The sequence below is a fragment of the Lontra canadensis genome, unplaced genomic scaffold (genome assembly GCF_010015895.1).
Source record: "Lontra canadensis isolate GAN:19392208 unplaced genomic scaffold, GSC_riverotter_1.0 scaffold91, whole genome shotgun sequence".
Taxonomy (NCBI): domain Eukaryota; kingdom Metazoa; phylum Chordata; class Mammalia; order Carnivora; family Mustelidae; genus Lontra; species Lontra canadensis.
This window is the reverse complement of record NW_022631085.1, coordinates 8,249,585-8,311,899: the sequence shown is the minus strand read 5'-3', so window position 1 is coordinate 8,311,899 and position 62,315 is coordinate 8,249,585. Positions and strand designations below refer to the sequence as shown.

Below are 62,315 nucleotides of genomic sequence, written 5' to 3'. Positions count from 1 at the left end.
TTTACATTTTTTTTTTGTTTGGAAAAGTTTTCATATAAAAGTTTTCATATCAATAAGGACTGATCGTCTAAGGAATAGGCCGCCTGATAAAGTTCTGCTTGTGCTGCCCTCCTGCACTCTTGCTTAATAATGCAAATTCATGCAGCTTGGGATCCTCTGTACTGGATTATTGTGCTTTTGGAACACAACTCTGTTGGTTATTCCTTTCCCTTTCTGAGTTATATGTTTCAGACAAAGAATTTTTTAAAAATCATGGCCCAGAAAAGTAATAGAGGAGTGATTCTTTGTGCTACAGAAAAATTCTTGCTCTTACAAAAGGCCCAGGGATAGATAGAACCGTTGTCTTTAATGTCATTAAAGGTATACTTCTGAGTTTCTCTGAGTTTGGAAGTTCAACTAAAAATAAATGGCAGTGACTTAAATTTCCCAGTAGGTCAGGAATCATTTACTGAAAATGTGAGTTCCATATATACAGGGGTAGTATTTATTTACAGGGAGACTGGGAGGCCAGTCTGAGAAATTTTTAAGGCAGGTCTTTCAGGAGTGATTGACTTATGGGAAACTGTTGGCAACTGGAAGCACAAAGAAAGTATATGAAGGGAAATGAATGACTTGTTTCCACTGTGCTGTTTGCTTTTGGTGTTGAGTTGTCAGAATTAATTTTTCCTCTTGATTTCTAAAATGTTGGCTGCTGCCTTCAGTGTGTTCCCAGTTCTTGGTGCTGAACCTATCAGTAGGAGTGCATCATCTCCAAAATGATATGGTAAATGCAGGTGGCCTGAGTGATGTGTATGTAGTATGTAGTCATCTGTTGAATGATGTGATGCTCCTACTTAGGATTAATTGTGAGAATTCTCATTTCTGCAGGCGAGTAGAGCTTAGTGGTTAATAACCACAGAGTCTGGAGTACAATTTTAGGTCTTGTGTATATTCTTTGACCTTGCTAGAGTTGCTCAGTAGCTGTTCCCTTTTTGTAATAGGGGAACCCTTGTACCACTTTTCAAAGTTTTTTTTGTTTTGTTTTGTTTAAATTTGAGCAGTCTTTACACCCGGTGTCAGTCTCGAACTCATGACCCCAAAGTAAACAGCCGCATGCTCTACTACTGAGCCATGTAGGTGTCCCCCTCCGGGTCTTCTTACTACCTTTTTTCTCAGGTGAAGCAGCATATAGTACTAATAGACATTTAATCATTTGCCCATCATTAGTTTTATTAAACAAGCTAGCTTAATTCAATTAAGCTTAGCAAGATTTTAAAGGGAATAGCATTTTAAAAATGGTAACTCGGCTAACAAGAAATAGCCCTCCTTTCTATTTAAAATCAATGTTTTTGGGGAGGCACCTGGCTGGCTCAGTCAGAAGAGCATGCCACTTTTGATCTCGGGTTGTAAGTTGAAATCCTATGTTGTGTGTAGAGATCACTTAAATAAAAAAACCTTAGAAAGTTAATTTTTATTTGTTTTTTAAAGAATAAGGCAGAAGCTGTAGGACTTCATGGTGTTTTAACTCTGAATTTTGACCATTAAGATTAAATAACCATGTGTAACACTTCAAACAGGGATGAAGTACAGTTTGGTTTAATGGATTACCGTTAAGATTTGAGAACCCCGGGGCACCTGGGTGGCTCAGTGGGTTAAGCCGCTGCCTTCAGCTCAGGTCATGATCTCAGGGTCCTGGGATCGAGTCCCGCATCGGGCTCTCTGCTCAGCAAGAAGCCTGCTTCCCTCTCTCTCTCTCTCTCTGCCTGACTCTCCGTCTACTTGTGATCTCTGTCTGTCAAATAAATAAATAAAATCTTTAAAAAAAAAAAAAAAAAAAAAGATTTGAGAACCCCATATACTTCATGATACTCATTTTGTTTAACTTGTCATGTGGTTTTGTTTTAGAAAAGAATGGATCCTGGCTCTACTGATCATTATGTGTCTTTTTTTCTTGTTCTTTTTTCTCTAACAGAAAGCGTGGATACTCATCAGCGAAGTTTTGATATTGGAATTCAGATTGGCTATCAGCGACGCAATAAGGATGTGTTGGCTTGGGTTAAAAAGCGCAGAAGAACTATTCGTAGAGAAGATTTGATCAGCTTCCTGTGTGGAAAAGTTCCTCCACCACGAAACTCTAGAGCTCCCCCAAGACTGACTGTAGTGTCCCCTAACCGAGCTACTTCAACGGAAACTAGCTCATCTGTAGAGACTGATTTGCAACCCTTCCGGGAAGCCATAGCTCTGCATGGTAAAGCCGTTTAAACATATTTCTTTGGAAAAATGGTTAAGAGTGTGCCTGTGGACCCATTTTCACATTTAGGTTTAGGTCCAGATATATTGTCTGTGTTTTGTCTATTATAGTAACTACGTGCTCTAGAAATGTTTAAGTAGAATGTAAGCTAAGAACATAACGTGGGCAATTTTTGAATGTTAGTTAGCCCATCCTAAAAAATGTTTTTAGAAAGCTAGTTTGAGCTTATCAGTGTCACAATAACAGAATCTTTTGCAACGTTGATAGACCTTACTGCTTTATACTTACTGTTGTACATGTTTTCTTACTATTCTGAGTCAAAGAGGAAGTTCTTGTGTCTTAAGATTCTAGTACATTTCTGACTGCCATGAGAGTCTGGTTAGTGGCAGGCAAATGAGGCAGGTAATTGTTGGGCTGTTCTTGTGGGAACTCCCTTTGACCCTCTGAGTTATTGAGTGTGCCTAAAAGGGTGAGAGCTGATGACCCAAGTGGGAATGGACAGATGTAAGAATAAGTGACTTTCCTTGACATCTGTTGTCCCTTAGGTCCTTGCTTTGATAGGACTGTCAGGACAGTCTTAATCACCATCTCCCCAGGCCATAAGAAGGCCTTCTTGGCTAAGGGCTTTAAGTATTACTGGAGAGAGAAGCCTGGGGGGAGTAGTCAACAAGGCTGCTGCTGTTTGATCCTCTCTAATACAGATTTGTAGGTAGACCTGGATGAGGTACTTACTTGACATTCAATGCATTTATACGTTTAATAAAAGAACAATGAAGTATTTAGACTTAGTTGGAACTAAACAGGAAACATGCATGATGCACATAACTTACAGGAGAGAAGTAATTAGTGAGTGAGGTCAGGAGGCCTGTTGAAAGTGAACATTTCTGGGCCATAGTATAGGTCATCTAAAACTAAGTAACCTGGTATTAAAAAGGGTGGGATATAAATGCAGAGGGTTTTTATATCCTTGAAGCTTTAAGACTTGTACAGATTTCTTGTTCTCTTTGGCGGAACCTGATTCTTTACCTAAAACCCTATTAAGATCATGGGGTTGGAAAGAAATGTTTTTTCCTCCTGATAGTTTAAGTTAAAAACACAAAACATTTATTGCAGGAAAATCCCTGATGTGTGGATGCAGTACTTAGGATTGGTGGCTGTTTCTAATATAGGGGAATAGTCATGCCATTAGAACTTCTCAAACTCAGGCAAAAATGAGTTTGATCTGTTCTTAATCAGCTCCAGAGTTCACCTCTTTTACCATTAAGTTTGGAACAAATGACTGGAAGTGTATATAGTGTCAGGTGACTGGCCTGTTCGCACACAGTAGGGCTGGATGTGGTTGTGTCTAAGCATTCTGATTTTATCATCAGGTGTATTATATGATTCATTCCATACCTCTCTCGTTTAAGTTTCTTTTTTCTGTATCATACTATACTTGAGAAAATAGTTTTAAGACACACAAATGCCACTGCTGTTACAAAATCTAGTGCTGTTGTATACCTTTGTAAAAAGTGCCAGGTCTCTCTTGCCCCGGCACCCCCCTCCCCCCGCCTTTTTTTGACTGTTCAGCTTGTAATTTGTCATTTTGTGAATTTTTGGATTTACTGAAACAATGTAGTTTTAAGAAGAGACTTCATGATCTTGACTTGCATTTAAATTGTGAGGTTCGAGAAAGTTTAACAATAAAGCTGTGTAGGCAAATAACCTTTCCCTTTAATAGACTTCAAGTACCATATACTGGACACTCTGTGTACTCTAGTCCTAAGGTTCCTATGCTGAATTCCTGTAGTGGTCAGGTAATACGGCCCCTTGGAAGAGTATACAGAAACATAAATTACACCCGAGTTTTGCGCTTAGTGTTTTTAGAGAACATCAGTCTATTGAGGAGAATGCTAGTCTGGTTTGAGTGTTTAAAGTGATTTGAATGATTTCTCATGATAGGGCATTGTTGACTAAATTGTAAGGCAGGTTAATGACCAACTTTGTAACCAGGTGTCCTTGTGATCTGAATTACTGGGTAGTCTAAATTGAAGTGAAAGCTGTCCCGATCTCCTAAAATGTATTTGGAGACATCTTCAGTGGAGTACATTCTTGTCAGTTTAGTTTTGCATATAATTGCTTAGCCAGATCTGTGAAATGTAGTTGAAGTCATATTGAAGTTTTTAGGGATCTGCATTGGAAGGAGAGTCTAAATTCATGAGATTTTGGCCTATAAGGAAGGGGGACTTGGGAAAAGAGTTGCATATTGAAGTATACTTACTAAGTTTTTAAACAGCAAACACGAGTGTAGGAGGTCATATCATCCTGTCCCTTTTTATGAGCGGACAGTTTTCCCCCATAGTTTTTCTTTTCTTTTCTTTTTAAAGGTTTTATTTATTTTGACAGAGAGAGCACAAGTAGGCAGAGGCAGAGGGAGAAGAGAAGCAGGCTCCCTGCTAAACAGGGAGCCTGATGCGGGGCTCCATCCCAGGACCCTGAGATCATGACCTGAGCTGAAGGCAGCCTCCCGACTGACTGAGCCACTCAGGCGCCCACCCCCGTAGTTTTCCTTAATTGGCTCTCCTAAGTACTCTCCTGTACCAAACACACCTACATACACCTAAATTACACATTTTATTTGAAGAAAAATGACAAAGGTGTAAGATACTTAAAGAGCATTTATTTCCTGTAGACACTGAGGGTGTGGTAATGAGTAAGATCTGATTAGTACCTCGTCAGCCTAGGAGTTAAGTTTGAGTTAATGCAGTTTCAGTCATACATAGATCAGTGGTTATCAGTTACAGTCAAATCTTCTGGTTACTGAGGTTTAAAGACTATAATCCACTTTATTTTGGCACTTGTCTCCAATATGGGTTGCTTTTTTTCCTGTGTACCATGAGATTAGAATACATAAGCATGTGCTATAAACTGATTTTTGTCCTTGCCTTTTTAATCCTTGTCTTAAAATAAGAACATCAAAAAGTTACCAAGTGCTGAATAGTACCTGCTACCTTTTTTTTAATGTAATAGTCAATTTCAGATGGACCTAAAATCCTCTCGACTGTTTTGTGGTTCTCCATCTCCCTTTCTGATTCTACCTCTTAGGCATCCTTTCTTTCTCATGTGGAATTTTCCTTTTGTTTTTTCTTTTCTTCGTATGTTCTTTCAGCTTCGATTTTTTTTTTTCCCCCTGAGGCTCTTCCACTGATTTAGCTTACACTCCCCACGACTTTTTTTTTTTTTTTAAGATTTTATTTATTTGTCAGCATAAATAAGGAGGAGGAGCAGCAGGCAGAGCAGGCAGAGGGAGAAGCAGGCTCCCCACTGAGCAAGGAGCCCATCGTGGAACTCTATCCCAGGAGCGTGGGATCATGACGTGACTCGAAGGCAGCTGCTTCACTGACTGAGCCACCCAGGTGTCCCCTGCACTCCCCAGATCTTAAGCCCTAACCACCTCCCACAAGGCCCTGTACTTGTAGTTTAACCTATTCCTGACTGCCTGGTGTGTGTACACCGTTGTCCTCTGGTGGGTGTCGACACCACAGCATCCCTGCACATAGAGTAGTTCCTTTCACATAGAGTAGTTCCAGCCCGTTAGCAAATACCGGTCTTGTCCTCATTGAGCCATTCAGATGCACACATGGCAGTTTCTCTGCTATCTTTGGGAATGTATAAATGAAGAACGAGTACTTGTCTGTTGAGGCCAACACATACTTGGGTAATTCAATGGCAGGGATGTGGTATGTGTAAAGATACTCCAGAGGCAGAAAGGGACATTTTACTTTGTGGCTTGGCTGTGCGTTAAGAGAAGAGTCTTTGGAGGAGATGAGCCCTGGGCTCTGGAATAATCTCCTTCCTGCTCTTGTTTCCTGGCCCTGAGATGACCCAGTCACCTGTCCATGTTTCCTGGGGCCACTGGAGTAGTGTTTTTGATCTTGTCACTTCAGTGAAAAATAGCTTTTGTTTATGGCTAATAGGTTGAAGTCAGAACTCAGCATGGCATTATAAGGTCCTTCTGATTGGGTCTTGACCTTGGGTGGGTCTTGACCTTGGGTCAGATATCTTGGCCATATCGCCTCATCTATGGAATATCTGCATGCCCTTTTCCAGATCTTTCCCTCTGCCTGCTTATACTTAAAGATAGATCAAGTGCCTCTTCTAAAATTAAGCTTCTAAAATTAAGCTTTCTTGCAGTTCTCCTTTCTGAAGCCTTCCTTGAGCTTTTAGTCTTTTCCCGTTTGGATTTGCTTCTCTGGCTGTCCCTCCCAATAGACTGGGACTACCTGAGGGTAGGGCCTTGTCTTAAAGCTCCTGGCTTTAACAGAATCTGGCGAAGAAACTGGCATAGGTGCATTCTGAGTTGAACAGAGTTCAGAGGTCTGTTACGTGGATGGATAAAACACAGTGCGGGTAGAGAACCTTTAGGAAGAATTGAGGATCAACAGATCCCAGGATGATTGCAGCGAGGGTACAAGGAATGGTGTGTATGTTACGAGAGCTACAGAGGAAACTCCTTACTTAAATTAGAACAACTGATATTTTGAACCGGGCTTGAAGATGATGCACCATTACAGCTATGTTAGTGTTTACTTTATGCCCGCATTCTGCTAAGGAGGTTGTCATTTAATTCTCACTTGCCTTAAGTTACTGCAGTTTTGTTGAAGAGAGCAGGCTTATTTGGCTTCATAAGTGGTAGAATAGATATTCCAGATCTGCCTGTCTCCAAAGTGCATGCTGTTAACCATTGTGCTTCCTACACATTTTTATATTGTGGTCCCTCCCCCATGGGCCCGGGGGTGGGGTGGGAAAGAAGAATTTTCTTCTCTAAAGATATTAGTCCATACATGAATTTTCTGTCTTTGGCATTTTCACCATAAGTAAATCTCGTTAAGTAGGATTGAGGATGAATTGTTCATGACCTGTATTTCTGGTTCACTTTAGTAGGAAGAATAGTTACGCTTTCTTGTAGGTAGGCTACATTCTCACTATGACCTTGGGCAAGATGGTTAACTTTTTTTTTTTTTTTAAGATTTTATTTATTTATTTGATAGAGACACAGCGAGAGAGGGAACACAAGCAGGGGGAGTGGGAGAGGGAGAAACAGACATCCTGCTGAGCAGGGAGCCCGATATGGGCCTCCATCCCAGGACCCTGGAACCATGACTTGAGCTGAAGGCAGAGGCTTAAGGACTGAGCCACCCAGGCACCCTGATGGTTACCTTTTGCAAGGCACTCTCCCCCTCTTTGTAAGGTGTTAGATTGAATGAGAAACTAAGCAAAGTACCTACCTACCCTTTCACTGTACTGTTTCTTACCCTGAGAGAAGGGGGGACTTCTGCTTAGTTCTGTGAGCACCGTGTTTGCCTCTTGGTGGATTTCAGTGCAAAAGTAGAGTTTGGACAGCCTCTGGGGATATCCGCCCCCCTCAGTAAGGGTGGCCTTCTAAATTGCACATATCACTCCAGAGGGGAAGGATAATGTAAAATTTACTGTTAATTAACTATGTTACTTGCTAGGATCTTCCCCCCCCCCCCCCATGATACAAACCAGTGAAGTTGGTGCTTTTTCTCTTTCTACTGGATGGACAGATTCTCAGTTGACTTACCCAAGCTAGTGTTGTGTCTGGAAAGCCTTAGATTGAAATCTGGTCTCCTTGTTCTGAGTTTTATTCATTATTGGGGAGGGGGTTAGGTGAAAAGGGTCCAGAGAGGAATGGGGCATGCGTTCATGGAAGGGAAGAAAGAGACCAGGCTGGGAGAAGCAGCTGGATGCCAAGGCAGACTTCACTCTTACTCAAGGCGCCTCATTGACGTCATCTCGTAGATGGTCTTTGTAGGCTCCTGGCTGTGGTCCAGACTCTTCTGTACAGATCAGAAACACTTGGTTTTTATTTCCAAATGTCATTTTGATGACATTCTTGACCGAGGTTTTAGGAACCAACCTTACTAGGCCTGGGTTGTCTCTTCTGTAAAATTCCATCCATTCATATCCGAGGCCCTGGCATGTACGGTCCGTGTCACCGTAGGCGCTGCTGGGAGTTGCTGCCATTGGCATTTGGCTTTAGGATCTCACCTTGCCAAGTGTTAAGTTCCTTTCATGTTTCAGTTAGTGAGTTTTAAAAAGGCAATGGGCTGCCCCATTCCCTGGTGTAAGTACTGAAAGGGGCTTAGGCAGGCTAGCCTTTAATGTAGCCCTGGAGAATTTCAAACAAAGGAAAGAAACGAAGTTTGTAGTTTCAAAGAAAGCAGTTAGTTAAGACAGCAGCTCCTTAGTATAGAAGTCTGACATCTGAACCTTTTTCTGGTTTGAAACCCTCCCTTTTTGGTGGATGTGGTGTTAAGAGTTTTGATTTCTGCATTTCAGATCTTTCTGTGGAAGTGGTGGTCCTTTAAAAATAAAGTATGTATTGTCATTCTGTAGCCTCTCCATTGCCCAGCATTTACTGAACACTAAGTACTAAGCACAGTTGATTAGAGGCTAGGGGTAGGGGCCTGTGATACAAAGATGAGTTACATAGTATCCTTGAGGGCCTTCTGGTCTGTTAGAATTCTGTTAGAGCATTTGAAGTATATAAACACAGGCAGTCACATTGAGGCACAGTACCATTGCTCTAGGAGTTTAATAAACTCCGTTTCTGGCTCCTTTTTTGCCTAACAAAGTCTTCTCTGGGCTATATACATGGTGATCATTAAATAGCTTGAAAGATTCTTGGATCTGGAGGAACTGGGTATAGGGCTTTTTCAGAAAATCATAAAAGGTCAGATAGGAACTTTTACCTAGAAAAAATGTAAAGCAAATTCCTAATTTGTCATACTCAATGTATAAAACTGAAACATTCTTTTCCTAGTGCTTATGGAAACCTGTGGATTCCAGACAGCCTGAACCAATAGGGTTTTTGTTCTCTGAGCACACAGGTGTTTGTAGCTTTTGTTAATTTGTCAGAAAACATTCTTGGACCTGTGTGCACTAGAGCGATACCGAAGAGGATATTTTGGTGAGAACAAGGCTTCTTGAGAGAATTTGCTAGACACCTGAGATCCAGTACATTTAAGAGGAATTTATTTGTTCTTGGTTCTGTTTCTTCCCCTTTCCCTATCACTCTTGTCCCCTTCCATCCATAGAGCTAAATATTTAGAAACAAATGTTTGATAGCTAACACAGATGTTTAGGTTAAGTATTTTTAAACTGTTGGCATGCTATACACGAAACTCCTTGTAACTTTCTGTTGCAGAGGACTAACTGGAACTGACCTGTAGGGTATTTTGATCCATCCGTCTTCGAAGTCCTTCCTTCTCTTGCGTGTTTATACTTCTGGTACAGCGTGTGGAACACAGTAGTAGGGACTTCATAGATGCCTGTTGACTGTTGCAGTCTGTGTCTTCCTGAAATACCAGCACCATTGATAGTTACTTAACAGTAAAATATTTTAAAAACTTACGTGGAAATTAAGATGTAAGAGATTAATGCACCAAAGCAATCTCCTCACTTAATTGCTTAAAATTGATTACTTCAAAGATTCTTCTTTAATTAAAATTCCTCTGCAGACTGGAATTTCTAAATGATGGCCTTAGTTCAAGCCAGCTTTTGAGAACAAGAACAATGAAGGCAGTTAACATAGCATTAACATTTTTGATGAAAAGTGGCATTTTCTGTATATTAAGATTAGATATTAGCTGCTGAAGTTTCTGGGGTAGGACTTAAGTAAAGCTGCCAACATCAGTGATACGAAATTGATTTTGAACTTGCAGTACAATTTTGTTGGACATTTTTTCATTGACGTGAAAAGGAGTCCATGTAGCCATGCCTCATTCCGTTTACTCACCTAGTATTACTGGTAGTTACGAAGCACTTTAACATTTGAGTTTAATTTTTCCACTAGTTTCCTGATTTATAAATAGCAGTTTCTTGGAAAGTTTGAAAATTTCCGAAAAGTAAAAAAATCTCAATATCTTGTTATCCCACTATATAGAGATAACTACAGTTAAATGTTTGGTGCATTTTCTTTCAGTCTTTTTTTCAATGTATAAATATTAAAACTATTTCATAGTTGAGATCATACTGCATATATGGTACTGTATCTTGCCTTTTTCATTTTAACGTCGTGAGCATTTTTCCCATGGCATTAAAACTGTCTGAAAAATTTGAAAGCGTTGGGCTGTCAGCATAACTGAAAATGTTTTCTTGGTGTGACACATGTATCTTTGTAACTGGTTTGATTTAGTGTGCTTTACTTCAATAAAAATTCAGTATTACAATTTACATATTGGGGTGGGGAGTGGTATCTACTTCAAATTACTAAAATCTTAGTAGAATTCCTTTTTTAATGATTTGAACTTCTTCCCTGGTGCATTTTAAAACACAACATTTTACACACAGTGCTTGCTTGCTTAAAACCTCAGAACACCACTGCAGAGGGAACGCTACCCACTGAATAGTGCGATTCATTTGAAATGCAAGAATGCCAGTGTCCTGGTGTTCCAGTCAGGAAGTTATCACTCTGTTCAAATGGTGGGGATTTCAGGTCCCCCCCCGCCCCCCATTTTCATATTGGAGATGGGACAACTGGTGGAGCAGATCTGCCCAGGGTCCTGAGCCTGTGCTAAGTGGATCAGCCGTAATGACAGCCGCATTTTCTCCTCCTGGGCTGGCCCTCTGCTCTCACAGGCCGAAGGAGGTTGGGGAGCGAGTAGACAGTGTAGATGCAGCCCCCAGGCCTCGGGCTGCCGACAGAGGAAGGGAGGTGAACCGGTTCTGCACTTGCTCTTTCTGTGCCTGTGACCTGACTCCATGCTGGGAAACTGGAATGACATGTAATTGATTCTGAAAACAGGATTTTCTTAACTATCTCAAGCATGAACTTGGTATGAAAATAATAGTTATGTGCTACTTTTAACAATTGACCATGTAACCTAGATTCCTATAACCTGGACTGTGCCTTTGTTTTAGCTCCAGTGCGAGCTTTCTTTTCAAAGTATGAAATCATCCTAATCTTTTTTTTTTTTTTTTACCCCTACTCCTACACTAATCATTTAAAATGAATGCAGAAACTTTAAAACTGATTGAGTTTAATCTTGTATTAAGCAATTGAGACTCTTCTGTCTAATCATACTACTTGTTCTGCTGCTTTTGTCAATTGATATTCCCATAGCCCTTTTGAAAAAGTGTGTTTTGGTAGAAATTAAGTTGTATGCCCTTGGGCCGTACAACTTAGTTTTTTTTAGTTCTGAAGCATGTTGAGACTCTGTACTTGTATAGGCCTGATTGTTCATGTGGCTTAGCTAAGGTTTCCTGAAGCATCTTCCAGTAGCTGTCATTGGTTTATAAAATAAAATTTGGGCTGTTTAAAATAATATATTTTTTGGTTGTTCATCTTAATTTTTTTTTTTTTGACACTTGCGAAAAGTCTTTTTGGGAAAGATTTTAGATCGCTAAAATTGGAAAAGAATTTTCACTGCTGAGAGTAGATAGGAAGCAGGTAATGTGGCATATTGTGACTTGACTTCAGCTTCCCAACTAACCCCTGAGTTGTACACCCAACAGAGAAAAGATTGCTGTTTTCTAGCAGTTACTGGGGAATTTTCAAATTGACCACATTGATAACTTAATATCTCTTCTTTTTCATGGAGAATAGCGGTGGAAACAAAATAGAAGTATTTGCTTGATGTGCCTGTTCTCTTCTGGTGGAGTATTCTGTGAGCCTTGGGTATTTGTCCTTAGGTGTTAAACATGTTGCCATGTTAACAAGAGGGCTTCTGGGGCGGGAAGGGCGGGGATTGTTGGACTTCTTTTGGTTTCAAATGATAAAGGGATCCTCAGTTTAATTATTGAGGTAGCCCAGTTTCGTGCCGAAGACCCACATTTTATAGTGTAATTACCTCAGGACTTCCTGCATTATGAAACAGCTAGGAAAAGATTATTGTCTAAGTTCATGGACACCTTTTAGTAGTTTGTTACGGGCTGCTACGTTAGAAAAAAGAAAGCACAGCTCTTCCCTCAAACTGGTGGAGAGCTGGGAAAAAATTGCCAGCAATTTCGTAGTATTTGAGCTTTTTAAAAAACTTGATGGCAAAGATTTAAGAGAAGAGGGCCACCTGGGTTTGTTTCCAGGCATTGGAGAGGTGAAAGAACCTCAGCAGCTTTGGATTTCAGTGGGTTTCAAAATGGGCAGGACTTGGAAGCACTCTGCTGTTTTCAGAATTTGGTGACTGCTTTGTGCCAGGCACCATGTGCATTAGGTAGATAGGAAATGACCCTGTCGACAGGAAGGGACGAAGGATCCTAGTGCGCTGTATTAAGATGAGCCCGGGATGTCTTTCCCTTTTCCTTTATGTTTAGTAAACCGGCTGAGGAGGGAGCGTAGTACCCTTTTGGTGTTAACACTGGAGATGTCTAGCAGGCAGTTAGAAATATGGATGGGTCCTTGAGCTTAGGAGAAATGCCTGCTTCTGTGGAAAACGATGCCTCTAGGTCAGCTGAGGGGTCAAGGGCACCACTGTGGGTGACCTCAGCCTATCAGGGGCAGAAGAGAAGCCTGCAGAGGCCATTGACTGAGGAGGGAGCTGGCAGGCTGGAGATCAGGAAGGAGCGGAGAGTTTCAAACAGGAGGGAAGAGGAGCCAGCAAGAGAGAGGTAGGAGAACCAGGAAAGAAGCCTCCGCTGGGAGGAGCTGCCCAAGGAACTAGGGGCCTCATCGGCAGGAGCAAATGTTGGAAGGGAGGCGCAGGCCCAACCCTCGGAAGGAACCGCAGGTCGTTTGCTCTGGTAGCGCACATCCGCTCTCCAGGCCGAGCGCAGAGGGCAGGAAGGGAGGAACTACCTGTTCAGTGAAGCCTAAGGCAAGCCAGACCTTAGACGCTGTGGCCACTTCTACTGAAATGTTGACTTTAAAGAAGGGGCAGTGTCACGGTGAAGGGGAAATCTTCCCTGGGGCTTGAGTTTGAGTCCCTGCTCTTGCTCACTGGCTGTGTGACCTTGGGTCGCTTGCTTAACCTTTTAACCTTGGTTTCTCATCTGCAAACCTGGTAATCCAGATGTTGTAGGATTATTTGGAGGATGAAATTTAAAAGTACCTAGTGCCCAACACAGGAAGTGCTCCAAGATTAGTGCCTTTGTTCTATAAATGTTTTTAAAAATAGACACCAGCCTTGGAACAGTGTGGAGCGACAGAGGGGCTTGTGATCAGCCTTCCTCTGCTCGCCACCGGGGCGGGAGCACATGTCTTCCACAGAGAGAACAGTGAGGGGGCTTCTGGGTACCCGACAGGGAGTTGGATTGCAGAATAGGATCAGCCTAATGAAGGGAGACTTGAAGCCACGGGGCTGAGCACGTTCTGAGGATCTGCCGCGTAAGAACCGTGTGGAAGGGAGTTTATTAATAGATTTGATGTGGTAGAAAGTAGAGAATTTTTTCTCAATGTTCAAATTTCAATCACATTTACAGGGCATGTAAAATTAGAAAGAATGGGCCCCTACCAAGCCAACTTGTAAGCTTATTCTAAAATCTAAGTTCTCTCCTTTGGGAACATGGATTATGCGAGATCCTATTCTATAAATTTAGTCCAGCAATAACAAAATCCCCGTATGAGGCTGGAATAACAAAGGGAAGTTCATAAGGCACAGCCACTGTTGGTGATGTGAAGTTTTCAAATTCAACGCTGTGGTTAACGATTCCTGCCTCCCTTAGGCATGTCACAGGTTTATCCTGTATATTTCAGAGTGGAACGTATGTTTGCCTCCTTAGCTATTCAAGAGTCTACGGAATGAGTGTCCAACGATGAGTGCTGGGTTTATTCTGGATTTAATTCAACCTTGAAAGCAGCAGGATTTTTTTATACCATCTTTGTGTTCCCTCCTCTGAGGGATTATATATGGTAATAAGTTAGGCTGTCCAAAGGAGCGTCTACCAAATACAGTCCAGACCTTGGGTGACAATATAGCTTGATTTGTCCAAGGGCAGAATGACTTTGTACTTGATGTCCCAGAATAGTTTTTAATAGTGACCCCTTTTTTGGGCTCGAGAGTGCACTGTTTTGGATGATAAATTATAAAGTCAACTCATCTGGAGGGGTAGTTGGAAGAAGCCCACTCAGGCCTGGAGATGATTGCTTGCTCCCCTGTGTGCACATACACACACTGGAAGGATCTGTTGGGGATGGTGACTGCATAACTAAATGGTCCTGTTTAAAAGCTAGCACCTGCTGACCTCAGCCATAAGCTACAAGTAACATACATACTGGTAGAGTAGATGGGAGGGTTTTGTGATAAATGTGTACACCTGGCATGGTGCTTGCAACCTGATACACTTCTAGTAATTGGTAATTATCAATATTGTAAATATTGGTAGTGTTACCAATGAAACCTCTCCTCCGTCAAAAGCCCAGCGGTTTGTTTTTTCCAGAAGAAAACGTAACTGCTCCCTGGTGACCCCCTTAAGAAAACAGGGAGACCTCCTTTGACCCTATGAGACATTGAACGTAAAGTGGGTTGCTTTCGAGAGGGTTCCATAATTGAGCAACTCTAAAACCTTTTTTCTTCTTCCTAGGTCTTAGTGGTGCAATGGCTAGTATAAGCGTGCGTTCGAGTACCCCAGGCTCTCCTACACATGTAAGCAGTGGATCGAATGCTAGTCGAAGGAGAAATGGACTCCATGATGTCGATTTGAACACTTTCATATCAGAAGAAATGGCACTCCACTTGGACAATGGTGGAACTAGAAAGCGTACCTCAGCCCAGTGTGGCGATGTCATTACAGACTCACCAACCCATAAACGCAACAGAATGATCTAAACTGCAAACATTTTCACACCCACCATGCTGCTTGAAAGCCACTTGATCCTCAACATATACTATTATTGCAAAGGAAACATGAGGCCATCTTCCCTTGTTCACTGTTTAAGACAAGTGAATTCTATAGTGGTTGCCATAAAAGGAAGTTCTAGGTATTTACAGTAGATGCCTCTTGTAACTATGGCTTTCTTTAAACTATAATCCTAGCAGAGGACATCAGATATCGTGTAGTCATTAGCAAGATCATCATAGGCAAACATATATCCGTTCCAAGGCTAAAAGTGACCTTAACTGTATTTATTCTCAAAGGGAAAGGAAATATCAGATGTTTATTTGGTTATAGAATGCTCCTGCCCCCCCCGCCACTCCTTGGTCCATTTCCTGCTGTGTTGAGTATTTTGCTTCAACAGTATTGCCAGGTTCCTAAAATTATCTCAAACCCACGATTTGGCTTCCTCGTCAAATCTGCAGGCTTCCATTTTTTAAAAAATTATTTTTTATTATTTTTATTTTTGTGTGTGCAGCACTCTGTCATGCACCTGGGCTCTCAAGTCACAGCGTGCGACCTCTGATGATTGGACTATGCCCTGTTTTTCGTTTTCTAAGCAGTTTCTAATTCTGGTGATTGTGTGATGTAAAGAGGTGCTATGATGGTCATGCAATTAATACTTAATATTGAATCAATACACAGAACTTTAACGGATTCACTTTGTGTGTGTTAGCGCTCTAAAAGTAGCAATACTATTAAATTGCCCCCAGACTGACCCCGTAGGCTTAAAATACTCCCGTTCTAAGACGAGTACTACTTCCCATGCAGGGTACTGTTCCTTATGGTAAATGTAAACACATAGACTGCATTCAAGGGGGACCTGAAGTAGAGAGGTCATGAAATTGGAGGATGGGCTTCCTTTTGGGTTCAGTGTTAGCGAGAGGGAGATGGATGGTGGGGGAGGGTAGGTATTCCAGTCTCTTATGTCCTGTAGTACATTTTTCATGAATGCCCTACTTTGTGTGCAGTTTCCACTGGAATGGTGGAAGATAAAGGTCTTTTATCTGCTAATAATGTGGTCAGAACTTAAGTAGCTGTCTCCAGTCCCTCTCCCCTAACAAGTGCAGTTTGGAATCTCATTCTGGAAGAGATGGAATCGCATGGAGGCTCTCTAGATGTTAGGTAGACCTAAATAAAGGTTCCGAGTAGATCCTCTGTCCCTATAAGACCTCTTGTAGCCACAATGTTTTAGAGCATGTTTGATTGTTTCCTCTTCATTTTTAATATCTTGAACTGAATGATAGTCTTTTTTAGATGAAGAACTGATGTCAGCCTGCCAGGTACTGTAATTTATTCTATCATATTATTATATTATATATCAAGTAGGACAGTGAAAATGTTTCCTTGCAAACTTGTAGTCCAGTATCAGTTAACTTCCTGTTTTTATCCTGAAAAGACCATTGCAGATCAGTGTAAGGGTTTTTTCCAGTAATTACTCACAGCACTTTGTTAAAGTTTGCAATTCCTTCAGCCATTTAATAATAATCTTTCTGTGAAGAAACTTCGCTGAGTTAACCATAATATTCATTGACTGGGTGGGAGGTGAATGGAATGTGTGAGCTGAAGTTCTGTACTCATTATAGATTTAGCCCTTATTTAAAAAAAAAAAAAAGTCAATTCCGTACTAAAACTAGGAACGAAAGTGCGGTGTTTCCAAATTTTTGCAAAAGTGGATCGTTTTTGTTTGAATATAATAGCAGGAAGAATTACAGCAATCTGTCATTTTACGTGAAACAGACAAGCCTGTGTATTATGAATACTTTTAAGCTTCCCTTTGGAATATGCCCAGAAACACATTTGGAGTTACCTTTGTTTTTCTATCGTTGCCAATTTAGACTCTGGAATTGGCGTTTGGTGGTGTGAAGCGTTGCCCACAAGTGGCCGGAACTCCTCTTCCTAAAGGATTTTGAGATTGAGAAACAGCTGTAAAACCTCCCCCTTATGCCTTGGTTCTAGTTCCTCCCTCCGAGTTGAAAAACTATTTTTTAAAAAATTTTTTGTTGTTTTTGTTTTAGTTGGTGCTCTGACGCTTAATCTCAGTACCCTTTACTCTTGATTGTCAAATTTTGATAAAACATGTGCCATTTTCTTTGGTAAGAGAAAGCAGGTCTTATGTCTGCCAGAACACGATTTATATGCCTTATTGGCTCCATTAAACTTTTTAAAAACTTTAGCACTCGTTACTTTTTTCCACTGCATTTAATCTCAAATGCTGTTTGTCAACCTCACCGTAACCCGTTTGCCTGCTCTGTCTCATTGATCTCTCCCGCGCCCCCCTGAGCACAAGATAACCCTAAGATCTAGGAGTAGAAAGGAAAGTGATTTCTTCTCATAGGAAGACTTAGTTCTGACTGCTAGATTTTTGAAGGCTTTGATTGTGCCATTTTAGATGCAAACAAATCATGGAAGATTGCGTATTGTGTGGTACTTTTTTTTTTAATAACATTGATTCCTTCCCCCCTGCCCCCCGGTCTCTTGAGAGCAGTATAGGCTGAATCTTAAAACTTAACAGTTTACTTTGGGGGGAACAGAACCCCCCTTTATCTTTTAAGCTAGATTCTCGGATTCTTTTATTAGACATCATGGCTCGTTAGGTCTGTCCCCGTCACCCTGACTTGGCATGAGTGGGTTGAGCTCATCCTTATACTGCAGTGTTCTGAGCATGGCTGAAGCATTAAAAACTTAATTATAATGTTTAGTATTTTATAGAGCAAAGTTAATGGAAAGCATTTGGCTGAATTTAAAGACCTGCAGTCAAATTCTTCAATGTGGTTTTACCCAACTGGAGTAGTGGTACACACCTTAAATCATTCAAATGAATAAATAATTTTAAAAAACCGAGAAACTACGGGGCTTGTCTGCAGTTTTGTTTTGGTCATCACATCTGAATGAACTTTTTTGATGTAATCAAGTCCAGACTTTTAGAAAAGAACCAGCCCTCTGAATTTTTTCCGCACCCGCCCCCCATCACCCCCTCCGCCCCAGGCTATTGGAACACATTAAACTTGCCAAACTGTGTCTCTGGGCCGTAGGGGTTCCCTCCAGTCGTGAAAGTGGGGCTGGCTGCTGCTTGTGTGAGTCCGAGGGGGTGGCCAAGGCCTGAGAGAGGGGGAGACAACCCCAGCGCAGGGAAGGTGCCAGGACGCCATGGGAGGGTTTGGAAGTGAAGGGAGCTGGGGACCTAGTTGGGAACACGGGCTGCAGAGTTACTTTTAGGAAGAGTATTCTGAGTGAATCATTAATTTTTTGGCATGATTTTTTGGGGTAAGATTTTATTTATTTATTTGACAGAGATAGCCAGAGAGGGAACACAAGCAGGGGACTGGGAGAGGGAGAAGCAGGCTTCCTGAGCAGCAGAGGGCCCGATGTGGGGCTTGACCCCAGGGCCCTGACCTGAGCCGAAGGCAGATGCCTAACGACTGAGCCACCCAGGTGCCCCCAGCATGATTTTTTGAGGGGCACGGTGACTATATTGACCTCACCCATTGCCTTTGATTCCGTAGTGCTTGTTAGAGCCTGCTGCTTCCTGAGATACACGACCTACGTGTGTCTACTTACAGGGGGGGGGGGGGTCTTCAGAGATACATTCTGGACTCTATGGGGTTGGGGAGGTGACTTGAAAGATTCTGACAGAGAAGGCGTTGTTTATTTCTAAAGCCACAAGAAACCGAAGGTTCATCCGTTTAATTTAGTTAAAGGCGGTTGTTGTGGTCAGATGTCCGCAGTACCTGCTCCCCCTCCCTGAAAGCTGTTACCACTGTGTTAGGTGACCTGACCCCACCACGGCCAGCGCGCAGACTCCTCACTGCAGTGTTCCTGCGGGGTGTGCCGTTCGACATCTGGGCGAGCAGCAGGCCCGCACCCCGAGGCTGGCCGTCCTCTCACTCTGTGTTTGCACTGATGCATGTGACACGCTGAGATCCAGGGTTTAACTTCCTGCCACACACCAGCTCGTTCTCTGTGAAGTTCGGCAGATGGCAGCCTAGGTAGGACACCCGATGGGTTTGGAGGGTGCAACATGGATCGGGTGGTCCTTGGGGAAAACTTGGGAAGTCTCACTGATGCTCTTCTGTGTTCCCGAGGACCTCTCTGTTGCGTTTGTATGGCATTAATGCCTTGAAGAAACACTGAAAATTCCCCGAAATCTGGCCACACAGCTGTATCTTTTCCGCATCAGAATATATATGCTGTACTTTAGGACTGGATGGCCCTCCCTTGTATGGATGGGCCTTTAGCTTCTCGTAATTAGCAGTGGTGCAGTAGTGAACGTGGTATACAGTTTCTTTACATTTCTGTGGGCTCCGTTTCTGCAGGTAAAAGTGGTCTGTTCAAAGGAATTCATATTTAAAATATTAAACTAAATTATTCATGGGTCCAACCAAAGGACCTTCTGCAAAGTACCAGTTAATGAAAGCATCCCCAGGGTTCTCCCTACTTCTGAGCCAGTGTCGGGAATCTGTACCATTGCAGGCAGGGTGATCTTACCATTTTCATTTGCTTTTTGCCCCCTTGTCTGAAGGAAGAATCTTTGCTCGAAATCCTGTGGATTTGAATGCTGACTCCACCACTTAACTGGGTGTGAGGACCTGGGTAAGTTTGCCTCCCTGGGCCGGTTTTATCGTCTGTGAAGTAGGTATATTGGAAAAAAAAGGATGCGAATCTCAATGACCTGAATTCCTTGGGGGCATTTACATCTACATCTGTAGTCTGCCTCCCTGTCAGGGGAGCCCTTGAAGCGCTCTGGGATGTGGCTGATAATTTTTGCAACGGCACATTAAGAAAAACTAACACACATGCATTTTTGTAATTTAAATATTAGACATTAGGGGCACCTGGGTGGCTCAGTGGGTTAAAAGCCTCTGCCTTCTGCTCAGGTCATGATCCCAGGGTCCTGGATCAAGCCCGGCATCAGGCGCTCTGCTCGGCAGGGAGCCTGCTTCCTCCTCTCTCTCTGCCTGCCTCTGCCTGCCTCTGCCTACTTGTGATCTCTGCCGGTCAAATAAATAAATAAAATCTTTAAAAAAAAAAAGTTAGACATTAATATGAAGGCCTGTGTAATTTGTCCTCCTCAAAGGTAAAAACTTAATGGTTTGGTTTTTTTTTTTTTTAAGATTTTATTTATTTATTTATTTATTTAATTTATTTGGGAGAGATCACAAGTAGGCAGAGAGGCAGGCGGGGGTTGGGGGGGCAGGCGGAGGGGGGGAGCAGGGTCCCCGCTGAACAGTGAGCCCGAAATGGGGCTCGATCCCAGCACCCTGAGATGACCGGAGCCAAAGGCAGAGGCTTAACCCACTGAGCCACCCAGGTGCCCCAAAATTGAATAGTTTTGAAGAGCAACCCTCCTAATAATTATCTTTCATGTATACAGCCATTAGAAAATATGCAGGTTGATTGATGGTTATTTATGAATTAGTGTGGGGTAATACGCTTGGCGGGGGGACATAAGTCATTGTGGGAGATGAGCTTCGAGTCTCCGGTGTTGGAAAAGGACTGATTGCACCGTGTCCCAGTACAGTTTAAAGCCAGAAGGATCGGTATTAAGCACACAGTGAAACTTTTGTGCGGTGAGGTGGTTAGTTTTCAAGGCAGAAGTTGTCCACATGTGAGCGTGACCCTATTTTCAGACAGACTTGAGTGCCTACCCTAGGAGATGCCACAGGCCGGCAAGTACAGGAGGCCTCGCCTCACTGGGTCTGAATCCTCGGGTGGCGGGAGGGGGGCCCGCAGCACATCCTTTGAACCCAGGTTGAGGGGGTGTTTGCTTTGCAAAGGCTTTTGGTGCAGACCTCTGGCACACCACGAGTGTACCTGTTGGTGAGGGCTGTGGCTTTCCTTTGTTTTAGGTTGGGGTTGTGCCACTGTGAGCTGCCAGCAGTGTTTAGGGCTCCCGATCACGTACAGACCTGCCTCTTAGAGCTTAAAGGAGACTTAGGTTGGATCCAGCTTCCGCAGTGGCAGGCTCAGCAGGCTGAGAGCAGTCCCGCAGCTGACGGAGAAAGAAGGCTCCGGTCCTCGGGGCAGCCCGCCGCCAGTTCTCTGGGCTGCTCTCAGCCACCTGGGCCAGTGGACGCCTCACCCTGATGTCCTCCAGAAACCCACCAAGGTATGTGCCACGCTAGCTTTGAGATTTGAGAGGAGAGTCTTAGACCGTTGATAGCTCCTTAGGGGTATGGATGCCAGCACTGAGATACCTTCGGGGGACAGGGGAGCCCCTACCAGTGGTCCCTGGGTGCCGGGGGAGGAGGTTGATGGCTTCCCCCAGCTCTCCCCAAAAGCCAGTCTTGTAACCACCGTGGCAGGGATGGTTTCAAGGTGAATCTAGAAATTGGTAACTACCAGGAAGTTGTGATGTACTGTTTGAGGCTCAGGGGAACCTGAACACAGGGCATCGTGTTTGTGTACACTTGGATCTGGCATATTAAGGCTTGACTCTTGCCCATCTCAGTGTTTGTCAGTTGTGCTGGGCTGCGAGCCACAGTAAGAATGACCTGTGGCCCCCGAGACCGAGTGCGGAGATAAACGCGCACTCACTGTACTAAGAGCTGAGCAGTTCCTCCCTCCGTGTCTGCTCGCCACTCCGGTCTCTTGCTGCTCACGAGAGAGATTGCTGTTTGTGGTCCCGCGACATCGATTTCACCACCAGATCGGAAACCCAGGCTCCCTGGGCATCTGTGCCTGGCACAGAGTGGGTACCTGGACAGTTCTTGAAGGAACGAGTGCGTAAAAGGTGGCTTGAAATTTCCTAGGTTTTCATGAAAAGTCCCTCATTTCTCCTCTTGGGCTTTCACAGTGTGTCGAGGAGCAGGGTGTGGTGGTGAAGAGCTCGACCCTGGGGGTCTGTGAGGTGGAGGCGGCCCCGCCATGGGTCTGGGGGGGCGGGGGGGAGGGAAGGTGCCTCCCGTGGCAGCTGGTGAGCACACGCCTGTTAGCCGCCAAGTGTCGCCATCCTCTGCCCCTCGTCAGAGTCTAGGAGGGATTGCCCCGGGGTTCTCCATGAGCCTGCAGCCTCTGTGTCCCCCCGTTTCCTCTCTTCCCTCAGATTGCACGGTTCTCAGGCTGCCTGCATGTCAGTCAGCCATGCTCAGGCAAGCAAGGTGGTTCTCCCTGGGGTGGGCCGCAGGCGCCAGCATTTTCTAAGCTCCTCCAGCTGAGGATCCCTGTGTAAAGCACCTAGGCGCGTCCTGCAGAAAATGTAGAAGGGAATGTTGCTTTGGCCCTTTCCAGACTGTTTCCTGGGCAGGTGGCCAGTGGCATTGGACTCTGCCATCCCTGAGGCTGAGGGCAGCTGGCGCCGTCAGAGCACTCTGGCCCTCCCCTCGGGCGCTGCCTGCCCATCCACCTTCAGTCCTGCAGGCTTGGAGGAAGTCTGGCCTTGAGCGGGTTCCTCCGGGGCAGGGTGCTTTCCTGGGCTTGGCAGGGGGAAGTTTGCACCCACAAGCCTTCAGGGTGTGGTGAATCACGGCTCACCAGGAGTGACCCAGCAGGTGTGCCCCCAGGACACCTCTCCTGCACCTGCTTGGGAATAGGTCACCTCGGGAGGGGTTTAATACAGATTCCTGGGCTCTCCACCCACATATGCCAATGCCGGGGTTGGGAGTAGGGACAGGGTATCTGTAGAAGAACACAAAAATGGATCCTAAGTCCTGCCACCTGGTTACGTCTGTTTACATTTTAAAGAGGACATTGATAGTGCATGTGGGGGGAGATCACACAGGAAGATCCCAGGTGAGGAGTCTTCCTCTCCTGAGTGGCTTTCTGGGTGCCCGCGTGTGGCCTGCAGTAGAGTGGGGAGCTGGGGTCCCTGGGGTCCCAGGGGCCAGTCCCTGCCCCAGGATCGCCGGGTAGGGTGCGCCCACCACACCCCAAGTCTCCCTGCCTTTTCTTTTATAAAACGTGGCTCTCTGTGTGCCTGTGTATATGTATACCTGAAAAACAGTATACGGAAGGGCTCTGAGACGCCCCAGACCGCACTCGGTACCTCTTTCCAGCCCGTGCAGGTGTTCCCTGACGTCGTGCCCTGACTGTTGCTCGGGGAACATCACCCTTCTCCCCATTTCCCAGGTCAAGAGCTGAGGCTTCGGTGACTGGCTTTGTGGCCGCTGACCCATTCGGGGCCTGGAGCCTCATGCTTACTGTGTCACCCGTCTTGGCTAGTTCGTGAGCCCCCCCCCCCGCCTCAGTTTCCCCATCTGTAAAGAGGGTTGTGAGGATGAACTGAGATAATGCCTAAAATGGGAGGGTCCCCGGCACTGTGGCAATGAGTGTGCTCTCCGTTCTCCACGGGGGAGGGGAAGCCATCTCTCAAGGCTGGTAAGTGGTGGGCTGGAAGCTGTCCCCAGCGAGGGGAGAGCACTCTGGGGGAGGAGTGGGGTGCACTGAGGTCAGCGGACAGGTTAGGTGCAGCAAGTGTCATAAGGAACTGTTTAGGTGACCCTCCCAGGTTCGGTCCGGACCTACCGCCCAAGGGCAGGAACTGTGGCCATGGCCTTGACCTCGACCTCGACCTCAACACAGGAGCAGGTGGGCTCCTGAGGAGCTGCCTGGGACCTGACAGCCCAAAGAAATCCCATGTTAAGTTAGCTCCCAGGCAGGGCTGCCTCCCTCCATCTACCACGTGGGTTTCACTCCAGCGGTGGAAGCCAGAGCGCTGCCAGATGTTCCCGGCACGGGTAACTGGCCTGCGGGGTCACCAGACCAGTGACTGCAGTCCTGCACGGCTCCTAGCCCGGGAGGCTGGGAGGCCCCAAAGAGACAGGAGGGGGGCGGGGAGGCGGTCAGTTGTTTCCAGGGTGCTGACTGGCCATTTCTGAGGCCAGGGAGGAGGGACCAAGTTTGGGCCACAGGCCCTGGCATTCCTGCTGGTGTTCTCAGTGGGTACCAGCAGCAAGGATTTCCCGTCCTGGGTGTGACCTGGCAGGGCCCAGTGTCCACCCCACTGGAACCTTCTCCCGTAGAGGCCTCTCCCTCCTTTTAAAATTTACTCGATTCAGGGGCTCTATCAGATACAGTTCTCTGATTTACGTCAGCCCCCGAGCTGCCCTTCTGCCCACTTTTTGAAAAGGCTGTCTATCCCCTTATTTTTTTAAGATTTTAGTTATTTATTTGACAGAGATCACAAGTAGGCAGAGAGGCAGGCAGAGGTAGAGGGAGAAGCAGGCTCCCCGCTGAGCAGAGAGCCCGACGTGGGGCTCGATCCCAGGACTCTGGGATCATGACCTGAGCCGAAGGCAGAGGCTTTAACCCACTGAGCCACCCAGGCGCCCCTGTCTGTCCCCTTCTTTTCTGTTCATCTTCTGTGTCCCCTCCTGGGAGAGCCCTTCTGACCCTCCGCTCCTGCACTGTTCTCTGTGCTCCTTGTTTCTCATCATGTCTGCTTTTGTTTGGCGTCTACCTGCCTTCCCTGGAGGCTGTGTGCGTTCACTTGAGCCTGTCCCTCCCCCCCTCACAGGAGCAGACAGTATGTAGTGGTTGGAAGGATGAGGGCCTCTACGCCGAAAGGGTCAGGGAGTGGCCAAGCCAGGATCCTAATCCAGATCTGTACCCCCTGCCCTCCCGCCCCGTCCTGTAGGAGGCACTGGGTTTAAATTCACAAGGACTGGGGAGTGTGGGGCAGGTTCCTTAACTTGAGCCTCAGTTTGCTCTCCTGGAAAGTAGAGATGACAAAGGTGACCGCCTTGCAGTGTTGTGAACATCTATAAATCCTTTTGCGTGCTCTTGGTATGGGTTCCACAAACCCTGGTGTTGGGGTTCTGGCTAGTGACCGAAAGAGACAGCTCTGGGACCTCCTGCCTGACCCCAGTCAACTTTGATGAACTCAGAGACCTTTTGTCACTTGTGCGCCAGCCAGCGATGCAAGCAGATGCCGAAATCTTGTCGCACTTCCCAAGCACCCCACGAAGGCCCGACCCCCACTGGGGAACCTGTGGTTGCCCTTGAATGTCTCCCTAAGGCCGGGAGCCCTGCATTCTCCTGCTGTGACTCACTTCCTGTTTGGGCCATGAATTTGGAAGCCGAGAAAGAGCTCAGAGAGCTCCATGGAAACGGCTGGACCCGCCCACCAGAGCCTTAAAGGGACAGCTGTCCCAGGCCAGGGCTTGTGGGGGTAGGGGTGGTCCCCCGGTAGTGGGGGGGTGGCATGTTGCCGAAGTTAGGATGTGAACCCAGGGGGTCTGCTGCCAGATCCCACAGCCGCCACGTTTTCCCCTAAGGAACCTCCCCACCCCACTTGTGCCAGGCCCAATCCAGTTGTTGCGCCAGTTTGAAAGGACCCGCACTGCCAACACCTTACTGTCTGATCTTGTCAAGCTCCTGTCTTGTCCTTTGTTGCACGTCCTATCAAGCTGGGTAACCATATCCCAGACTGATGGTGAAAATTCCATGAGATCCTGTTTGCCAGGGATGGCACACACGGATGCTAATGAGGACAGATAAGTGAGTGGGGCTGGCAGCCCAGAGACAACAGTGGATTGCAGAGCGCATGTCCCCTTCAGTGCCTGTGCTCAAATTCATGTGTTTGGTCCAACAGAGCACCTGGGGGTGGGGCTGACCTTGGCCTTCCTTGGGTCAGGACCTCAGGAGAATGCCTGGGTGGATGCTTTCCTAGGCTCCTTAAGAAGCCCCTGTCCGGATCTCTGGGCCTCACCTTGACCACTTGTAAAATGGACCCTCTCCCCAGTTCTGGCTTTGGGATCTGGGACACTCGGCAATCAGTGGGCTGTAACTTTCAGATACTTGTCCTCAGGGCTTAGACCCTGCTCCCCTAACCTCTACCTCCCTCCCACTCCTAGGCTATACCACATGGGGTGCTGGCGGTGCCCTTGGCCTGGCCATCCTTGGTTCTTGTTGTGGCTGTAGTTCTTCTGCTAGCCTTTGGTAGAAGGTGTCTGCGGCTGTGGACAAAGCAGGCTCCGGCTTCTCAGTGTGCAGCTAGCTGGGGACCAGACAGACAGGAATGGACCTGCCAATCCTGCAGGAATTTATGTAATGGGCAACAGGAAAGGGGCCAGGCATCCTCATAGCCCCATTTCTCAACGGTCTCTTGTAAGGTTATGGCAACCCCTGAGACATGTGTGTCCCAGCCTCTTTTGCCAGTGGAGAAGCTAGGGCTCAGAGAGGTTGAGTGACTTGTCTGGGAGATGCCCAGCTGTGACTCAGACACAGGGTTGTGTTTCTCTAAAAAGTCTGGACTCTTCTCCTGTGTGACTTTCCGTACCTGAAACAGGCACAATCCTTATTTTCCCTGGAACTTGGGGATGCCGCGGGCAGCGTGACGCTGACATCATTTTGTGTGTCTAACTTTGATTTTTTTGTTGACTCCGGTCAAATCGTGGTGTTTTGTGGTCTCAACATCAAGAGTGATAAACCGTGTCTTTTCCCATGCAGTCATGCTTTTTCTGTATTATAAGAATGAAATTCTTTATCGAGGTGGCTGGTACAGGATACTAGAAGCACACTATTCAGAGAAACAGGACACCACCGGAGGACTAAACTGAGTAACGCTGATGGACAGTCTCTGCGTGGAGACCACCTGGGTTTGAATCCCGGTTCCGCTGATGAGCTGTGTGACCTTGAGCAGAGCCTCTCAGTCTCCTCTGTAAGATGTGCAGAAGGATAGTCTCTGTTCCACGTTCTTAGGAGGCTTACATGAGTTTAACGAGTGAGTATTTGTAAGTGCTTGTGTCTAGTGCTTGCCATATAGTTCCTACAGACCTTGACACTGGTAGTCAGTCTTCTTTCTGGGCCCGGAGTCCAAAAAACTACAGGCCGAGGGCCAAATCCATCCCACTGGCTGGTTTTCTCCCTAAGCTCCATTTAGACTTGTCTGTTCACATTATTGTCCTGGGCTGTTTTGGCGCCTCAACGGCAGAGCTGAAGAGTTGCGACAGATACTTTACGGGTCACAGAGCCAAAAATATGGACTGTCCAGGCCTTTACAGGAAGCGCTTGGCTGCCCTCCTCTCCCAGAGCACGTCCTGTGATGTAAAACAGTAGATGGGCTCGTGCTGTAGGCATTTGTCTAGCTGTTTGCTCCTTGTCACATTAAATCGAGGACCCCCTCCCTCCTCAGTGCACGTGGCTCTGCCATACCTTCCTATTGGTCTCTGTGATGTCACTTAGTTTATTTTGTTTGGAGTCTGTTGCAAAAAGCGCCGCAGTGCACTTTTATTTTTTTTAAGATTTTATTTCTTTATTTGACAGAGATCACAAATAGGCAGAGAGGCAGGTGGGGTGGGGGGGAAGCAGGCTCCCCACTGAGCAGAGGGCCCAATGTGGGGCTCGAACCCAGGACTCTGAGATCATGACCTGAGCCGAAGGCAGAGGCTTAACCCATTGAGCCACCCAGGCGCCCCTGCAGTGCACATCTTTTGTGCTCATGTGGGAGATTTCTAGATATCAAGAAGTGGACATTCTGGGTCGAAAGCACTGATACGTCTAAAAGTTTATACTCACGGGGTGCCGGGTGTCTCCGTCGGAGGAATGAGAGACTCTTGGTCTTGGGTTGTGAGTATGAATCCCATGGGGGGTGTAGAGATTATTTAAATAAATAAAAAGTTAAAAAAAAGTGAAAGTTTATGATAGAGACTATATGGTTATCTTCCCAGAAGGTCAGTTTTTACTACCTCCGGCTCTGTCTACAAGTACCCATTTCCCCCCTCTCCACCCTGGAGGGTTGATTCTTTTCAAATTAACTTAGAGTTGTGGTTTATAGCTCTAATAAAAGCCCCAAGGGATTTTTGGAAATGGGTCAGAAGTATTTAAGTTCAGCCAAAAGAATTTACAGTTGAGAATAGCTAAAGAAATTTTGAAATAAAAAATTAAAACAAAAAAAATAGTAATAAGTAGAAGATATTAGCACCAGTAGTAAGACAGGATAGAACGCTCCAGAAAATACCCTGGTTTATAGAAGAACTTCATAGTCCAGCAGGAAATAGCACAAAATGACAGGGAGGGGATGGATCGGTCAATAGATGACATCAAGAACATTGACTGTTTGGGGGGAAAATTTTTGTTAGAATATCGTTTCATGCTCCCACATATATTGACAGATTATAAGGAGTTATATGTTAATACATGGTCTGCAGGGAGCCTGCTTCTCCCACTCCCACTTCCCCTGCGTGTGTTCTCTCTTTCCCTGTCTCTCTGTCAAATGAATATTTAAGCAATTAAAAGCTGAGGGAACATATATGTGAATATTCAGCTTTGTAAGTGTAAAGGTATTGGGACATTTGTGTGTGTGTGTGTGTGAGACAATATTTTTAAATGAAAAGCTTGAGGGTGCCTGGGTAGTTTGGTTAAGCATCTGACTTCAGCTCAGGTCATGATATCAGGGTCCTGGGACCCAGCCCCACATCAGGCTTCCTGCCCAGCTGGAAGTCTGTTTGTCCCTCCGCCCACCCCCTCCCTGCTCACGCTCTCTCTCAAATAAATAAAATCTTTAAAGAAAACAGTTAAAAATAAAAGCTTGATTATAAGTGTAAATTTGTAACGACCGATATAAACAAACTTGAAAAAGGGACCATGACAGGTATGACAAATCTAATGTAGGGTATATCTCTGTTGACATACACGTGTGCACACGCACATACCTGAATAAGAAAGTAATATGCAAAAAAGGAAAAATGAGCAAAAAATACTAACAGGGAGTTTCCAGAAGCAGAAATACAAATGAGCAATCAACATCTGAATCCCAAGTTCAGCCTTACTTTGTGAAATTCAGATTTGAAAAGGAGATTCTGTGGTTTTTGTTTTGTTTTGTTTTTTAAAGATATTATCCATCTATTTGGCAGAGAGAGCACAAGTAGGCAGAGTGGGAGGTAGAGGGAGAAGCAGCCTCCCCTCTGAGCAGGGAGCCTGATGCAGGACTCCATCCCAGGAACCTGGGATCATGACCTGAGCTGAAGGCAGATGCTTAACCGACCAAGCCACCCAGGCGCCCCAAGACTGGGGTTGGAATAAGTTTCTGAGAAGCTCCGTTGCTACTACCTAGCACCAGGAAGTCTGAGATGATGTACCCCCAGCACACGCTACTCCTAACAGGACAGCCTGCCTGCCACACGTTGAAAATTCAGTTGGCCACATATAGGAAGATCTCTAAAAACAGTCATCGTTTCCTACCCTCTAATTCCAGTTTCTGAGCTTTAATCCCAGTGGGGCGATAATCAGAGTTGTGGAAGGCAGTCCTTCAGCAACAATACGAAGTATAGTACTTGGAGTAACAAGACAGCATAAACCCGATGCTAGGAGACTGATCAAACATGCCGGGTTCACTAGGTGGTTAAGCCTTGGTAAAGCACACTGTTGACGGATATCTTAAGAAACGGGAGAATGCTGTTCACATGACGAACACACACGGCAAGATCTTAATTTGACCAGAATGGTGCCGGGCAGCAAGTTTTCAATAAATGTCAGCTACTGTCATTACTGAGGATTACAGACTTTCAAAGGACCATTCATTCGTTTGTTGATGTATTCTGTGCTCCGTTGACGTGCATCTGGTGTGTGAGCCAGGTGGGGAGCGCTGTGGGGGCAGCGGCCCTGACCGCCCTGACTTTTCTCTTCCCCTTCTGGGGCTCCCTGGGGCTTCAGCTGGCTCTGTTTCTGGCTGGGCACTGCCACCTAGAGGCTCCTGGCCCACAGGGCGGCTGTCCCTTACAGCCCCTCACCCCGGACACTGGGCCCAGGTGTCCCAAGACCCTAGCCTTGACTGTATTTTAAGATTTCATTTTTAGTTAACAAATTTTTTGGGGGGGGTTTTTTAGTTATCTCTACCCCTGCAATGTAGGGCTTGAACTCATGACCCCAAGAACAAGAGTCACATGCTCTTCCGACTGAGCCAGCCAGGCGCCTGCCCTGAAAAAAAATTTTTTTTTTTTAGGGTGGTTTTAGGTTTACAGCAAAATTGAGAGGAGGTACAGAGATTTCTCGCACACCCCCTACCTCACCCCCCATGCACAGCCCCTCCCACTGTCAACACCCCCACCAGAGTGGGACATATGTTACAGTCGATGAACCCACATGGACTGCATCATCGTTTGTTGTTTCCGATGAGTTCATCTTGGTGGTGTGCATTCCGTGGGTTAGGACACATACAATGACGTGTATCCGTCATTATGGCATCATAGAGACTGGTTTCACTGCCCTAAAAATTCCATGTGCTTCATCTGCTCATCAACCTCTGGCAACCACACTCATCTTTTTACTGTCCCATACTTTTTTTTTTTTTTTTAAAGGATTTTTAAAATTTATTTGACTGTGAGAGAGAGAGAGAGAGAGCGAGCGAGCGCACAAGCAGGGGGAGCAGCAGACGGGGAGAGGGAGAAGCAGAGTCCCCGCTGAGCAGGGATCCCGATGCGGGGCTTGATCCCAGGTCCCTGGAATCATGACCTGAAGGCAGACGCTTAACCGACTGAGCCACCCAGGTGCCCCACTGTCTCCATACTTTGTCTTTTCTAGAATGTCGTATAGTTGGAGACATAGAGTGTATAGCCTTTTCAGACTGGCTTCTTTCACTTAGTAATTGTGCATTGAACTTTCCTCCATGTCTTTTCGCGGCTGGAAAGCTTATTTCTTCTTCGTGATGAATAGTGTTCCATTGCCTGGATGTACCACAGTTTATGAACAAAAATGTTGTAAACATCCACGTACAGGATTTTGTGTGGACATAAGCGTTCAACTCCTTTGGGTAAATACAGCGGAGGGGGCGTGTAGTTGCTGGATCATAACAATGGGCGTCTTTTGGGTGTTGTAAGAAACCACTAGATTCTCCTCCAAAGTGGCTGTTCCATTTCTTGTTCCCACGAATGAATAAGGGTACGTGTTGCTCTGCATCCTCACCCGTATTTGATGTTTTCAGGGTTCGGATTTTGGCCATTCAAACAGGTATGTGACAACATCTCCCTATCGTTACAATTTGCATTTCCTGATGATACATGATGAGGATCTTTTCACATGCTCATTTGCCATCTGTATATCTTCTTTGGGGAGGTGTCTGTTAAGCTCTTCCGCCCCCTTTTTAAAATCAGGTTATTTGTTTCCTTGTTATTTTTTTTTTTTTTTAAGATTTCATTTTTAAGTAATCTCTACACCCAACATAGGACTGGAACTCACAGCCCTGAGTTCAGAGTCACAGGCTCTGCCAACTGAACCAGCCAGGTGAATTTTAAGAGCTCTTGGTGTATTTTGGATAGCAGTCCTTTATCAGGTGTGTACTTTTTTTTTTTTTTTAAGATTTTTAAATTTTTTATTTATTTTTGTGACAGAGATCATAAGTAAGCAGAGAGGCAGGCAGAGAGAGAGAGAGAGGAGGAAGTAGGCTCCCTGCTGAGCAGAGAGCCCGATGCGGGGCTCGATCCCAGGACCCTGAGATCATGACCTGAGCCGAAGGCAGAGGCCTCAACCCACTGAGCCACCCAGGTGCCCGTCAGATGTGTCCTTTGCAAGTATTTTTCTCTTGGTCTGTGGCTTGTCTTCTAATTTTCTTGATGTTGTTTGTCTTTTATAGAGCAGAAGTTTTTGTTTGTTTTGTTTGTTTATTGGAGAGAGAGCAGAGGGAGGAGCAGAGGGAGAGAGACAAGGAAGACTCTGCATTGAGTGTGGAGCCCAATGTGGGGCTCGATCCCACAACCTTGAGATCATGACCTGAGCTGAAATCAAGAGTTGGATGCTCAAGAGTTGGATGCTCACCCTGGGGGTCCCTGGAGGCCACGTGTTTTTAATTTTAATGAAGACCAATTTATCAATTATTTCTTCCATGGATTGTGCCTTTGGTGTTGTATCCGAAAATCATTACTATAAATAAATAAAGTAAAATATATAATAAAATAATAAATAAAATAAAATGATGCCTGGGTGGCTCAGTTGGTTAAGCGTCTGCCTTTGGCCAAGTCCCGCATTAGGCTCTCCGCTCACTGGGAAGTCTGCTTCTTCCTCTGCCTGCTGCTCCCCCAGCTTGTGCCTTCTCTCTCTCTCTCTCTCTCTCTCAAATAAGTAAAATATTTAAAAATTAAATAAAAGTCATCACCATACCCAGTCTTCTATCTGGGTTCCCTTATGTTATGTTCTGGGAGTTCTGTAGTTTTACAGATTACAAAAAAATTGGGTGTCCGGTGCTGCAGCCATGGTCACAGTGAGCCCTGGATGGTGGGATCCAGGTCTGCAAGCAGCAACCTGGGATATGAATGGGGCTGGCTCATTCACCCACAGCCCCTGGAGAAGGAGGAAACCCTATTTTTTGCTAGTCTGCACACTCTTCTCTGCCACAGAAATACTGCGCTTTAAAATTTCTATTTGATAAAAGAAGCAGTGATGTGAGTGTAAAAGAGTAGAATTCTAAATGCATTGTTCTTGTATAATTTCTCTCTTCCAAGCAACATATAGGAGTTGATTACCAATATCTTATCAATAACCAGGTGCATAAGAAAAAGAATCACAAAACAAGACTCAATCAAGAGAGTGTCACAATCAAGAGAATTGACTATGACTTTGGTCAGGTTACTAACTTCTAAGTTTTCTCATCTGTACAAGAGAATGAACAACAGTATCTTACCTATGGCAAAAACTGTTCGTTATGTCCCAAGATCGTTTCTCCTTCGACTTTTAGCTGGGGGCATATGGCTGTACCAAATAATGACTACACTTCCCAGCCTGCTTTGCAGCTATAGTCATAGAGCTGTGTAACCATGTGACCAAGTTCTGGCCAATGGGGCATCGGTAAAAATGGAATGAAAACTTATGTGGGGGGGGGTAGGGGGGTGTTGGCTTTCTCTTCTTTCCTCCTTTCCCTGAGTTGGATTATAGGCGTAATAAGTGGAGCTGGGGCAGCCCTCTGGAACATGAGGTCCTTTTAGGAATGGAGAATGGAAGGCATGCATAGAAGACCCCCAAGACAGAAGAAAGTCATTTCCCTGACCCCATGGAGCTGCCACACCAGCCCTGGACCGTTTCATCTCAGATTTTTATGTCACAGAAGTAAATGTATCTTATCTAGGTCACTGTCCTTTTAGGCTTCTTTCACTTGTAAACTGAGCTTAGTCTTAATAAATGCATGCCCTCCTAGATTTCTTGGGGGAGATTGAATGGGCTATTGTATACAACTCGCCTATCACAATACCTGGCAAAGTGTAAACACTCAGGAAGTGTGAAATCCTTATTAATACCTTCTGTAGTGTTCAGGTGGAATAACTATCCCTCCTCTCCAATGAGAGCTCCAGAGAGGAGTGCTTCTGCAAAGAAAAAAACAATTGAGATTGTGCCGTTAACTTCTTTTTGGTTCCAAACAATTGCAAAAAAATAAAACAGCATCTTCATAAACAGCTAATTGCACTAGAAATGATTTCACTCGAGCTGTTGTGTTTACTAGTTGTAGCTGACAAAACCCTGCCTTACAAATTTGCATAGTATTTTAATTGGGAGATAAGTCACACATCACATTCTTTTAAATAGCTGTGTTTACAAACACACAGCTCAATTCTTCCATATTTGAAACACTGCCTTTCAAAACAATTTAGTTCCATTCTTCTTGGCTTTCTCTGTTTTAAAATACAAGTGGGAATGTTTTCTAGGAGTCAGTGGCCCCTTTTGACTTTGTGCCCTGTCACCTGTGGATGGTTCATTTATCAACTATTTAATTCTACTGTTCTAATTAATGTCTGTTGTCTAATTAATGTTGTTCTAAGGTGCTTTTTAACTCTCAGGTTCTCTGCTTTGGCAAAATGCTGCCAGTCTTCTGGACCCAAACCTCGATTCCTAAGGAATTCCAGGGGTAAAACAAGGACAGTCAAATTGAAGAAGGAAATTTGTCACAAGGTTTATTATCAATGGATAAAAGGAAAGAGGAGAGAAAGATCAAGATGGATGTCTTAGTCATCTAAGGCATCTGCCTTCGGCTCAGGTCATGATCCCGGGGTCCTGACATTGAGCCCCACGTCGGCATCCCTGCTCAGTGGGGAGCCTGCTTCTCCCTCTCCTTCTGCCTCCTGCTCTGCCTGCTTGTGTTTTCTCTCACTCTCCGTCAAATAAATAAAATCTTAAAAAAAAAAAAAAAAGATGGTTACTCTCTCTTTTTTAAAAGTGTTCTTATTTAAGTGATCTCTACAGCCAGTGTGGGGCTTGAACTCACAACCCTGAGATCAAGAGTCACACCTTCCACCGACTGAGTCAGCCAGGTGCCCCTAAATTACTTCCCTCTTCTTGTTCTCCTTTTTTTTCTAGTGGAAGTATAATTGTCTTCCCATATCCCAGTTGTTTCCAGCGTCCATTACAGTGACTTGATTTGTACATGTCAGGAAATGATCTCCACCAGAAGTGTAGCTACCATCTGTTGCTGTATGAAATTGCTACAATATTATTGACTGTCCCCTGTACTATACTATACACCCCCAAGACTTACTTTGTAACTGGACCAATCCCTTCACACATTTTGCCCCCCTCCTAGCCGCCTCCTGCATATGGTTACGAGTAGTTTCCGTATAGCTATGGGTCAGTTTCTGTCTTGCCTTATTTGTTCGTTTTGTGTCTTAGATTCTGCACACAAGTGAAATCGTCTTTATCTATCTGACTTGTTTCACTTAGCATAACATCCTCTAGGTCCATCCCTCTTCTCCCAAATGACTTTCCTCTTCGTCTTGGTTTATACCTGTCTATTTTTCTTTGGGCTAATCCATATCAGGATTTCAATTGCTTTTTCCTTTTTTTTTTTTTTTTTTAAGATTTTATTTATTTATTTGAGAGCGAACGAGAGTAAGAAAGGGAACATAAGCAGGGGGAGTAGGAGAGGGAAATGCAGGTTTCCTGCTGAGCAGGGAGCCAGACACGGGGCTCCATCCAAGGTCCTTCGATCAGTACCTGAGCTGAAGACAGATGCTTAACACCTGAGCCACCCAGGCACCCCTCAGCTGCCTTTTCCTGAAAGACAGGTATGGAATCCTTTCAATCTGCTCGATAAGGCACCCATCCTTATTTGTGAAGGTTTTTTTTTTTTTTTTTTTAAAGATTTTATTTATTTATTTGACAGAGGGAGATCACAAGTAGGCAGAGAGAGAGAGAGAGGAGGAAGCAGGCTCCCCGCTGAGCAGAGAGCCCGACCTGGGGCTCGATCCCAGGACCCTGAGATCACAACCTGAGCCGAAGGCAGAGGCTCAAACCACTGAGCCACCCAGGCGCCCATTCATGAAGTTTTTTTGGTTACCAAAGCATGCTCAGTATTTGGGCAAAAATAAAATCTGTCACAATCCCCAAGGTGCGTGTGATCAGACACTTTGCTGTGTGTCTCGAGGGGAGGCCGTGAGGACTGGGGGAGACGCCGTGAATCAAGGAATGAGTGCCAGGAGAATTTCTGAGACAGAGTACAGGACACATCCCATTAGGATTGAAGACTAGAATTGAAGTTCACCTAGAAACAGGACCTCAGCTCAAGGGTCAAGCGTTGAGTTGGCAGTTGGCCTTGAAAGGATTTTAGTGTGTATGTAGTGACTGCTTTTGGGGACCATCTCTCTCCTACACTTTCCAGAGAACCCCACCTTTATTTGGTTATGCACAGCTGTGGTTTGCTAAGGCCGCTACTGAAAGCACCATGAACTGCTTGGCTGAACCACAGACATGTACTCTTGCCATTCCAGAGGCTGGAGGGTCAAAGTCAAGGTGCTGGCAGGGCTGGTTCCCTCTGAGGCAGGTGAGGGAGAATCTGTCCCAGGCCTTTCTCCTTGCTTCTGCAGCCTCAGGCATTCTTGGCTTGTAGTAGGTCGTATCTTCTCTCTGGGCCTTCACATCATTTTCTCTCTGTGCCCGGCTTTATGTCCAGGTATTTCCTTTTTATAAAGACTCTAGTCTTAACGGTATTAGGACCCACTCTCCTGGCCTTATCGCAACCTGGTTCCCTCTCTCAGTCAGATAGCTCCCTCTGTTGGTCACATCGCAAAGTCCTGAGAGGGTCTCAATAACTTTCTTGGTTTCAACCAGTTCAGCCCATCACATCCACCTTCCTCAAAGGGAAACTCCACAGTTGGGTGGCAGGCTAGGGCTACCCCCAGCTTTCCATATTCCACATGGTATCTCTAAAAGTTTGAGCTCAGTATTTATCCACGCAGGAGGGGAGCAATCGCACGTGATGTTTAGTGCAGGAATCCCTGAAGGATCTTTGAACAGGTCCAGATGGCCTGCATTCTGGGTGAGCAGGTCCAGGTCAGGGAACCTGCCCAGGGTCCCCTGGACCCAGGGACAGAGCAGGATTCAGGATTCAGAGCAGGAAAGGCTTTCCCTGGGAGGCTGCACAGCCATGTGGTAGAGAAGGAAGACCTCAGGGACACCTGTCTTGCCTGGAATCCGGCTCTGGAACTTGTAGCTAAGTGACCTCAGGCAAGTCACACGACCTCTGTGCATCTCAGTTTCCCTGTCTTTAAATGGGGTTGATGATAGTACTATCACAGAGAGTCACTGTGAGGCTTAAAGACGATTCCTTCCTTCAATACATACTTACTGGGGTCCATTACTAGATACCTGGAGTCTGTCTAGCGGTAAACATTGAACAAGTTCAGGAGGGACTTATTTAGCAAGTGGGGAGGGTGTAAGTGATATTGCCAAAAACAAAGCAGAGAATGAAGAAGAGAAAGAGTGGCAGTTTTGTACATGGACCTTCCAACAAAGACCATGGAAGAGGGAGTGAGTTGTGAGGGCAGAGGAAGTGCAAAGGCCCTGGGGCAGGAGTGTGCCTGGTGGATTTGAGGGACAGCACAGAAGCCCAGTGTGGCTGGAACAGAATAGGGAAGTGGAAAGGATGAGGTGAAGGCAGAGAGGGACAGAGCCTGCTGGACGACCTTGGCCCTACAAAGAAGTCAAGTTGAGCCATTGGAACCATTGCACATGTTTTTTGGGGCACTGCTTTGCCCTGGAAACTATGCTGGGTGTCTGGGCCTTGAAGAGCTCAGCCCTGCACTTGGGGCCATTGGGGCTTTGCAAAGAGGGTTTCTGGGCCTGCATCTGGGTCTGCTTAGTTTGTGACTGAGAACTGGTGCTCTGCAAGCCTTTGGAAACAGAATAGATACACCCTTTCAAAATCCAGTGGCTTATTTATTAGAAATGAATTAAATTTTTTTTCCTGGGGTGGCGGAAGCCTGCTCTCCTGGGTTACTTTCCCTCCTGCCCCCACTGGTGGCTGAGCTTGGGTCACTCACTCCTTCACCACACTCTGGGCAAAGGTTGCCAGCCTTTGGGATGGGCACGGATAATATATTCTTTTTTTTTTTTTTTAAGATTTTATTTATTTATTTGACAGACAGAGATCGCAAGTAGGCAGAGAAGCAGGCAGAGAGAGAGGAGGAAGCAGGCTCCCCGCGGAGCAGAGAGCCCGATATGGGGCTCGATCCGAGGACCCTGGGATCATGACCCGAGCCGAAGGCAGAGGCTTTAACCCACTGAGCCACCCAGGTGCCCCGATAATATATTCTTTTGAAGCACATTTTTACTTTTACTCAAATCTTTATTTTTTATTTATTTATTTTTACTCAAATTTTCAAAATGTTAGGCTGTTGGCTTTGGAACTTGCCTCGGGTGGGGCTGCTGGACTGAGCTCTTCCCCACTAACCCCCACGGCCCCCAGTTCCTTGCTGGTTTTATTTGCCCCAGATAATGACAGTCCCCGTGTGTGTGTGTGTGTGTGTGTGTGTGTGTGTGTTCCCGGGTCCCTCCCCTTTTCTGTGCTGTCTCCTTATCTGTCTTGATTCCAGTAATACTGACATTGGGGCTGGATGCTTCTGTGTTTGTGGGGACCCGGGCCCCTTCCCCACTAGATGCCAGTAGCATCTCCTCCCCAGTTGTGACAATAGGACATACCTCTAGGCACTGCTGGCTGTCCCTGGGGGAACACAGTTGCTTTGAGAACCACTGGTCTCAAGGTGTGACCTTAAGCAGATCACATCACCTCTCTGAGCCTCTGTTTCCTCTTCTATAAAATAGGGATAATACCGCCCAGTGGCATATGTGGTGTATATCTCCACCCAGAGTGGATCATTTTTAATACCCTTTACCTATTTTCTTTTCTTTTCTCTCTCTCTCTCTCTTTTTTTTTTTTGGCGACTTTATTCAGATACAATTCACATACCATATACTTCACCCACTGAAGGTATTATTTGATGGTTTTGGACATATTACATTACTTATTTAAATATCTGTCATAAAATATGTATCACTAAGTTGCACCATTCTGATCCTCTTTAGGTGTGCAAATCAGGGGCATTAATTACATTAGGGACAGGATGGTCTGCGATAGTCTGTAGCAATCACAAACACCGGATTTGTCCTTTCTTTTTATCATTAAAAATCTGTTTAAAATTTAAATTTTTAATTGCGGTACCGATGACATATAATATTGTTACTTTCAGATGCAAAACATAGAGATTTGACATTTATGTACATTATGAAATGCTCACCATGACAAGCACATTTGCCATCTGTCACCGTGCAGTGTTATTACAATATTATTGACTACATTCTCTCTGCTGTACTTTTCGTCCCTGGGACTCATTTTTTTTTTTTTAAGGGGAAACTTGTCCCTCTTTACCCCCTTCACCTATTTTGCCCAGCCCTGCCAGTCCCCCTCCTCACTCCCTTCCTTTTAAAGACAAAGGATTAGCAGCTCAAAGAGAAGCATCCATTTCAACCCTCAAGATGCTACTGGAATCCACTCAACTGTTTCCTGTGGGAATTGGAATTTGCATTTACCGAACAGAAATAGCTCACCCCACAGAGCCCACCCTTTCTTGTGGGGTCCTAAGCTGTAAACCCAAATAAAAATCCCCAAGTTCTTATGTGCCAACAGCATGGGAGTAGCCCCCACTCTGTGTCCCCGTCACTGTGGCCCCCTTTCCCTCCGCGAGTGTGTTAACTCTGCCGTTTGCAGGCAGGGACCCTAAGCCCCATGCGGTTGTTGGAGATGCACACTGCACCCAGACAGAGCACCGAGGATCCCCAGCCACCAGGAATTTCCTCTCCAAACAGACGCAGCAGCCGAGTCTGTTGGGTTGTGCAGCTGGGCGTTCTCAGAATTAACTTCTGGAGAATGCGGTGTTTATGAAAGGGTAAGTAATAAAAATATGCTGATTTGAAGTTTCTATGTATATTATTAAAACTCGACAGAGCACTGAATAATATAGAGAACTGTGGAATCGCTACGTTATACACCTGAACTAATACTACATCGGGTATCAGTTATACCTCAGAAATACGCTTAAACACCCCCCCAAGCCCAACAAAAACCCAGTGCTAACTGTAACAGCTGTTCAGAAGTTAGACCCATGAGAGGTGCCTGTGTGGCTCAGTGTAACGGTTAAGCCTCCGCCTTCAGTTCAGGTCATGATCTCAGGGTCCTGAGATCAAGCCCCGCATCAGGCTCTCTGCTCAGCGGGGAGCCTGCTTCCCCCTCTCTCTCTGCCTGCCTCTCTGCCTACTTGTGATCTCTGTCTGTCAAATGAATAAATAAAATCTTTAGGGGGAAAAAGAAGTTAGACCCATGAGAGGTATTTGGGGGAAAGAGGACCGCAGGGCTCTGTCCCCTGCCGGCTGTGGCTTGATGGCTGGCTTTCACGTGCGGGACCACCCAGCACGCCCAGCGTGTATAGTTCGCATGTGATTCACAGCTGATGCCTCCGTCGTGGTCGCTACTGGCGGATGGCCTTTCCATAGGCAGGGCTTCTACCGTTCGTTTGGAATTTCTCTGCATTTCTCTTGGGTGCAGCCCCCCGTTCAAGCATGGATCATTGTGTCCCATCTGAAACCCTTCTCCAAGGGGACAGGGCTGTGGCATGTTCAGGAATTGGACTTCACGCTGTTTTTCTGTGTAATTTGCTGGGGAAGAAAGAGTAACCCACGTTGCTCTGAGCCTTTCTACTTTGGAGATATCAGTGGGAGCTCACGGAAGATGCCCTTTTTATTAAAATCCTCAAAGTAAATTCCAGTGATGAAGCATGTGCATACCACGGAGGGTAAAGAAACAGCCAGGCATTTCAGGGTGGGCTGGGCGGGCGACGTGGGAGCTCTGTCCTAGAGTAACACCGAATGGGATCCTGACACAGGATCTGACCCCAGCCCCCCGCCCCTCCCGTGTCCCAGAGTCCTCCCCTCCAGGTCACACCTGGTATGGCCGAGGCTTACACCCCACTAAAGGGATGAAGACACTGAGGTTAAGTGAGCCAGCGGACGTCTGAATGTCTAGTGCAAATCTCCCATCCCAAGTCCTGGGGCACCCCACGTTTGGACACTTTTGCATCCCCTGAATTGTGTGTTTCTGTGTGTGTGTTTGGGGAGAGGGGTGTTCCTGATAGCTTTCGGTTTCTCCAGGCCTGTTTCCCCGGGACAGGCCTGTTCCCCACCCCTTGCCTGTCAGAAGTCTGACGTTGGCTTTGTTGGAGGTCTGTTGGGGTGTCCTCGTTGTCCCCATGCGTGGGCCCAGGTATCCCTTTTTTGGGGCTACCTTAACGAAAGACCCCAAGTTCTTACGTGCCAACAGCATGGGAGTAGCCCCCGCTCTTAAAAATGGGACTTATTTACTCATTGGGTGGCTTAAAAAATGGGAATTTACTCCTCATGGGTCTGGGGGTCAGAGTGCATGCACAGGGCTGGTCCCTGCCCAGGACTCTGAAGGGGAACCTGTTCCATGCCTCCCCACTGGCTCGTTGGCGCCGGCAGCCCTGGGCGTCTTGGCTTTGCGGCTGCCCCACTGCTCCCCTCAAGGGTCTGTGACCAAGCTTCTCTCTTATAAAGACACCCATCATTGGATTTAGGGCGTTCTTCCCAGTTGGTCTCATCTGAACTACTGCGCCTGGAAAGACACTATTTCCAGATAAGGTTGCATTCTGAGGTTCCAGGTGGAGGACGACTGGCGGGGCGGGGCAGGGGGGGGATGACACACACTCTTTAACCCAAGCCAGCCCCATCTCTGCCTGACCCGCCATCCCACATCTGCTAGGTGACCCATCAGGGTGAAGCACTCTGCTGAGGTATCTTCCCAGAGGGGCCATTTGAAGCCAGTGGTGCAAGGACCCCTGCTTGGAAGCCAGAAGACTGAGAGGTGATGGCTTGGTGGCGGAGGGGATAAAAAGGGAGAGGCCTCGTGGGGTCGGGGTCCAGAGCAAGGATGGGAAGCCAGCAAGGGAGTTGGAGACACTTTGTCACGTGGCTCCGGCTTGTGATGAGAGAGAGACATACAGAAGACTTAGAGACAGCTAGGCAGGATCTGAAGCTAGAATGTTCTCTGAGAGGGGGCAGTTCTCTGCTCGGATCTGGGGCTGGGTTACAGGGAAGTGCAGCCTGGCCCCACACCCAGATCCATGCCACCAGAACTGCCTGGGGTGGGCCATCCAGGGGGCTGCGTTGTGCCGAGCTGGAACGCCAACACCTGCCAGGGTTGCAAAGGTTCTCCCCACCACTCCCCACCCTGACCCGCTCCCCGAGAGCCCAGAGCAGCGGCTTAGACAGGCGACCTTGAAAAGTCTCTCAGATGGACAAGTACTCACCTCTGCAGGGCCCAGAGTGGGGGGTGGGGGTCCCGGGGTGACAACTCCTAGAGCTTGGTGGGGCTTGGGCAGGGGGTTTCTCTGCTGAAATATTATCCTTGGGTCCTGCCCCTGACAGCCTGCTTCTCTCCAATTATCGTGGTGACTGACTGCAGTGATAAATCCTGGCCACCCAAGTCTAGGTGCCTGGCGGGCTGGGCCCTGCTCCAGCCTTTGTCAGCTCTCCCTCCCTCCCCTTGAAGCGGGCTCTGGGCCTTCTCACCTCCTTGCTCTCCCTGCTGTAGGACTCCGGAGGACAGACAGACAGATGAGCCAGGTGCCCTAATGCTCTTTTCTTTTCTGTTCTTTTTTTAAAGATTTTATTTATTTATTTGACAGAGATCACAGGTAGGCAGAGAGGCAGGCAGAGAGAGAGGGGAAAGCAGGCTCCCTGCTGAGCAGAGAGCCCGATGTGGGGCTCGATCCCAGGACCCCAAGATCATGACCCGAGCTGAAGGCAGAGGCCCAACCCACTGAGCCACCCAGGTGCCCCCTAATGCTCTTTTCTGGATTACACTGTATCCCCCCGCACACGCCCCCCGCCCCATTTGTATGCAGAAGTCCTAGCTCCCAGCACCTCCAAATGTGGCTGTATTTGGAGGTGGGGTTTTTAGAGAGGTAATTAAGTAACAGGAGGTCACTGGGGTGGGCCTTCATCCAGCATGACTGGTGTCCTTATTAGAAGAGGAAATTTGGACACAGACGTGCCTAGAAGGAGAACGCCACGGAAACACGCAGATGGCTGTCTGCACTCCAGGAGAGAGGCCACAGAAGAAACCAGCCCGCGGGGATCTTGCCCTTGGACTTGCGGCCTCCAGGGGATAAACCTCTGCTGATGCCAGGGCTCAAGTCCCTCCTCACCAGTGGCTCACTGGCTGAGTGCCGTGGGAATAAGTCACCTGAGCTCGATGAGCCACATTTTCTCCTCTGTCAAATGGGAGGAGATGCTGAGACTGCGAGCCTAGAGGTGACCAGGGAGAGTAGAATCAACCTGAGTGGGGCACCTGGGTGGCTCAGTGGGTTAAAGCCTCTGCCTTTGGCTCAGGTCATGATCTTAGGGTCCTGGGATCGAGCCTCGTGTCCGGCTCTCTGCTTAGTGGGGAGCCTGCTTCCTCCTCTCTCTGCCTGCCTCTCTGCCTACTTGTGATCTCTGTCAAATAAATAAATAAACTCTTAAAAAAAAAATCAATGTGAGTTTTGAAGTCAGACCGATCTGCGTTCGAACCCAAGCTCTGCCATCTCTTAGTTGGGTTAGCTGAGTAACCTCTCTGAGCTTGCTTCACAGGCCACAAAATAGTCTTTCGATTTTTTAAATTAAGTTTAAAATTTTAATTCCAGTATCGTGAACATACAGTGTTCTATTGGTTTCAGGTGTACATTATTCAGTGCTCTCATCATGGTAAGTAAATGCTTTTGATTTGTAAAGTAATTAAAAAACAGAAAAGTCATACTTACTTATGGGTTGCCCAGAAACACAGTGGGCTAGATTTGCCTGGTGGGCTGTGGTTTGCCGACCTACAGGTTAGACCGTGAATTTCTCCAAAGCGCGTGCAATGTCCTTATGTTCTCAATGCCTCAGAAGAGGGGAGACTCCTTGCAGCCCCAGCCAACATCTGGTGAGTGACTGAGACCGTCTTTCTACCTCTTAGACAGGATGGTGGCTATCGGTTGGGAATATGTAGGCGAACAGAGGGTATGTTTCAGGTACTGAAGATAATTCTGGAAAGCCGGAAGCCCCTTCTAGAGGAATTTGCCTCTTACTGGAGGGAGTCGGGGAGATCTTGAGGTTTCTGCAATTTGGGCTGCACTGGCTTCTCAGCCATTCCCAACTCAGCCAGCAGGGGGCGCTGGGGGACTACTTTCCTCTGCATGTCCGGGCAGCTGGGGAAGTGTGGTCTGTGGCGTCCTGCGGGGGAGGTGGGACATGCTGGAGTGGCCCAGATGACCTCTGAGTGTCTTTCCTGCCCGTTGAATCTCAGCTTTTTTGGTAGAGTGAGGCACAGGGATAAGCTGCCTGGAGCTAGCCGCAGGAGCAGCCCCCTGGCCCTGGAAATGCTGTAAAATGACACAGTTCATGGGGCTGGAGGCCGTCATCCTGGGGTTTCAGTGTTTCGGAATTCTAGCCGCCACTCTTTCTGGTGTGCATGGATGTGTTCATGCAGGGGTTAGTTGGGGGTGGGGGGAACCCAGGGCTTTCTTTAATTACAGGCCGGCCCAGGAAGTACATGGGAAACAGCAGGCAGGAAGAAAATGGTCAGGTGAGCCAGTGTGGGGACTGAGGACCCACTGATAACCCTCTCTTAGCCTTGCAAACCTCAAAGAAAGCTGACAGGAGAAACTGTCTGAAAACCCCCTAAAGCCTGCACTGTCTGGGCTGGTGTTGAATATGGTTCTGCGCTGTGATTCTTCCAGTCCCTGTTTGCAAGCTAGGGAGGAAAGATCGCAGGTAGGTCCATGGCATAGGGCAGTGTTTCCAGAGGACGGATCCTGACCAGCAGCATAAACATCACTAGAAGCTGCTCAGAAGTGCACATTCTGGCCCCCACACCTGGGACCCCTGCATCAGACACTGCAGCTGGGGGCCGGCAGCCAGCCCCTTCAAGCCCTCCAGGTGAGTCTGAACCACGGGGCAACCTATAGCTGTTTTCAACCTTGGTCTCATACTGGAACAACTTTGTTTTCAAGACTTGATTGGGGTGGGGTGGGGGAGGTACATACCTCAGACCAATTGCATCAGGCTCTCTGGGATTGGGACCAGCACCTGGGGTGGGGATCAACACCTGTGGCTGATTCCAAGATAGCTGACGTCAAGCCCAGTGATGCAGTGGAAAGTGATTTTGGAGTCAGCCAGACTCAGGTTCAAATCCCAGCCTTTTCACTTGCTGGCTGTTTGACTCTGGGCCAGTTACGCCCCTTTCCTGGCTCACAGGTAGTTTATATTCTGGAGGATTGAGGTCATTTTTCCTGCCCTGCAGAATTGTTTAAAGATTGAACAAAGCAGCTGGTGCTTGGAAGCATCTAGAACAGTACCGGTTGCCCTGAGGGAGTTCAGCCCATGATGGCTCCCCTTCTCTGCTCCTCTCTGTTGCACTGTGGGACTTTTTTTCCAGAGCAGAGACCACAGCATAGTTTTCTTTGCATCCCGAGGGAATAGTTAATCCCTTGTGTATCGCACACTGCTGGGAGAGAGCTGGGGAAATGGGCTTATGACACACTCAGCTCCTGGGCTTCTTCCCTCACAGCTTGGCTGTGATGGGCTCTGTGACCTTTCTCTGCGTCGTCCTACCTAAGGTCAGCCCTGATGTCTGTTTAAATTACAAACCCTCAGTCCCCTTGACCTTTAGGAACCCATCTAATATAAGTGAAATGGCCAGAATCTTAAAATCTGTGTGCAAAGATATTTTATTTGTGCGTCGTGTCTCCTGCTGGTCATTGGAAACATAACGTTACCCATAGGTGAATAGTGGGATAAATTATGGCCCATTCAGTATTGTGGACATCCTGAGCCAGTAAGAAAAATCAGGCAGATCTCTATGTAGTGATACGAGTTGTACTATATGTTGTTAAGTGATAAAGCAAATTGCTGATTCATGCCTGTGAATCCTTTTTTTTCCTTTTTCTTTTGAGGAAAAAGAACCTCTATATTATGTGTGTGCTCATTTGTGTGTGCGGCGTGGTGTGGGGAGGCCTAAAGAAAAGCCAAGCACAGAACACTATACTGCAGGCTGTTGGTTACCTTGTCGGATTGCAGACAGGGGACAACCCCGTTCATGCATTTGTTTGTTCTTGTTTTTGCTCAATTAACGTTTATTTAAGGTCTGCTCTGTGTCAGGCCCTGGAGCTCTGGACATACAGCCGTGAACAAAACAGACGGAGTCTTTGCTTTCATGCAGCTGGAGTGACCACATGTCCGGTGTCCCAGGACGCTCCTTGGTCCTGGGCAAACTAGGATGGGGGGTGGTGGTGGTGCTCCCCATGGAGCTTATGTTCTAGCCCCAGAAAGACAGGTGAACACCTGTTAAGATTCTGGTAGGTAGCTTGCTGGGAACACGGCTGCTCTGGAGCTTCTGATTTGCTTACAGCGAGATTATCCCTCCTTTGAGTTTGGATCGACTGTCAGGGATGGAGGGGTGCTCTGAGCCGTCTCAACGCCCCAACGGTCATTGGCCGGCTCTCAGTTTTGCTGAGTCGGCAGCAGGACCTAATTTGTTAATTTAGAGTAGATGACCAGCTGTCCTCGTATTTTGATTAAGCTAATGGCCTTCTCAGCACGCCTGGGGTTCAGCTGCAGACCTCGTTGCAACTTTTAATGAAATGATCTGGAGGGCCATTAGGAGGCACTTCCGGTATTAGGCGGCTCATCTGCACGGATCACCACCTGGCAGCTGAGCCCGCCGCCCCCGCGCCCCCACGTGCGCTTGGGTAAGGGTTTTAAGGCACGACACTTAATCTTGTAGTCATGCTTGACGGCTTGCTGGCCTTTTCGGCTTTTACCCAATTTGCTCTGCGTGGGAAGCGCAGCCAGGAGATGAGGTCTCCCGAGCTCAGAGCCCTTGGCGGAGCGCCTGGTGTCCTGCCTGGGGACCCCCCGGCCCTAGGGGCTGCCCTCTGTGAGTACCTGTGACAACGGAAACTCAGGGTTTTCCTCACTGGTCTGGGCACGGCGGGAAGTGCTGGGGGTGTGGGGTATGTTGTGAGTTGAACGGTGTCCCCCACGAAAGATGTGGGAGCCCCAACCCCCCCCCCCCCCCCCCCCGCGGAAGTTGGCACTTTGCAGATACGGAGTTCAGATGAGGACACTGCCGTCGGCCTCAACCGGGATGAACGTGTCCTCACAAAAGCGTGAGATCTGGACACAGCGATGGGAGCACAGCCCCAGACGCCAGGAGAGAGGCGCGGCGCAGATGCAGCCCCCTCCCTGCCCCAGCTTCAGAAGGCCCCAGCCCGGCCCCTGCTTGGATCAGGGGCTTCCGGCCTCCAGGCTGGGACGCCGCCGTAAATGTCTGCTGTCGAAGCCCCCGGTTCGTTAGAGGCCACAGGAGACTCGAAGGGGGAGTGACCGACCACACGCTCCTCCCTCCTGCCTCGGATCATCCTTCCAGCAGGGGCGGATGGGCGTTGGCGGATAAATACCCCAGAGGGTGCACCGTCTCCCCGAGGGCCCGGAGCAGTGCAGTCGCCCCTGCCCGCGGCATGAGCTGTGGACAGGCACAGCGTACAAGGACTGTCCCCCCGACCCGTGTTTCCCGGGATCTTGTCCCAGCTGAGCGGCTTGCACTCGCATTTCCCTAGCGAACGCTGCTGCCGAAACAGGCCCCGGTACTAGGATGATTGCGCGTGCGTGTTTGCGTGGGTCACGTGTGCGTGGGTCACGTGTGTGTGCTTGCGTGGGTGCTTGTGAGCGTCTCGTGTGCGTGCGTCATGTGTGCTTGCGTGCGCGCGTCACGCGTCACATGTGCGCGCACCGTGTAGTGGAAAGACCCCAGGTCGCAGCCTCCCACGCGCAGGAAAAGTAATTCTGTGTCCCGAACACTCCATGCCTGGGACGCCTGCGGAGACAGCTGGCACCGGGCTGGGGGTTGGCCAAGCCTCAGGATTCCTCCACCGGCCACACGGTTGTTCCCAGTTCGGTGTCTCCCGTGACACCAGCCAGGCCGGACATTCCTGGGTGTGATCGTGGCTGAGAGACCCTGGGGCAGGGGAGGAGAAGGACCTGCTCCCCTGGAGGCATGACGGGGCTCAAGGTCCTCTGCATTTTGAAAGGATGTCACTACTATTTAAATATATGGAAAACAGTAACATGGCAACATTCGGAGTCAAAGTGGGGATGTGCCCCCTTTACCTTGTCTGTTGATAACGTTTCCTTTCTTTTTTTGTTTTTAAGATTTTGAGAGACCAAGAAAGCACGAGCAGGGGGAGCAGCAGAAGGAGAAGGGGACTCCCTGCTCAGAAGGGAGCCCACGGTGGGGCTGGATCCCGGCATCCTGAGATCATGACCTGAGCCAACAGCAGACGCTCAAGGGAGACACCCAGGTGCCCAATGATATTTCCTTTCTTGAATATTGCATGAATCTGCATATAGATACAGTTGCAGACATACACAGATAGAAATAACTGTGGATAAGCCATGGACATAGATACATGCATAGGTAGGTGGAGACAGGTTTGGATAAAGACCTAGACATACCTGTAGGTATTCATAGATAAAGGGGCTGTGTTTTGTTTTGTTTTGTTTTGTTTTTTAAAGATTTTATTTATTTGACAGAGAGATCACAAGTAGGCAGAGAGGCAGGCCAAGGAGGTGGGAGAAGCAGGCTCCCCGCTGAGCAGAGAGCCCGATGTGGGGCTCGATCCCAGGACCCTGAGATCATGACCTGAGCCAAAGGCAGAGGCTTTAACCCACTGAGCCACCCAGGTGCCCCAGGGGCTGTGTTTTTAAATATACATGTCATTGCGCCATCTGGTGGTCCGGCGACTGTCCAGTACACCGGACAGCTGTCTTGGAGGTTTCCCGAAATAAGGACGTCTCTATCCACCTCACTCTTTTCATCTGGTCCCCTGTTAATTGACAATCGTGTTGCTCCTGTTTCTAACGCAGCTTTTCCCTACAATGCTGCAACACACATATTTTAACGAACAGGTAGATCTTTCTGTATTTGTGCAAGGATTTCTGTAGAACAGATTCCTGGAAGTCGAATCCCCAAGTTCAAAGGTAAGCACTCTTAAAATTTGGGGAGGTGTTATCCAGTGGCTCTGCAAAGAGGTTGAACCAATTTCTGCTCCCAGAGTAATTTCATTTGAATATTATAAAGGCCGGTGACCTCGTTTTATGCTTAGAGCTGGTGAAGCGGGGCAGATCAGTGACATGTAAATGGGTTATTATGGATCGAGCAAGGCTGAACCATTTCCCGCTCGGCAATGCTTTGTTTTTTTCTTTTCCACTGTGCACACTTGAAAGAGAAAATAAACTGTGTTTCCTTCATATGTTTTATAATTTAAAATTCCTCTGATAGACGCAAGATGTTCCATCATGGCCAGGAAAAGCATGCTCTGCGAAACTGCGGGTCCTAAGGAGTGGGAGGCATGTGGAGCAGGTCACTGTAGGCCTTTGTAGCCCCGTGGGTCACAGCAGAGCTGCCCCAGCTGAGCATGAAGACAATCAGTGCTATGTGTCTCTGGCAATGTTCTTTAGGCAGCAGTAGCTGACCGATACAGAACTTTTTCCCCATGCTCCCATCTACCATCTCTGTTTACCCCATACTCACTCTTCCTAAGAATCATTATAATGACCTGTTTACTTCTCTGAAATCTTTGCCAGGCTGTTCAGAGTAGGCAGAAATCATCTGTATCTTGTTCACCTAAAATTCTACCTGGCAGGGGCGCCTGAGTGGCTCAGTGGGTTAAAGCCTCTGCCTTCGGCTCAGGTCATGATCTCAGGGTCCTGGGATCGAGCCCCGCATCGGGCTTTCTGCTCAGGCGGGGAGCCTGCTTCCTCCTCTTTCTCTGCCTGCCTCTCTGCCTACTTGTGATCTCTGCCTGTCAAATAAATAAAAATCTTAAAATTCTACCTGACACATGGTATGAGCACATAAAGCACCGTAGTCCCCCCCCCCCTTATTTGTGGTTTTGCTCCCCGCCGTTATGGTTATCCATGGTGGACTGTGGTCTGGAAGCAGTTGCTCCTCCTCCTGACACATCATCGGAAGGTCAGGATAGCCTAATGCTAGGTCATAACGCCTATGTCATTGCCCTCACTGCATCTCCTTGTGGAGGCATTGTATGCTCTCGCATCATCATGGGAAAGAAGGGCGACTATGGGACAATCAGATACTTTGAGATAGAGCACATTCACGTAGCTCTTAGTATAGTACGTTGTTGTAACTTTTTATTATTAGGTATTGTGCTTTAACTCTGTGTCCAATTCATAAACTTTGTCGTAGGTATGTGTGTATAGGGAAAAACATAGCATATGGACAATTCAGTGCTATTTGAACTTTTGGGCATCCACTGGGGGTCTTGGAATGTACCCCGAGGATAAGGGGGGACCCCTCTAGTTACTAAATGGAGAGATGAATGAAGGAGAGTAAGGATAAATGATCTTAGGTTGCCCCATTCCCGTGGTTGTCCTTGGATCCTCCCAATTACATTTTCTTTTTCTTTTTTGAAAAGTCACTATAATTTTGGCCAGAGTCTGTTTTTATTATCCACCAAAATCAAACGTGCACAGAAGCCAAACCTTAAGTAATACATACGTGCTCAGCGCTTAGTTTATTAAGCCCTCCAATCTCTACTTTGCTTTATTTCCCTTTTACAATGTCGTTTGGTGGTGTTCCTTCCCTTTCCCTGGGAGGCCCCGAGGATCAGACAGGCCATGACTTGCTCTCCTCTCCCTGCCTGGCAGGTGGCCTGACCGAGCCTTACACCTGCGTCTGTCCCTCCTGCTCCAGGGTCTTCCCCCGCATCTGTCTCCCTTCCCAGGGGATCCTGCCCTTCACTGAAATGACCTGGGGGTCCTTTTTGGAAAACATCTGTGTAGTGTTCGAGCCTGGCCCTCTCTCCAAGAATGTGTCTGTGTCTCCTGGGGTGCAGGAAAATAGAGTTACTTTTTTACAGCCGGGAAAACATTAATGAAAAATGAACCATCAGTGAAATTAATTTCAAAGATTTATGCAGTCTCCATGACTAACAAGCCTGCACCTGTTCATTTGACACCCTTTAACAGCTCCCCACTCACCCCTCCCCTTCCCAGCTTCTTAAAATTCTCCTCTTTCCCTGAAGGCACCTGGTTGGTGCGTTGAGCGGTGAAATAAGTGTACAGTGGGATAGAGACACGACTTGTTAATTAAAAAGGCTGCTCTGCCACTTCACAGTTAGGAAGAGACAAGCCAGGCTGAGCAGCAAGGGTTCTTAACGAGGAGACACTGGGTTGTCATGTGCGGTGCAAAAGGCTCTGGTACAATGTGATGGGAACACACATCCATTAGCTTTCTCCCTGAGCTCCCTCTGCCTCACCACACCGGGGACCTCTTCCCTCTGTCACAGTCACTACAGGCACCCTTGTCAGAGAAATGTGCAGCGAAAGGGTCACCTGGTCCCCATCTCCCCCTGACCCCACATCCTTGGTGCCAGCATTTCTCTCCCTGCCCCTACCTCTTGTCATATTTCCTTGTGCACTTTGACGGATGGACATCTCCCAGAGATTGACTTGATGGGTCCTTTCTGGTTAGCAGCTCTCAGAGTCAGAAGCTTGCCTTTTAGACTTTGTGAAAAGTGGCACAGAAATCCAGAATTTTGATCTCTGACAATCAGGCTTTCTTTGGACGTGGCCCCATGTCGGCACACTTCACCGTCAGCCACCTTTCAGCAACATGGAAATATTTCTGGAAATTTCTCATGTTCTTGCCTTTGTATGATCTTTGGCCTGAGGCTGATTATCCATCTCCTGCCTTAAAAAAAAAAAACAAACACAACTTAAAATTGAGGGATGCTGTGTATAAAATCTACACCTCTTAGTATACAGCTGGATGTATGCTTACCTAGGTATACACCTGTGCATCCACAACCCAGTTCAGGATGGCGTATGAAATATTTCTGCCTTCCCCAGAAAGTTCCTTCAAGCATGTAATTGAAGGTGATAGAAGTCAGAAGAGTGGTTCTGTGGAAGAAGGTATTGATGAAAGTTTCTGAGACTTTTTAAAGGGCTGGTTCAATACGTCGAAAAAACCTCAGACACTTTTTTCATGGTCAGCTAGAAGTCATTGTCAGGGGGTGGAGTTTCTCTGATGCACATGGGTTTCTTCTGAGGTCCTAGACCTTTCCCCTGGCAGGTGCCACCTCTCGTGTGACCCAGGAATAAGCCGGATAAGACAAAGACAGAGCTGGTTGGAAGTAATTCTGGAAATGTTATCTCTATGAAGTCAAGTCACTGTGCTGGGTGAGAGCTAAGTGAGCTTCAAGTTTGCCTAAAGGGACGCCTTTTGACTTTGTTCTATCTAAATCACAGAGCCTCCTCTCAAATTCAAAGACTATGAAGACCACATTCTTTGGAGTCAGATTCTTTAAGACACTGTGGTTAGCATGACTCCTGATGTGTCCTTTTCTCTGGAAGCTTCTGAAAGCAATCTCTTTTTTGCGATCAAAATCTTTACATGCCTGAGGGGATTTTAGGTCTTTATCTTGAGGACTAAAGGCTGTATTTCAAGAAGAGAAGAATAGTTAGCAGGCATGTCCTAAAGTCACTCGTTAGACCAATGGAAGGCACCAAAGGGAGGTCTGTATGCCCCGTGTCTGGGCATGCAATCTTAGTTGGTCTAAATCCCTAGCAGGGAATGGAGTGTGGTTGAGAATTATGAATGATTGCTGCTGACCTGCTGGGTTAATTTAGAACGTTTTAGAATATTAGGCTCCTATAATTTTAAATACAGGTTGCAGCGCTTAGATGAGAGGTTGGGGAAGTGAAACCTAGCACAGCGCCCTCTGTGAGATGCATGGTGAGAAGACGTGGGAAGGCAGGCAGGAAGCCGGCAGGAAGCTGGGAAGGATCTGGGGTAGTCCCTTCTCTCTCTTCCCTCTGCATTCTGGAAATGTGCTCACATGGGCGACTGTGAGCATATAAGAAGGGCTGAGAGCTCGTTGCTGGGTGGTTTCCCAGTGTCAGTACCCACATGGGTAGAGTCCCATCTGTGTCCTTCTCCCCAGGGTAGCTGCATGCTTGGCTGTTCCTCTTGGGTTTGGAGGCAGAACCTAGGATGTGGTGACCTCCAGAGACCCCCTAGGGGCTGGGGGGCATCATCTCTGCTTTGGGGGGCCCTTACTGGAGGAGCAACAGCCTGTTCTCCATGGTAGGAGAACCCCGGAGGGCAGGAGAGCACAGGCTTGAGAAGACGTCTGCACAAGTTCGAATCCACAGGCTAGCTGTGCCACCGGGAAGCTTCTCATCCTCTCTGTCTCCTTATGTCCTTCATCCACCTAAATGGGATGACAATAATAGCAGGACCTGTCTCACAGGGTTGTTGTGTGGCTGAAGTAAGCTGAGGTATGCCTGGGACATCGTGAAAACTGTAATTCCTGCTCCTGTTACTTAGATTTGGAACAATGCAGACTCCGTTTCAATCCCAGATCCAACATGTATGAACTGTATGACCTTGGGCAAGTCCCAGTTCAGAGGAAGCAATCATATAATCTCATAGGTTTGCAGTAACAATGAAAACAAGACCTACCACCATTAAGGAGTGCATAGAAGGTACACAAGCAATAATACTCCTTGTCATAGACGTGAGTGGGCCGAGTTCTAAAATGGTGTGCAAGGCCGTGTTTTGAACTAGAAATGCCCTTTCCAATAGAAACCAGGCTCCGGCGGACTGATCGTGTCCCAAGATAGCCCACTACCTTCTGTTTTTAAGGTTGAGAACGTTTTCGTTACGCAATATTTCAAATCTTCAGAAAAGCACAGGAAATAATATGACACCCGGGTACCCACCCTCTGGAGTTAACAGATGTCAACATTTTGTCATATTTGCTTCAGATCCCTCCTTTACAAGAGGGAAAAAAAATATTCTAGTTAGAGCTAAGACAAGGTATTTAATCAAGAATGTAACTGAATTCTGGTGATGAGCGGTCCTTCGCAGGTCCCTGGGATGCCAATACGATTAGGTGAGTTCTCCAGCCTCCGTGAGCTCAGTGCAGGGAACAGGGACTATAAATTGAGAACACACAGTTGTCCCACGTTGGGACCGGTGATGGTGCCATGGAATTGCCCAAGAGCCGTGGCGCTGGGGGGAGTCACAGAAGGTTTCCTGGACAAAGTGACATCTAAGTTGTACCTTAAAAAGTTAAGTAGAATTTTAGTGGGTGCATTAAGGGAGAAATGGGCTCTCTGGGTGGAGGGAACAGCATGAGCCAAGTTGGGAAGACCAGAAGTCCTGACTTCTTGTGCTGTGAAATAGATCTGTTTCTTTTGGCTTCCCTAACAAAGTAGCCCACATTGAATAGTTTAAAAAGCCTGAAATGTGTTGTCGCACAGTTTTGGAGGCCGGAAGTCTTAAATCAACCAAGTGAGCCACCGCAGGCACTCCAAAGTATGACCTCATCTTCATTCAACTAAATTACATCTACAATAACTCTGGGAGCTCAAGGAGTTTTGTTTTTCCCCGGGGTGCCCCTCTCCATACCTTGGGGGCGCGTTTGCATTTGTGCCTACGTGCACCTGCGCGGATGCGCGTAGAAAGAAAGACGTTTATTTTATAGGTTCTCTTTCTGCTCTGCTCTCCATATTGCCATTCTAGTTTGTAAGCACAGGGAGACATTTGTGGCCCTCCTGTTTCAAAAGCAGGAATTCTTGGGTTGGTTTTGCACTGATTTTTAAAACATTTTTTTTATTTAAAAGTTTTTTTTTATAAGATTTTATTTATTTACTTGACAGAGCGAGAGAACACAAGCAGGGGGAGCAGCAAAGGGAGGGGGTTAGGGTTAGCAGGGAGCCCAATGTGGGGCTCAATCCCAGACCCTGGGATCATGACCCAAGCTGAAGACAGACGTGTCAGTGACTGAGCCATCCAGGTGCCCTGATTTATTATTTATTTAAGATTTTATTTATTTATTTGACAGAGATCACAAGTAGGCGGGTTGGGGGAGCAGGCTCCCTGCTCAGCAGAAAGCATGATGCGGGGCTCGATCCCAGGACCCTGAGATCATGACCTGAGCTGAAGGCAGAGGCTTTAACCCACTGAGCCACCCAGGCGCCTGATTTTTTTTTTTTTTTTTTTAAACAGAGATTTCCTTTTTGGATTTTGCCAAGCCAAGCCAAGGAATCTATGGATTATGAGACATGTCTGGGACTTGGGCTGGTTAATCCAATATTTCCGGGCATCTGCTAGGTGCCACATGATTAAGCTGTGGCTGATGCCTTTGTGCCGTTTTTAGGTAGCTGGTTGATGAACATTCCAGGTGTCAGAAGGACCTAATTCATAAAAATGGGCTTGCGGTATGGTCTGAAAGCAGATGAATGCCAAGCGTGGGCAGATGGTTTCTGCAGCGTTTATGGGTCTGAGACAGTGCGCATAAAAGACAGTTGAATTTTGGGGAGTTGAGGCGAGCGTCTGGAACTGTCAAAACCTGAGAATCGTCTGGGGAAGGCAGAATGCTCCATAACAAGGCGCCAGCATACCCCCTCCTCTGTACGGCACTTGGCAGTTGACTAAGACATTGATTTTGCACCTGTTGTCTCTGGGACCCACAGCATCTCAGTGATGTAAGCAGTTGCATATTTTATGGTTCATTCCCGGGATGAGAAAATGGAGACCAGAGAGGTGATATTGTGGGACGTTAGGACTTTTCTAGGTGATTTTTTTTTTTTTTAAAGATTTTATTTACTTACTTGAGAGAGAGAGAGAGAGAGAGAGAAAGACCATGAGAGAGGAGAAGGTCAGAGGGAGAAGCAGACTTCCCATGGAGCTGGGAGCCCGATGTGGGACTCGATCCCGGGACTCCAGGATCATGACCTGAGCCAAAGGCAGTCGCTTAACCAACTGAGCCACCCAGGTGCCCCTTTTCTAGGTGATTATGTGTGTGTGTGTGTGTGGGGGGTGTTTGTAACTTACCCCCCCTTTCCACATCCTAATGTTGGGCCCGGGGCTCCTTCTTCCATTTGGGGAGGAGGTGGTGGCCATGTCTCAGAATGTGGGCTCACAGGGGGACCCCTCTTTGTCACAGATTTGGGGCATCCCAGGGCTCCTCTCCTATGTCTCTTTCTTGCCAGTCAGCAGCCCCTGCCTTGGAGGCCCTTCACTTCCCTCCATGCCCCCTCACGTGCCCCACTCCCCCTTTTCCTTAGTGGGGACCTGGAGGATTGCCCACCCCAAGCCCTCCATGTGCCAGGCATAGTGCAGAGCACGTGACATCCATTTTAAACCTTACTGCCTCACCAATGAGGGGGACTGTTCTATTTTGTAGACCAAGAGATTAGGACAGTGTAACAGATGCTTGTCCAAAGCCACATAACTGGACTAAAACCTATTTTGGTGAGGCAGGGGAAGCAGCCTTGGGGCTGGCTAGCTGGACTAGTGTCAGTGGGCTCTGGGACATAGGGACTGCCCCTAAGTGTGTAGTACCCAGTCCTGGAGTGATTCGGGCCAGAGATGGTGGCCGGGAGGGAGAGTGTGAGTCTGAAATAAGGAGGTGCTTGGGAGTGGGCTCTGGACTGACTGGTTTGCCTGTGGAATGTGTGCTTGAAGGCGACCTGTTTGCTACCTTTAGGAACTACTAACCCTGGGAGGATCGGTGCCTCCTAAATCAGCAAGGCTCTAAGATGTCAAAGCATCAAAAATACAGAAGAAAAAAAAAAAAGGCATGATTAATACCGAGCCCTTCTTTTGAGTACAAAACCATATCCTTTCTCTTGCATCCATCCATCTTTGTCAGAGGCCGGACATACTTCCTTGAGACCAAGAAGAAATCAGCATCTTTTTTTTTTTTTTTTTTTGACCTATGAATAATTATTGCCATGTTCCAGAGTACCTGTGCTCGCTCGTGTGCTCTCTCTCTCAGTATCTTTCCCTTCTTGAAATCATTGTCTGTGTGATGTCCAACATAGCATCTCTCTTTCCTGGGCCCAGACTGGGTAGCTGTCAGGTCTCTGGTTAAAAAGCATAGCACCCTGGCCAAAGGCGCCATGACAGTAGTAATAAACAGACAGAAGGGTATTCAAACCCTTGAATTGCTTGCTGCATCTTTCTCCTAGGCTTGGAGCTGAGGCTGGGAATGCTGCTGGCAGCAGGACTCCGGGAATCTGAGGCTTTCTCTGCCCAAGGCATGGAGGTGAACTCCAGAAGTTCTGTCTGCCCTGCCATGGTTCCCTGGGAACTTTCCCATGGAAGGTTTGGCTGAGCACCAGAGAAAGGGCAGAGAGACCTAGATCTGAAGTGAGAGCCTGTGTTGGGAGCATCGGCACGTTCCCATCAATCCTTGCTGTGTCTGCGTCGCGTAGTCATAACGAGCATGATGGCTTTTATGGAGCTCTTATCATGTCCTAAGCACTCTCCATGCATCATTTACTGAATTCTCACAGTGACTCTAGGCAGTAGGCGTGATTATTGCCTCTGTTGTATAGAGCAGGAGACCAAGGTGTAGAGGGACAAAGGACATGTAAGTAGCAATTAATTGGTGGAGGCCTGATTAAATTTCAGGCAGGCTGCTGGGGGGACACACGCTCTGAATGCCATTTGACAGATGAAGAGCCAAGACTGAAAGGTTAAGTAAGTGACTTATTATATGTGCTGTTGAAGTGAGCTCAGTGAGTGACTTATTTCCTGAAGGTTCTTAAGCCTTAGAATCCCTCAGGGGTGATTTTGTACCCACTTCCCTGGGACATCTGGCAGTGTCAGGAGAAACTGTGGTTGTCACCCTGGGTGGAGGATGAAGGATGCTATTGGGTGGAGGCCAAGGGATGCTGCTAAGTATCCTAAGGTAAACAGGACGGTCCCCACAGCCAAAATGTCAATAGTGCCAGCGTGGAGAACCTCTGCCTTAAGGTCACAAGTTTAGAGCCAAGCCAGGACCTGAATTCTGGACTCCATACCCCCACCATAGTGCTCATCAAATTACTCCAAGAGAAGGTGGTCAGTTGTTACCCTCTGCTCATGCCAGTGCTGGTTATTGGCTCTCCACTCAGGGGTGAGCCTGCAACTCTCCACGGGGCCTCTCCTTTACCCCCTGTACTCCCAATTCCTTGCTGGGGGTCTCTGTCACAGTGCTTATAACCTTGTCACAACCTCTCCCTTTGAGGGAGAGGCTGGGTGATGATGATGGTGATGATGGAGATGGTGGTGGTGGTGATGATGGAGATGGTGGTGATGGTGATGATACTGATGGTGGTGGTGATGATAATGATGGTGGTGATGGTGTTGATGGTGATGGTGGTCTTGATGGTGTTGATGGTAATGGTGGTGATAATAGTGATGTTGATGGTGATGGTGGTGATAATAGTGATGTTGATGGTGATGGTGATGATGATGATAATGATTATGGTGGTGATGCTGGTGGTGATGATGGAGATGATGGAAATGGTGGAGAAGGTGGTAATCATGGTAATGGTGATGTTGATGGTGATGGTGGTGGTGAAGGCGATGGTTATGGTGATGATACTGGTGGTGATGACGGTGATGGTGATGGTGGAGATGGTAGAGAATGTGGTAATCATGGTAGTGGAGGTGATGGTGGTGATGGTGGTGATGATGGTGATAATTATGGTGATGGTGGTGGTGATGATGATAATACTATGATGAGTCTCCCTGGAAGTCAAGAGGGGAGGGTCTGGGGTGAGGATATAGAATGCAGACAGCTCTATCAGGGGAAAGCATAGCCCTCTTGGCTCTGGCTCTGGAGCTTTCTCCGTATGTGATCTGTGTCCTTCTCTCACCTCAGACTGTCACCTTTTCCCTTAATTCAGGACTTTGTAATCTGTCTTAAGCTAATGGCAGCTGATGATAAAAAAATACTCGGCACAGCCCAGTGGTTACAGCCTGGAAAGTGACGTGCATGAGCCTGGTTTAATTTTCCACCGCATTAATATTAATAGGAGACAGTTGGCTCTGGATGCAGTTGTGGGGGGGTGGTGCGCAGGGAACAAAGGCCGCTCACAGTTCAGGAAGTTAGGAGGACACAAAGAACTTGGCTGGGGCTCCAATTCTCCACTGTGGGCCTCAGATCAACCCTGTATAAGATGGGGGGCTGGTTCAGAAGATACTCCCCTCTCCCCTGTTTGTTCTACTCTGACTTTTATATTAGTCTGTCTCCCCGACCATCTACTGTGTGGTCTTTGGGAATGAGTCATTATCAGGATGGAGACTGGCTCCTTCTGGTGACAGGGACTCACTACCTTCTAGTACAGCTCCTTCTTTTGAAGCGCAGCCGTCAGCTTTGCCGTTGTTATTGATAGTAACAGTACTGTTTGCGGGATGCTGAGCACTTTGTGGCGTGATTCCTCTTGGCCTCACAGCAATGCCTTGTGGGAGGTGTGTTGAGTCTGAGAAAGGTCAAGAAAGTGACCCACACTTGTGCTAGGAGGAAGGAGCAGAGCCAGACCTTAACCCCAGCTTGCTTGACTTCAAAGCCCTGGCGTTTATTTAAGTGAATTAACTGCAGGACGTAGTTGGAGGGAAAGTAAGTCTCAACATCCTTGGAGAATGGCATTGTCCCTGATGGGTGGCAGCAGAAGGTTGGGGAAGGCAGGGCGTCAGTGGGATACTGCTGACTAACCCTGACTGAGCACCTACTATGTGCCAGGTACTGTGCTAAGCACTCTGTGCTCATTAATACCATTTAATTCTCCAACACCACCGTGAGGCAGGTACCATTATTTAAGTCCATCATCTTAGCTTTCTATAGCTTTGGTGATGAAAGTCACATACTTGGTGGCCTGAACAACACAAATTTATTATCTTGTAGCTCTGGAGGTGAGAAGTCTCGAATGTCTCCCTGGACTGAGGTCAAGGTGTCAGCTGGGCTGCGTTTCTTCTGGAAGTTCCAGGGAAGAATCTGTCTCTTCCCCTTTCCCTGCTTCTAGAGGCCACCTGCACTCCTTGGCCTGTGGCCCCTTCCTCCATCTTCAAAGCCAGCAGTGTTCAAGCCTCAAAGCTCTTTTGTCTCTGACCTCATCTTCTTGCTTCTCTGACTCCGTCCCTCCTGCTGCCTCCTAAGAATGCTGTGATTTCCCCGGGGCCAGCAGGTAATCCAGGATACTCTCCCCATCTCAAGACCCTTAACTTAATCTTATCCACACAGACTCTTAGGCCATCTGGGGTAATGTATTCACAGGTTGTGGGGATGAGGACGTGGACACCTTGGTGGCTGTGATTCTGTCTACCATATCCATTTTACAGGCCCAGAGAAGGTAGGGGACTTGCTCAAACTGCCCAGCCCATAGGCGGGGATAGTAGGAGCCGGGGTCCTGATGTAGGTGATCTCATATCCACCAATAGTGTCCCCTACCTGGCATGTCTCCACTGATCCTGGGAAAGCTTGTTCACAGAACGATCTCTCTACTTGACTTTCCAGTTGGGTGGGAGCAGGTGGATAATTTTGAATGGACACTCTTGTTCTTGGATATATAGTGGTGGCACCCCGGGACTCTTCATCTGGTTCATTCTGAAAATACTGCTGGGGCTCCTGCTGTACTGTAGACACAGATCCCTTTTGCCCTGGAGTTTACATTCTGGAGATGGGGACACTAGACCGAGAGCCAAATAAATAAGCAAATCATCTCGTAAGGCAGAGGTGATAGGTTTGGGGTGAGTACCTGGGTTATGGGTCGAGCCCTTCCGACCAGTGGGCTCTGTGAGGGGCTGGGTGGGCTTTGCCTCCCGAAGGCCCCCTCCCACCCCGCCCCGCCGCCTAGCAGGGACCTGGGGGCCACTGCGGTGTCTTGGCTCTTGTGAGTGAGGTGGTTTTGGAAGCAGCAGGTACGTCTCACAGGGCCCAAGACCGACGCTGCCGTTTGTTTTGGAGAGAGCTGGAAACTGCCGTGGCTTGTAACTGCCAGCAGCTGAGACTCCTGTGTAGAATGGCTTTGCTGAGGCTACTCTTTCTGGGAAAAGGAGAAAAATGATGACATTTCTGATAGCTGCCTCCCCCTCCTCGCTGAGGCCAGCGTTACATACCCAGATGCTGCCTCGAAGAGCTGGGACTGAATTACTTTTTTTTTTTTCCCCAAGTTTAAAAATTCTTTATTTGAATCTTAGACAAAGAACAAGTATCGCATTGTGAAGACTTGCTTACAACCGCGTAAGTCCGTTGTCATGGTTTCTTGACGCACCGTAAACCGACGCCGCTACCGCAGGAGAGGATGGCGCCTCGTTCCTCCTCACCTTTCACCTGCTCTTCATTTATATCATCTACCAGGGTCAGCAGACAGCACTGCTCGTGACCACTAGTTAAACCAAGAGGCTTGATCTAGGTGGGGGGCTGCCCCAGAGAAGGACTGAATTACTTTTGACTCTGTAGATGATAAGAGAGAAGTTCAAAGTGAAGGTGCACTGGGTCTGACCTCGTACAGAATTGTCTTCCTTTGCTAACAGAACCTTTTAGAAGAGGTTTGGGCTTTTGGGGTCAAAGGGGATGAATCCTGGCTCTGCCATGGGCACTGAACAACCAACTTCCTTGTCTCTCCAGGGCTTGGTGTTCTCATCAACAGAGACTGCCACCTCACATGGCCTGGGGAGGGCTCTGGGACACCGTGTGTGAAATGGCCAGTGTTGCACTAGGGGAATACAGGGGGAGACAGAGCCTAATGCCAGAGAAAGAAAAAAACAAGCGAATAAACACAGAAAACCAATGATTAATAAGCGCCCTTTAGGATAACGTGCACTGTGTTAGAGCTGGGTGTGGGTGGGAAGCTGCTCTTGCAAGGGGGGGGGTCAGGAAAGGCTTTTTAATGAAGGGAGATTGAAAGTGAGACCTGGAGGGTGAGGTGTTGTCAGTCATGGGAATACTGGGGAAAGGGAGGCAGCACATGCAAAGGCCCTGGGGCTGGGAAGACATGAATTGGTTCTAGTAGTGGGTAAAAAGCAGTGAGTGGGGGAAACAGGTCATAGAATGAAGCAGGAAAGGGAGGCAGGGAAGACTTACACAGTGCCTTGTGGGATTTTTAGATTTTATTGTAAGTAGGATGGCATAGTACACCGAAGGGTTTTAAGCAGGTGGAGTGTCTTGACCAGAACTATGCTTTTAAAAGACTGCTCTGGCTGCCAGGTATCACAGGAGGGTAGGAGGAGGGTAGGTGGGCATGCGTCCTACAGACCAGGTATGGGGTGTTGGTGGCTGGGGCTGGGCTGGAGGTGGTGGAGATGGACAGCAGTGTTTAAGTTCAGGATGCAGGTGTGTTTTAGATAGAATCAGTAGCTCTCTCTATCTACTTGTGTACTGATTCTTTTCAATAACAGGCTGGTCTTGTTTTCATAATCTGCAGTCTTCAAAATGTACACATCCCCACCAAAAAAAAAAAAAAAAAAAGCCGGTCTTCAGATCATGTCTCAGCAGCACTTTCTTTATGATACAAATCATGGGGTCTCCGTCTTGGCACTCTGGTCACCTGGGTTTGGGTCATTCTCTGGTGTGGGGGCTGTCCTGGGCACACTCGGAGGTTTAGCAGCGGCCCTGGCTGGGGTGGAGGCTGGGTCCATAGTGGACAAGGGACGCTGGAGGCAGGGAGGCCCAGGCGTGGAGGAAGGAGCCCTGCCCTCCTGCCGTAGAAGCCGTTTGCCTGCGGGAATGGGGCTGCTCATTTGTTCATTCCCTCGTTCATTTCACGGCTCTTGCCTGAGGATTTCTATGCACCTGATGCTGTCCTAAGGCACCAGGCATGACGCTGTTTAGTGGGACGAGACAGACGAACAAAACAAATATAGCAAAACAGTGACTGAACCCTTGCGCAAGGCAGCCACCCCCAGAAATGCTGAGGCATGCTGGCAAGTTCTGGGAAGTAAACGAGGAGACATGGAGGCGGATGGGAATGAAGGGGACTGTCCACCAGGTGGGCTGGCCCGGGGGGCTCTAGGAAGTGGTGGCTTTCAAGCTGAGCCTAATAGGAGAAGGAGCTGCCCAGGGGAAGCCAGGGAAGGGTTATTCTACAGTGAAAAATCTCTCCAGCAAAAATGACCCGGGCTGTTCTAGAAGGAGCGGGGGTGGCTGGAGTTGGGGGCATGGAGGTGAGTGGGGACCTGTGGGCCAAGACCAGG

At 47.3% G+C, this 62,315-nt stretch overlaps 1 protein-coding gene and 2 long non-coding RNA genes across 3 annotated transcripts; all 3 read left to right on the top strand.

Moving 5' to 3' along the window:
* The first annotated feature begins 1,875 nt into the window (after window positions 1–1,875).
* CUNH16orf72 (chromosome unknown C16orf72 homolog) lies at window positions 1,876–15,496 on the top strand. Its single transcript, XM_032836345.1, has 2 exons — window positions 1,876–2,227; window positions 14,750–15,496. The coding sequence occupies exons 1-2, from the start codon at window positions 1,891–1,893 to the stop codon at window positions 14,992–14,994; spliced, it is 582 nt and encodes a 193-aa protein (XP_032692236.1). The 5' UTR covers window positions 1,876–1,890; the 3' UTR covers window positions 14,995–15,496.
* Window positions 15,497–15,517: 21 nt separating this feature from the next.
* On the top strand, window positions 15,518–17,216 carry LOC116854457. Its single transcript, XR_004380163.1, has 2 exons — window positions 15,518–16,323; window positions 16,879–17,216. It is a non-coding gene; the product is annotated as an uncharacterized LOC116854457 (long non-coding RNA).
* A 2,131-nt stretch (window positions 17,217–19,347) lies between these two features.
* LOC116854458 lies at window positions 19,348–33,947 on the top strand. Its single transcript, XR_004380164.1, has 4 exons — window positions 19,348–19,633; window positions 20,890–21,149; window positions 32,455–32,755; window positions 33,739–33,947. It is a non-coding gene; the product is annotated as an uncharacterized LOC116854458 (long non-coding RNA).
* The last annotated feature ends 28,368 nt before the right edge of the window (window positions 33,948–62,315 follow it).

Bases quoted from the DNA above. Each gene is read 5' to 3' on its own strand.
- CUNH16orf72 (XM_032836345.1), top strand. From the start codon at position 1,891: ATGGATCCTGGCTCTACTGATCATTATGTGTCTTTTTTTCTTGTTCTT. The intron at 2,228-14,749 runs GTAAAGCCGTTT...TCTTCTTCCTAG, and splicing joins GGAAGCCATAGCTCTGCATG to GTCTTAGTGGTGCAATGGCT.